Genomic DNA, 60,948 nt, shown 5'->3' on the forward strand with positions numbered 1-60,948 from the left:
TATATATGCTACTATCAGGGGGAGAATGGAAACTATTGTATTGTGTGGTGCTCTTGGTTGTAGGATTCTTTGTGATGGTGGTTGTAGTAAATTATTTGTCCTTGTTTACTGCTACACATGAGAGAGATATTCGAGTTATTATTTATTCGAATTGATTTATTGCATGCTCAAGATTATTTCGTTTGAAGAACTCTACTCGTGTTTGTCCTCGACAACTATTTTATCTTTTGAAGATGATATATTCAGTGACCAGATATTGTTTGGTATATTCAACAACCTGATGTCGTTTGGTCCCCAGCGACCTAGTGCTACCTATTTATTTGTCGAGTTTTATGTGAGGTCTATTTGGGGAGATGTCTATTTGAGGCTCGTAAGTGCTTTTGTTGTAGCTATTGGGAGCGATAGTTTTTATTGCAATGCCTTCTTTGGAAAAGTCTTTTGATGTATATGTCAGATGCTACACTTCTATTTTGAGATTATATGGGATCTCCTTCTTTGGGAAGGGCTTCCATTGCAATTGGAGCCTTCTTTGGGAATTCATTACTATTAGACTGCCTTCTTTAGGAAGGGCTTTCGTTAGAATTTGAGTGCCTTCTTTGGAAGGGCTTCCATCAATTTTGGAGTTATTGATGGCTTTATGATGGTTGATCGGAGTTCTTTCTATGCTCATTGGAGTTTTTATTAGCTTGAGGCAGAGTGCAAGAAGTCTATTGCGAGAAAGGATGAGGATTTGGGTTTTCATGGTCCTAATAAAATTATGTTAGGACTAAATACAATTAGAAGTTAGCAATAAATATTAGTTTCCTATTTTGCTCCATTTGGTTGTTTCCTACTCCTAGTAGGACTTGTAATAGCTATTCTATTTAATGAAAGGAGGGCAGCCCCAATCTAATCGATTGGGACTCCCTTTGCTCCACAATCGTAGGTCACTCTCTCTCTCTCTCTCTCTCTCTCTCTCTCTCCCCTCTTCTCTTTACACTTACTAATTTGATTTCCTCCTATCCAACAGAACAACATAAATTAGACAAGGAAGTGAAATGACATTACACAATTAGCTATTTTGAGTAGTGTTAGTATTGGTAGGATATGTTTAGAGAAAAACCTTTGTGACATTGCAAGTTCCATCCATCCCACTCAAACGCATAGTCCATATAACATCCGTCGAAGCCATCATTGTTTATGTCATAGTCTACAAGTATCTGTTCCGAAAGGCTGATAAGTTCTTCGGAAACTATTGCATTTATAACTTCCATGACTGTGGTTGAAGAGAATGACCAACAACTCCCTACATCGTCAATTCCTTAGGCTATGTTTGGATGCAAGGAAATTGAAGGGAAGGGAAGTGAAAATTCAACCTAATAAAAAATAAATTGAAACCCTACATGGTTATATCATTAACTCCAAATCATCCATGAAACTTCTTTTTGCATCTAAACTAGGATTTGAAAAGTAAAATAAAGGGGGGAAAATGCTACATGGTTGCGTGGTTCCTCCACCCATACACAGAGGATACATAGATGGGGAAAAATGATAGCCCCACACCTGTGAATTACAAAATACCCATCCTATGTTGATTCTTTTGCACACACCCTTATTTGCCCTTTTTCTATGCACCTATGTGCAATCAGATTCTATTAATGGATCCCCTACTTTCTATGATGAAAGTAAACTCCTTACTCCTTAAGGAAGAACAACAATGTTCATTGCATGTTATGCTCCCGCCATCGTTTGAACAAGATTCCCTTGCCGCTATTCGATAATCGTCTTTGTTGCCACAGTCTGGCCTGTCTACATCTATAGACACCTAATATTGTCCCCCCTAAAAAATGGTGATTTATGGACGATATGAGGCTAGTACGCTCTCTTTTGTGAAGGAATCTAAATTTTGGTTTAAACCTTGTTAAACCAAGTCAGATCATGTCAACCCAACTAATTCTAGTTACCTTAGCCTAGTCCATTGTGTATGAATACATAGAGCATGGTTGGGCGTAAGAACTTTCGTGGATCTAGCTCGATATTGCTCAATAAAATAGAGGAGGTGACCACAATGTCACACCCTACCCCAAATATGGCTAAGGTATGTGGCATGGATTCTCAACCTATTCAGCCTAACAATACCCAGGATCACAAATGCAATGCGATGACCAAACCCATTTCACAAGTCATCTAATAAACCAGAGTACGTATATAAGATCCATAAAACATAAAGAAGTGTGGTGACCAGACTACTGTGATATCAACTAATTAATTACAATCCCATAAATCCATTCACAGGTAATATAAATATTTATAACCTTACAACACATTCTGTAATAATACACTCTGTACACATTGCTTGAATCATCTGTCCAGCAAGTGTCCAACAATTACACATGCATATTCGAACTGTCTCTATTGTGCCAAAACTCCAGTTTCATTATCTAAAAAGAAGATATCAACGGGGTTAGCTACACAGCTTAGTGAGGGGTGAGCATGCAAGCAAGCACTTACAATTTATGAATGCACATAAAATCTCTCAGAATCAATCCATATATCTCAATGCAACATCCACATGAATTCATTTATTAATCTATAATTTTCCATCTAATTACTAAGTCTCAAATGCCTATGTATATAATAAGTGCTATAAGCAACATAGGTGGCATTCCCTACCTTGCACGTTGGGCCTCAGGGATATAAGCTTGTTGTAAGTAGGAGCCAGCCAGTCTCGGTCAAAGCCTCGGTCCCCCATGTGTCCGACAGGTATGCGTACAGTAAGATGTACCATGTTGTGCCCTCTCTGGATATAGTACGTCATACCAAGGCGTAGTAGTCCTACACGACATACAACCGAGTGGGATTAGCTAACACCTCACCTTGTATTGGCAAGGGGTTACAACACTAGGGATGTGAGCCTAACCATATGTAATCTACATGCATACAACTATGGTTATAGCTATAAGACTAACCTCTGAGCCCACAGTACCAGGCAGAATCTCGGTCACACCATGCCATAGACTGTCAATATTACAACCAACACCACACTGCTATCATACTAGGCATCCACAAAACCATGATCACATCCATGTCAGTAAAACATGCATCATGTGAAATTATATAGTTTATATAAAATACAATCATAACATGACAGTCATCACATATCACATGAACATGCAAAACTGAAAAGATAGAAACATTCCATAAAAGAAATCAAGCACCCACTCACTTGAAATTCTCAATTCTGGTGTCTTTCACTAAATTTTCGATCTCGCATATCCTCACCAGGTGTATATATCAGGTTCCTAATTATCAAGTTACTTGTAAGTTAGTTTACTAACATAGTTATTTACAAATTATCCTTCCTAAGTTCCATTTGGATTTCTGTATTCAGATCCAACTACAACTGAATTCCTTCTCATCCAATTTAGAGGCCATTCATCCAACCCACACAGTCATTAAGTTCATTCTTGGCTTATTGGGCTGACCCTATAGGTAATTAATTTTTATTTATCCTCTTGGGCATGTAGGTGTTGCTTAGGGCTCAAGGAAACACTTGAATGATAGGATTGGGGCAGTATAGTCATTTCAACCTCATGCCTTCTCTCATCTTTTCAACCAATTTTCCTTCTCCAATTAACTCATAAAGCATGGCCACACAATGTACAAATAGTCCTAAAAAATCAGAATACAGACACACACACACACATAGGCCATTCACTAGCAATAATCCCTTAACAGCCCTGTGCTGTCAGGCCCTAACTGGCTTATCACACCCCAATTCCAATAAACCTAATATACCATTAGGAATACCGGTGCTGTGTGTAAGACACATACATGTCTTACAAATCTACTAGGATCTCTGACAGTAGTACATTAACATAAACATTCTCATAACACGAACCAAACCAATTGCAACGGAATCATAATTAAAATGGGGGAAATCACCTAGTGATATTACATATTCATAACCGGTTTATCCAATTTACAAGTATGCAAGACTTATATATATAATAAGCCCAAAGAATACCAATTGTATAGTTTAGTATCAAAAGTCACAAATACGCTCTACACCTTAGGGTGACGTGTAAGCACAGTCTTGGTTATGCTCCTCTACTTCTGGCATCCACCAGTCGCTCACTTTGTACTTGAGTCTTGAGGATAGAGAGTCACAAGCCATAGGCATGACAATACCTGCATTATCATCTAAAAAGGGGCATATACATGGGGTGAGCTTCTAACTTGCTCAGTGAGGGGTGGGATTCATGCACAACCAAGCACAAACATTCAAATATTTAATATTCCATGATGACATGAATACAGGAATTAAACACATAGTCCATGATACAAATGATGCAATTCATTTGATTATTAAACCACCTAACAATACAATTAAGTCTGGAAAATGCTACTATGGCACATTAGGCTGTATCCCTAGTCTCAAAACTCGCACATCGACTACACAGTGATACAAGCCCTAGCCGTGATTAGGAGCCTACCGATCCTGGGATGCATCCGTCGATCACTAAGAAAACCCCTGATAACCCCACCTGGTAGTTATGGCACCAAAATTACCATCGGCCAAGCTGCATTGGTTTCCGCATCTGATAACAATTACATCGTACCGCGGGTGTGGCATTTCGAAAAGGTTCATCGAACATACCACCATTGGTTATCCAACACCTTACCCCCTGTTGGCAAGGGGATGTAACATGTCAAATGTCACCTAACCACAATATCCTACATATCTTTCATAATGATACAGTTAGTATGGACCACACGACACCGAGATTACCATTGGCCACAAAGCGGGTCCATTTCCAAGTATAATCTCGGGGTACACGATACTAGGATATCATTGGCCACAAGGTGTAATTCACAGCTATATACATATTCTAGCATACAAAGCAGTTGAGTATGAAATATGCAACATTGGGATTCCCATCGGCCACGAGGCATATCTTTTTCCAAATATAATCCTAGAGTACACAATACCGAGATACCATCGGCCACAAAGTGTATTCTGTGACTATATCTAATATAATACAAATAATCAATGCATGAATGCAACAAACATACGTTAATCACAGTACTGGTACCACCTCGATCACACCGGATTCCATCTCACAACATAATAAATGCGACAATCATACAGCAATCACGGTATCAAAAACACCTTGCCACACCGAATTCCGTCACACAACATACATTTCATATCAATTACATTAGCAATATATTATATAATAATATAACATGTTATGGAGCATCATAATCATTTAAGAAATTAAATAATCATGTGAAAATCCTAATACATGTGAGTAGTTCTAAAATAATTAAATAATCTAAAAACAAAAGTCAACCATCCCTCACCTTAGTTGTGTTCTGTCAATTTGGTTCCAAGTGTGTAAACCGATTGTTTAACTCACTACTGACCTCTGTGTACATACGCATCTCTGTCCTAGGCACAACGGTAACCGAACGTCAATACGTGTTGGGAACATTGAAAGGGACCCACAAGGTTTACCCTTACTATCAAGGATTAAAGTATCGATATCGGTCGCCGTATCGGTCGGCCAAAATTAAGATACGTATCGGAGGGTATCATATCGTATCAGAGATACACTAAGATACGCTAAAGATACACACATAAATGGATAGGAAACATTTTTTTAAACACTTTTGCATAAAGAATTTGTTAAAAAAATCTATTGATAACATGTATTATGCATAAACACTAAATTGAATGTATCGTACTAAGAATTCAAGGTCTGTAGTTGTCCCATAAATGTAAAATCCTTGTTCCCAACCTTGATTCCACTCTAGTTAGAGAGAAATATGGCTAATAGCAACTTTGGAACAAAAACCCTTCAAAAAATCAATTTTTTTCTGAAAAATTACCCATATTGGCCATTTTATGACCGTAGCGCCGATACGTATCGATACTCACCGATACGTACCGATATATATATATTGATACTCACCTATACGTACTGATATATACCGATACGTATCGATCGATACATACCGATACTCATCGATACGTACCAATACATACCGAAACGTACATTTTTCCTTAATTTTATATTTTTCATAGAGTCGTATCGAGGCATGTCGTATTGTATCGATGTGTATTAGTAGTGTATTGATGCATATCGGTATGTATTGTAGGATATATATCGATACGAAATGATTTAAAAAATTTAATGTATCGTATCGGCCGACTAAATTTAAGATACGTATCGAAAGGTATCGTATCGATATCGAAGATACTTAAAACCATGCCTACTGTCCAACCTGGACACTACAGGTCATCAGATTTAGCCACCGGATTCATCAGATGTAAATCTGGTGGCACTGGCAGAGAGCACTTGAAGCTCAGGAACTCCACTAGTTTCACCCACCAGATCCAAGCCTAGTGCTTCTGGTGGGGTGTTTTCGATGGAAACACAGAAGTTGTCTATGGGTTTTGGGGTTTTTGGCATGGGTCTGATTACTGGGATTTGTTCCATAGAGTCTGTAGGGGGTGTTCCTAGCATCATTTTAAGCTGAATAAATCCCAATTCCATTGGGCCATTTGGGAGATACGTTGATCGAATGATCAAAACCCTAGAAGGTCATTTGGTCCATCTTGTTGCCGAAGCTCACAAGACTTGGTTTGAGCTCGGTAATTACACCGGGGAGGTGAAATACGTACTCCTTGAGCTTGGGGAGGTGTGGAGATCAAGATTCACATCCATACTCAATTTACCCTAGCTCGAAATGAAGACAGAGAGTGGTAGGAGAGGTGGCACTTACCTCCGGCAAGGATTCTGGCAACTAAGCGGGTAGCCCGCACCAAGGTGAGTTCCAAACTCCTTCCCTTTCCTCTTCTCCTTCCTTCCCTTCCTTTCTCTCCTCCTCTTTCCCATTCCCATGATTGTACAAGTGAGAAATGAGGAAAATGAATCCTTATTTCCACTTATATAGTAGCCCATCACTAGAGCTTGTTTGGTTGGGTCCTCTTTATCCAAATGGATTTTTTCATGATTCGAGACATACGGGCCCATCTCCTTGGACTCATACAAAATACAAGTCATGGAGAAGATGAGGGGGAGTATACGGAATCATCCGGAGTCATTCCCGATGCGAGTGGTGGGACCCACATCATCGGAGCCCATTGGACATTAGAAGGAGCCATTGGATTCAGCCCACTAGATCCTGGGCCACGTGATTCCGGTGGTCTATTTTTTATGGTCAAGATAGCTATGTGTCTTAATTGTTTGTTGTCCACAAGTTGGTCTTGCACAGGTAATTACCTTAGGCTATTCACATGGCCTTTCGGGAGTTTTGGTGCATGTTGGGATTCGAGTGTAGGGTATCGAGTAACTTACCTTCTGTGATCGGAAGGCTTGAATCCCTTCTAATTGGATAGATAGGTGATGCACTAGCAAGTGGGGTCATCCTTCCCCCTTTTGGCAGTGAGTTTCCATGAGATAAAACCCAGTGGTACTTTCCACTTTCGGTTTAAGACTTATCACAGCAGTTCAAATTAGATCGGGTTAGGGCACGGGTGTAACACTGCTAGCCAGGTTGCCTGGGGCCCTCTAGCCAGTTGCCTGGAAGAATAGGCTATTCTTAGCCTATCGGCCAAGCTTTTTCTATATCACTTTGCTCTGGCAATTCTAGTCTCAAATTGGCATCTTACCCATTACAATCAAACTTTCTACATCTAACAAGCAATTTTCCAAGTTCAATTTGGGTCCCCAAACACTATTTCAGGTTGCTTGGGTTTCACTTTAACCCAAATTCTTCCACCAGCATTTGGCTTCTTGTTCTGATAATCCCTGGCTAAATTAGACCTATGTGGAGGTCAATTCCACCTTCAATTTCACTTAATTCCACTTAATTTTGGAAAAGCCCTATGAATTAAGGTTTCCAGAATAGTGAAATAGTAAATCAAGTCTCAATTAGGGTTCTCACTTTAGGGCTTTCACAGTGAAAGGTAATACCTAACTCCCATAGGAAAATTTCCTTAATTAATTGCATAATTAAACTAGCCCTAACCTTGGCCGAATCTTACCCTAGCTCAATCCACTAGGTTGGGTTGGAATTTATTACCTCACTTGTGTTCTTGAGGTATGTAGGCAGCTCTATCATCAGCCAGGTAGCTCTGAATTCCAAGTCCCAACTGGAGCAACATCTTGGCAGCATCCTCTTACTGTGGACAGCACAAGGGAGTGCATGCATGGCTGCAGCAGTACTCACAACCACAGATGTAGCAGCAGTAGAGGGCTTCTAAACCCCTTTCTCTCTCTCCTTCCTTCTTTTCCTTTCTTCTTCCTTTCTTTCCTTCTTCCTTTCCTTCTTCTTCTCTTTCTCTGTTTCTATTTGTGCACAGCAATAAATATGAGTCACAGCCGACTCCCCCCCCCCTTTTTATAAGCTAAATAGACCTTAGGGTCTGTTTGGCAAAAACACTTTTTGTAAAAAGAGATTTTTCTACCCCTTTAATCTAAAATATCATATGATAGAAAATAGAGGTGAATATGAAACCACCTGCATTAGGACCCTTAATTATATCTCTAATCAAGGTATAAATGGATGGAATAACCTACAAAGTAGTGGGGCCCACAGAGGAAAATGCCAAATCTGGGCATTCTGCCAGTCATGGTTCGAGAACTCAAGTGAAACATGTGAAATTTTGCATGTTTCGTAGGTATTTCCAGGGATCGAAACGAAACCTCTGGCCTGTTTCGACTTTGTTTCCCATGTTTCGATCGAAATAGTCAAAACATGGGAAATTTTGACCTTTTCGACCTAGTTCGACCATTGAGTTGAACCAGGTCCTATTTAAGTTAATTGAAATAGAAATCATTCTCTATTTCAGAAGATTTCGAGCTTCTCTTGTGCGTTTCTTCTCTCAAGTGTGGAAAACTTTGGAAACAGTGGGGATTTTCATTTTTTGACTACCAAACTTGAATCTAATGGTGATTAGTGCTTTCTCTACACAAGAAAGGCATCTTGGACCAAAATGGTAAGTCCCAACTTCCCCAAAAAAAAATTGTTTATATAATATGTTAGTAGATAGCGTAGAATCATGTAATTTTTTTATACGTTGCTTAGGAGGACCCGATCTACGCATTCATGGTGCTGAATTTTTTTTTTGCATGTTAATACTTCTTTTAATTTTTTGTTTTAAAAATGCATTTACCTATATACGTTTTTTTTTTTTTTTTTTGAAAAAAAAAATGGGTTAATAGTTGGTCTTTGGTGTTCAACTTAATATATGTTGAACATCATCAGCAATTTACAAATTATTTTAAAAATGTAAATAGTTACGAAAAATTGTCTATTATGGTTTGAAAATTCAAGAATTTTATTGAATGTATTAAAATGCATTTACAATCATGTTCTATGGGGTCTAAGTAGTATGCTGTAGGCAGGTTGAGCATCGGGCTCTAATACCACCGTTGTCACACCTCGCTCATACAGAACCGAGCCGGTGATCGAGTTAACTCCGATTAACTCATAAACCTACCAGGATCAACAATACAGTAACTTCAATACAACATACATCAACTAAACTAAGATAAGACCTTTATTTTCAGTGGAAGACTTGTTCATAATAATACCTGTAATTGTTTCCCAAATATTTGATACCCAAATAGAGTCATAAAAGTTATATACATTTAGGCCCGAAGGCATGATATATACACAAAAATATAACAATTTAAGCATCAAGTAATCAAAAGGGAAGACATGAAAAAGAATAAAAAAAAATCACTCAGGAGTCACTTCTGCCATGTAACATAATCTTCGCACATGCAATCGGCACCGTACTCGAACTCGTCAGAGACCCACCGGTCCTCAGAGAAAAACTCCACAGTGGAGCCCGGCTCCTGATCTCTAGGTGGGTAACCTGCAAAATCCCCTAAAAAGAGTTGTGCACGTGGGATGAGCTCACTAGCCCAGTAAGTGGAAAGAATGACCACACAAGGAAAACCACACAAACAGTCACAACACAAATGCGCTTATATGTATGCAATTCATTTTAATTCTATTAGCCTAACAACATTACTAGGTTATAGGCTATGTGCTACTCACGATCACAGTGCGTTATACCTCGGGTATAAGTCACGAACCCCATCCTGTAATACGCTTATAGGGTTGTTGGAGAAGGCCCGCCGTTGGTACCAGAATTTAACATGCAATTCGACTCCCGACAAATTTAAATGACAGAAAGTAAATGAGTGACCACCCAAAATAAAAGCAGTACAATTGGCCCTCTGAATATACCACCAGGGTTATCGACAGTCCTAGCGATCAGCTATGTGTACTTCTAACTGCTGCAGGAGTTCGACAACCGTAACCCGATGCTTCCCCCCAATAGTAACCCAACACGTAAACCCCTGTTAAGAAGGGTCATAGTACAAAGGGGTATATAAATCCTAGCCGCATGCTTCTATATGAGTATAGTACGATTATACGATGGCACCGCGTCCCATTCCACGAGCCACCATGCACTCGTTTTCAAGTCGACTAGGCATCTAAATCTAACATGCATATCATGTCCAAATAAGATTTCTCCATCACATATATTAAGACATAATGAATATTTAATCATAACACAAAGCATAACATATAATAAAAATGCACATTCAATGTGTGATATGGCATATGTGATGTTTAGTCTACATACAAGTGACATGATGACATGGATAGACTAACACATGTTTAATGATGCATAACATTCTAAAATTAAATCGAAGTCCACTCCCCACTTACTTGTATATGTACACGGTGCTTGTACCGGGCATGTAAGAGATCCGATGTGTGGGTATATGTATAATGAGTGTAACCTATCATAAACATAATGGTTTGTCATTTCACTATTTTGGGGTCAAAATTATCATGTTTAAACACTAAAATCAGGTTTAGAATCATAAATGGGGGGTTATCCATCAATTTGGACCCATTCTAGGTATTCTGAAAAGACAGGTGGACATGAGTCAAAGACAGGCGGGCTTCGTAGCCCATCGATTTCATGTCGCCGGTTACACCAGAACTCAAAAATTGAGTTCTGGAAACTTAGGTGGGCTAGAGACCCAAAGACAGGTGGGCCTGGAACACCCCCCCAGTCTTGAAACGAAATTCTCCCATCTTCTTTCCCATCTTCTCTTCGGCTTAGGAAATTGATTTGGTGACTCAAATCACTCATCTAAGGTTCAATCATGTATCCTTAACCTAGATCTAAGATCAAATCAAAAGAAAGAAGGAGATTGTTACCTCTTTCTTAAGAACACCAATGAAACCCCAAATTTCACTTCTTTTACTCAAAAACTTCCAAATACTCTATATCTTCACCAACACTTCTTCCAAATCTTTCAAAATCATTGTACACACCTTCTGTTAGTCTTTAGATTTGATTATCCATGTAAGATTAGCAAGATCTAAGTGGATTCTTTCCCAAAAATCAAAAAGATGGTTTAAGAAAGGAGTTTTCCCAAGGATCCCTGGAATGTGTGCAATATCTACCTCAAATCGAAGATCCCGACGAGCTGATCATTAATCCAAGCTCAAAATACCAAGACCCAGCTCCGGCGAAGCTGTACGGTCGATTTCCTTTCTTCTTTCTTTCTCTCTCTTCTTTACTCTCCCACTGACCAATTACCATTAATGAGGGAAAAGACAATAAATGTCTCCCCTTTTATTCCTGGCCCCCCAAAAATATCTTCTAATCATAGGTGGGTACATCTCAGGTGGGCATTTTCAGGTGGGTATATATCAGGTGGGTTATTCTCAGGTGAGTATATCTCAGGTGGGTATATCTTAGGTGGATATATCTCAGGTGAGTATACCATTCTAGTTAGCCCATTGCTAGTGTTCCACTTGGACTTCAATGGGGACAAACTCATTCTTATAATTAAATTGCATAGGCACCCAAAATTACTAGGACATACCCTTACTTCTTGTACATGGCCTCATGGTGCGTGCAAGTGCAAGGCTTGGGTGCACATATTGCACTTGATACCTGCTCGGTCATGTCAGGCCAACCCAAGTTCAAGGTCACTCTTGTTACCATGTTCCATATAGTACTTGCGTCAGTTCGCTCTGGTTTAGCCCCTATATGATCAAACCAAGTCAATACGGGTAATTAGACCGAGTTTAGAAAGTAGGATATCACATCTCGACCCATAACAGCCACTGCACGGCCAAAAATCCCAGTTCCATCCCTAAAGGCTTTCATCTGTACATCGATACTAATGTTAGCAACTTAATATTCATATCCTAGGTTAATAATTGTACCAATTAATAACTTCAACACTCACCTTCGTGTTGATGATATTCTGTGCAGTTGGGTTTGACTCAATCTTCTCCACCATAGTGTGAATTGCATCTATGAGATCATTTCTCAAGCAAAGCCTAGCTTGTATTGATACTTGGCGTTTAGGTGATAAGCTGAAAATAGTTAAGGTGAATATTGGGTAAGCAAAAGTATATGTCAGTGTTAACAAGTTCAAGTAAGGTCAATAAAGTAAAACTAACCAGCCTTATGTAGAGGATGCGTGAGCTGCCTCTCCCAGCGGTCCTTAATTATTGCAAGGAACTTCTTGTCACCATTTTGGTACACCACTTCCACCTCCATCTTCATCATTTCAATGGCTGCCCATATGATTGGTAAGGTGGGTTTCTTCTGTGAGTCAAGCAACTTCAAGACGCTTACAATCGGATCTAATATCTTCACCACTTTCTTGAGATTCTCCCATAATTTTTCACTAGAAATAATGACATGGGTTACTTTTCCTCCCTGAGAGTTAGATCCATCCCAATTAAACCACTCATCAGAAGCAAACATGGATCTCAATCTAGACTTCTTCGTCTCCACGCTCTTCAAGGCGATATAGTTCATCGTGAACCTTGTTAATCCTGGCCTCACCAAGTCCCCACCACATTTTGTTCTCAACAAGTTTAGAGCAAACCCATGGTTGTACATATATGTCGTCACCTGCCTCGCTTTCTCTACCACACTTTTTATAATTTTCAAACTTCCCATATCTTTTAACATGAGATCTATACAATGGGCTGCATAAGGAGTCCAAAATAGATGGTACCTTCGATTGTTCATTAGCTTTTTCCCAGCTTTCTTGAAGTTGCTCCCATTATTAGTGATAATTTGTACCACATTCTTGACGCCAACATCCTTTATCACGGTCTAGGGTGAGTGAAGATAAAAGCCTTATGAAAAGTTCAAAACCTTAATTAAATGTAAAATTTGTAACTCTTGCATTTCATGGCATGCATGTATTGATACTATGAATTCTGATTAACTAGTTTTGAAATTGTCATAACTGAATTCACTTGTTAACGAAAATTTTAACAAAATTTCAGCAGCATAATGGCGTAAAATGAGAAAACCAAAAATTTTCAACATGAAACCTGATAGATAACAAAAATAATATGATAATAACATATGGTGACCGAAACGGCCACCATCAAACCACGCAGTTTAATAAGCAAACCATTCAGAAATGTACAACTTCTATCAAAATCATAATTCAAATTCTAAGTACACGAGTAGAAATGACAACTAAAAGGTCCGATGAGGGTAATAGGCCATCAGCCTAAATCACTAGTCAGAGTCGTCACTAGAGATATCAAAATGCTCTCCTAAGTGAACCCTAGAGTCGATACTGAGATGGGTGTCCCAATACATGAATTGATCATGGAGGCACACCACTCTCCTCTGTATGTGTTGGACATCCGTAAAGATCACCCTAGCAGAGTGGTACATATCCCAAGTGAGTCGCTGAAACCTATACTCCATCTCTCCAAACTGTCTCCACATCTAGAGCTCTCTACTAGTGTTCTCATCCACTCTCCTGAGAAGCTCCTGCTCCTTGGCCGCACTCTCTCCAAGCTGAACTCTAAGCTCAGCCTGACCTTCCCTCAAGGTCCCTAACTCTGATAATATGTCTTGTAGGACAGATGCCTCTCCGGTAGGTAGGGGATGAGGCATGCGTGCCAAAAGCACTAGGGATATCTAGGCCACTAGCTCTGGCTGATCTGGAAGCCCCAACTCCAGGGAAAGTTGGGTCTGCTGCCCTAGTATCCAATGGCACCTCCTCCAAAACCTTCTCCTCTCAGATATCCTCATGATCAGGTACCCCCTGGAAACCCTCCTCCTGGTATAGGAAATAATCCCCATCATGTCTATCATGCTCATCCTCATCTATGGGCACATCCTCCTTCGCTCCTTGGCTACCTGGGCTCTACCATCAAGGCGTGCAAGTTCATCTGCCTCAAGTTCCTTTCAGTGAACTTGTCCCTTGGGACTGTTCCCACCTCCCCAGAAAGGTCAACTACAAAATGCTCAAAGACTAGAGTGAGAGCTCTGCCATAGGGTAGGTTTGTGTCCTTTTGATGCATGGTGTGGTGGTGCATAGACCACAGCATGAAGTAGGGAAGGTAGAGCCCAAGTACATTGCCCGCAAGGACAGACAGCAGGCTAGCAGCCAGGTAGGTCGGCATGAAACCCACCTGATTCCTATGACTACTCCTAGGAGCTAGGTTAAGCTGCATCAACCTAGCAAATACCCTGCCTGTAGGGGAAAAGGCTAACTCGGATGTAGGCCTCGCATATGAGCTACTGATCACCTCATAGATGTGCTCCTGCAACTCCTGGCTCATTAGTGCGCATATGCCTCTGGTCCTAGGAGGACCGTAGTAGTGGATGCCCTCTGAGGAGATACCCATAATCTCTGCCAATCGATCCACAGTCAGGATGATCTCCACACCCTTCACCATACTGATTATAGCAAACTCTCCCTCCTCCTCTGTAGCCTCAAGGTTGCAGTAGAACTTCCCCACCAAGCCCTTGTAGCACGGTTGATCGATGTTGAGGATAAACTCCCAACTAAGAGCGGAAAACCTCTCTAAGAGGTGAATATAGGAAAAATGCTCCACAATCACCTGTTTCTCCAACATCACAACTAGTGACCGGAAAGTACCCCATGAGGATGTAGCTTATAACTATAGAATACCATCTCATCATAGTCGGATGGGTCTTCAGGATCCTCCCATTCCCTAGATGGTGATGGGGCTGAAGAACTAAACCCCACCCCTTTCTTCTTAGCCTTGGAAGCTTTCCTCTTCTTTGATGGATCGATAGGTTCCTTTCCTTTTCATGGTGGTGTCCTAAAAATGAAAAAATAAAAAGATAAGCACATGATGTAAAACGAGAAGTCAAAGTATAAGGGGTACCAAGTTGAGACAGATAGTAGAAATGGAATCAAAGAAATGAATATAAGGAGCTATGATAGCACATGGCAGAAAGTTTTAGGAAATGTGATCTAAGATAGCATATTGCAAGTTACCAAACCCAGATGCCTAAACCGGCCAAGTGATTCAATACATATATAAGAAGGATTAAGGTGATGGAGATCACTAAGTAAACACAAGTGATGCAAGGTTGTTAATGAGATGATGCATGTGGTGATTAAGGTATACAGTGATCCCAATGAGACGTAGCCTTAAATGCATAAACAAGTCTAAGAATATAGAATATGAGTAGATCCTTCCAAGAGAACACGAGATATAGTACTAGATTAAATAAGAGATATCATATCACTATTGGGTTCGAAATAAGAAATGGAAGGATTTCAAGCAAGTATACCAAGCATGTAGGAAATTTCAAATTTGGGAACCTAGCTAAGTGAAAGGTATACATTTCAATGGAAACAATTATTGATGATTCTAATATGCTTGAGGAATTATGATTCAAATGTAAACAATGAATTCAATAATGGCTAGGTATAAAACTTCCTAATGTAGTTGCCCTCTCTTTTTGGGCAAGTTTATATAAGGGTTGAGAACAATAATGCCGTCCAAATTGGGGCAAAGTATGCAATGGAATGATTAGTGAACACAATAGAAGCCCAATATTGCAATGGAAACAAAGGAATTCATAATGTGAATGCTAGATTGACATAGAGGAAAGAAATGAACAGTAGAGCCCAAAATCGATGGTTAGGGCATAAAAAGGGGAAAATTGCTCCAAAGTTTCCACTCTACGGATCAAACTACTTGGAAACCATAATCTAAGCTATACATTAGCATTTAAATTGTTTTCCATGGAGGAAATAGAAGGAAAAACCAAAGTTCCAACCACATTAACGATTTTTCAATCAAAAAGAGAGAAACCCAGATTTTAGAGAGAAAAAGAGGGTTTGTGAACTTACCTTAATGATTGTATGAGGGAGAATGCAACTTGAACGGATCGTTGCATCAATTCGGCGAGTTGAGTCATATGGAATCGCCCAAAAATGGCCCAAGAATCACCTAAGTTGGAGGAAGGAGAAAGGAGAGGGAATGGGCAAAAAATAGGGGTTTAAACCCTTTAAAACACAACTCTCAGGTAACTCCGGCGGGTATGAACTAGCGGGGTATAGCCAGCCATGCCCACCACTTTAGCCTACCGATTTTGGCAGTGAATGCCCGATGCCACCCTTGGGTCCTACATGGCCTGCATTGGTGGGTTTGAAGGTCATTTTTGAAGAATTATGAGTTTATAATGGAGATTTGGATGATACATAAAATGGAATGCAAATTTGGATTTTGAATTTTCATATGCACTTTTCCTCAATTGTTTTGGGATGGAAGTGCACAAGGATGCATCCTAAGCTTTGAACAATTATGTAATGAGTTGTAATACTAACCTATACAAAATTTTTATGCAAATCAAGTGCACTAGTGATGGTACGCACTAGATCCGAGGGTGTTGCTCGAGGTGCACCTCGAGGTTCTCATCCTATTGGTAGGCCACCAATCTATAGGAGGCCTCAACCTATGGGGTAAGCATCTAACCCACAACCTCAAGAGACAAATTATCAGAATGTGGCTCATGAGAATCCACCCACAGCTACACTTCCTGATCCTCCACCAGTACATACCTCTGCTGATGTTGAGAACTTGTTTCAACAATCGAATCAGATTCTCCATCAACAGATTCTCTAACAATAGCAGGTATTTATGACTGCTATATAACAACAATGGTATGCTGCACTACTAGGTCAGCCTCCCCAGGTAGATATTCCATAAGGTCCATGATGAGCACAATAATGTGTGAATTCTTAGGGATATAAGTGTATATTTTGCCCCACTTTGGATAGTACTACTTTTATTTTTCTTATTTTTTTTTAGTTTCCAAATCTACAAGAGAAAGTGCTTAAAGTGAATCAAAAATCAGTCCAAAGGTGGGACCCACTCATTGGTACCACATCCTCTCTCCTACAAAATCCTGAAGATTATTTTCTCTCCTTGCCCCCTCACAAGATCTTGAAGATGCTATGCAGAGATTCCTTTCTGATTTAATCAAGATTGCAAGATATTAGTGAATATTATAAGGAAAGAATAGAATTTGTTAATTTTGGAAACAGATTCTCTCTTTCCTCACACAATATCTCAGAGAATGAGGATTTTTACCAAGATTTAATTTTATTTTATTTTCTTTCTTTTCTTAAAGAAGACTTGTAAAAGGAAGGAGGCAAGAAAAAAACCCTATAAAAGTCCCTTCCTCCCCCCTCCTATATTATTATTCTCCTTAGTTTATTTTCTAGTTTATACTTAGTTTTCTTCTCTCTCTCCCTCTCTCACTCTTTAGTGTTAGTTCTTCTCTATTTTTTCTTTAATCACTTTGGTAATAAATTTTTATGTCAATTAATGCAAGCACTTTTTTATTCTTATTCAGTCTTTTATGTTTATGATTTATGCAATTGAGTTGTAATTTTTAAAGTTATAGTTCTAGGATTAGATCTAGGTGACAAGATCACGAGCCGTGGAGCATTTCTTTTTTTCAAGTTCAATTTTTTTTCTCAAGATTTGTTTTCTCTAGTATTAGAAATTTCAGATTTGGTTTATTCGAGATCTGGTTTTTAGTACTGGTAGTATCTCAAATCACCCACGCTTTCAAGTTCAAGCATTGAGTCAAGTAAATAGACTCCTTCAAAGTAGTCTTCTCTCCCCCCCCCCTCGCATTCCCTCTTCTGACTACCCTTTCTTTCTTTCTTAATTTAGGATTTTAATTTCAGTCATTACATTATTGCTATCCCTTTCCTCCAAGGTTCATGGCTAGTGTATGTGTTGGCTTTGCCCCTCCTAGCCATAGAACCATCAATTTATTGCTTTTATTTTAATTGTCTTCCTTTTCCTAAAGTCAAATAGAGTAACCCTTGTAAGAATGATTCTCTGGTCAAGTAGGGAGGCTTATATTATGATGCATCCCTCGGGCTAAGTAGAAAAACCTACTTGTGCGTCTTTCTCTAGCTTTCTCCACTTTTTTTTACTTTATTTTTATTTCAGTATTTTTTTCTTTATTATTTTTTTTTAAATTGTGTGGGTTGTTTATTTTTAGTTATTTTTAATCACGTGGCTTGCATCTTTAAATTCTTAGATGACTAATGGTTAGGACGTTATTTTAGATACATTTGTTGAGGACGGTAATTAAAATTAGATCACAATCATTAATCGGTTCACTTTCGCATGATTAAAAGAAATAAAAAAATAAAGTGGCTACTCTCCTTGTGTTCGACCCATAGCTATATTGATCTGTACGTTTGCAGTTACATTTTAAATCCCAACAAATTTTTGGTGCCGTTGCCGGGGAGACAGTTTCATGTTATTTTTTGCTTTCTTTTGGTAAATCGGAGTGCTTTGTTTGCTTTGTTTTGTTTTTTCCTTTTCTTTTATTTAATTCCTGAGAAGAACAACTTGTAATAATAGTTGTATCGGTGGAGGTCGCCATGCCTCACAGTATGATAAAGACAGGTTTCGCCCTGTAGCAAAACCTCAGGAATTGACCTGAGCAACCCCGGATCCCTACCGGTAAGCTCCCAAAAGGCCAAAAAAATCAAAAAATCATAAAAAAATCATAAAAAAAAAGTTTTACTATCCATTCTTTTGTGCTTGTCTTACTCTAGTTGCGGGTAGTTTTCTGTTGCATGAGTGTTAGGTGGGTACGTAATACTAAGAATCGATTTAGAAAGAAGAGATCCAACAAGTAGTGACCCTATACGTTTGCTCTCTTTAAAACCCTTCAATATGGGAGACCAACAGCAAAACCCTTCACCTAAATCTCTGAAATATAGGTTCTACTCTGCTAGAACAGCCCAACCTTCTTGCATAGTTCTACCACAAGGCCAAGGAATAATTTTGAACTCAAATCTCAATGCATCACTATGTTGCCCCACTTCCATGGGTTGACCTCTGAGGATGCATACCTATTTCTAAGGGAATTTAAAGAGGTATGTGTTCTAATTAAGATCTAACAACTTTCTGATGATGCTGTTAAGCTTAGGTTTATCACTTTTGCATTGAAAGACCAAGCTAAGAAGTGGTTGTATGGGTTACCCACAAATTCCATAACCTCATAGGAACAGTTCACAGTTGTCTTCCTTAAGAAGGTTTTCCCAACTCACAAGACCAATAAGCTTAGAAGTGATATCCTTCAGTTTAGACAAAAGACTAGTGAGTCATTTTCCAAACTTATGGAGAGATTCAAGGTTTTACTCCAAGAATGCCCTCACCATGGCCTAGACCTATAGCATTTATGTCAAATAATTTATGAGGGTATTGATTACCCAACTAAATAAATGATAGAGTCTATATGCCCTGAGGGATTCACATCCTTTACAGATGAAGGAAAGGCATGGGAATTCTTACTTGACTTAGCTGACAAAACCCGTGAGGAGGAATCAACCCAAGAGAGTGAAAGAACCATAGGAGGAAAAGGATATTTTGTGGATGGGATAGTAGCCAAAAAAGCTTATTTGGATAGCCTAATCAAGAGAATTGAAGCTATTGTTCCTAGAGAGTCATCATCAATTAAATTGGTTAAGATTTGTGCTTGGTGCCAGTCCCCTGGACATCTCCTAGAAGAATGCCCCAACACTTCTGGGGGCATTTCTAATGATAATGTTAATGCCTTATACCAGAATAATTCATATAGTAATACCTACAATCCAGGATGGAGAAATCACCCAAATTTCTCTTGGAATCAGGGCAACCAAGCAGGGCCTTCCAATTTCCATAATCAAGGTCAACCTGGACTCCTAAGGCCTCCCTTTGCACAATAATCTTTTTCTCAAAATACTTTTCCTAGGTCAAATGTAGGACCTCATACTAGTTTTCCTAAGGCCCCTCTCCTATCATCTTATCAGCAACCCCCTGGGTTTACCAACACTGGAGAGGCAAGTAGAATAAGTGACTTGAAAAAAAATATGGCCCTCCTCATAACAAACCATCAAAATCTTACAAGAGAACTCACTCAAGTTGTTGTAATTATACGTGAGAGGGAGAAATGAACTTTATCCAGTCAACCAGAGCCTAACACTAGGCATCATCAGCCTGTGAGTTCACAAACATCAACTAATGCACCACTGAATATAGTACTAGGTCAGACCCAACAAGGGCCCTCTAACCAATGTAATGCCGTTTATGCCCTTAGGAGTGATAGAAAGCACCAATAGAGCATTCCTAAATCTTTCTCATCTATTACTCATGTTAACTCTCCTTCAGTTGAGGACACAAGTGTGCCTCTTGTTTCAGGTTCATCTGATGAACCTAAAGATTTTTCTGAAATTAAAGATGATTTGGTTGAGGAAGCAAAAAATAATTCTTCTGAACAGGGGCAAATCCCTAACAGTTCTTATGTTCATCCTATCCCATTTCCTAATCGCATGGTAAACAAAAGGAAGACTGCTTCTATGGACAAAATTTTAGAAGTCTTTAAATAGGTAAAAGTGAACATCCCCCTTTTGGATGCCATATCCTAGATCCCCGCCTATGCAAAGGTACTGAAAGATTTATGTACTCACAAACGTATCACTAGTGTGCCCAAAAAGACGTTCTTGGCAGGTAACATTAGTTCCATAATTACTCAGCCTATAGCAGCCAAGTATAAGGATCCAAGGAGCCCTTCCATATCTTGTGTCATAGGCAACACCTATATTGAGCATGCCTTACTTGACCTTGGCGCAAGTGTGAATCTTTTACCTTACCATGTGTACAAGCAACTTGGATTGGGAGAATTGAAAGCCACTGGAACTACTCTTCAATTGGCAGATAGGTCTGTTAAAATTACTAAAGGGATGGTTGAGGATGTCTTACTAAAGGTGGGGGAATTTATTTTCCCTGTTGATTTCATTGTGTTAGAAACCAAGCCCTTCTCAACCAAGGATGAAATCCCACTAATTCTAGGAAGACCATTCTTGGCTACCAGTAATGCATTAATCAACTGCCGGAATGGTTTCTTAAGACTATCTTTTGGTAACCAAACTATTGAGTTTAACATGTTTAAGATAGGCAAGCAACCACATATGGAAGAAGAGATTAATATGATTGAGGATTATTTCTGGATTTTTCTGATGATTTAGTTCCCAACTTTTATATTGATTTTGATTCAGAATTCCAAGAGTGTATGGATGAGTTGGATGATGATAGTAAAAATTTATTTTCTAAAGTCTTGAGTCATCACACACCTGTGGAGCCCTTAGGACCCCTTTCCAATTCCATTCCCAAACCTTCCATAGTTGAGCCCCCTAAGCTAGATCTTAAGGAGTTGCCATCTAATTTGAAGTATGCTTTCCTAGGGCCTGACCAGACTCTTCCTGTAATAATTTCTTCAAATTTGACTTCTAGCCAGGAAGAGGAGTTACCTAAAGTGTTAAAAGATAATAAGGAAGCCCTAGGTTGGACCATAGCTGATATCAAGGGTATAAGCCCTTCTATTTTGTAATATTATATACATTTTATGGAGGATTCCAAACCATCCACGGAACTGCAAAGAATAGCTAACCCAGTGATGATGGAAGCTATTAAGAAAGAGATCCTAAAGTGCTTGGATCATGAAAAAATTTATCCTATTTCTGACAGCCAATGGGTAAGCCCAGTCCACGTAGTGCCTAAGAAGTCTGGTGTGACTATAGTTCCCAATGCCAATAATGAACTAATTCCAACCCGTGTCCAATTTGGGTGGAGAATGTGCATAGACTACAGGAAACTTAATGTGGCAACCTGGAAGGACCACTTCCCATTGCCATTCATTGACCAGATGTTAGAGAGGTTAGCTGGATATGAATACTATTATTTTCTTGATGGATATTCTGGCTATAACTAGATCCCAATTGCTTTAGAGGATCAACATAAGACCACTTTTACATGCCCATATGGAACATTTGCTTACAGGTGTATGCCCTTTGGGCTTTTCAATGCCCCTGCTACGTTCCAACGATGCATGATGAGCATATTTTCTGACATGGTCAAAAAATTCTTAGAAGTATTTATGGATGACTTTTCAATTCATGGGAATTCCTATTCTGAATGTCTTCATCATCTTTTCTTAGCTTTGGAAAGGTGCATATCTAAGAATTTGGTTTTGAATTGGGAGAAATGTCATTTTATAGTTAAATTTGGTATTGTTTTAGGCCATGTGATATCCAAGGAGGGAATTAAGGTAGATAGAGCCAAAGTGGATTTAATTGATAATTTACCACCTCCTTAATCTGTTAAGGACGTCCGATCTTTTCTAGGGCATGCGGGCTTCTACAGAAGGTTTATTAAGAACTTTAGCCAATTAGCCTGACCTCTCACTTCATTACTTGCCAAAGATCAAACTTTTGAGTTTTCTAAAGAGGACCTAGAATCCTTCAAACAACTTAAGAAAGAGTTGACCAATGCACCCATTGTTTAACCACCTGTTTGGACTGAAACTTTTGAACTGATATGTGATGCTTCGGATTTTGCCATAAGAGAGGTTTTGGGTCAAAGGATTAATAAGTTGCCCATTGTTATTTATTATGCTAGTAGGACCTTAATTGATGCACAACTCAATTATACAACCACTGAAAAAGAATTTTTAGCGGTTGTGTTTGCATTAGAAAAGTTTCGGTCTTACTTAGTTGGTTCACATGTGGTGGTGTATACTGATCATTCTTCTCTTAGATACTTAGTTCAGAAGAAGGATGCCAAAGCCCATCTCATTAGGTGGGTTTTACTTTTGTAAGAGTTTGATTTAGAAATTGGAGATAAAAAAAGAATTGAAAACCTAGTTGCAGACCATTTATCCCAGATTCTCAATTCCTTAACTGTCGATTCTCCAGTTAATGAGAACTTTTCAGATGAACAGTTATTTGCAATGTCCAGTGAACCATGGTTTGCTGACATCGTCAACTTCTTAGTTTAAAGAGTGACTTCGGATCACTGATCCACCCAAGATAAGTATAGGTTTTATTCCAAAGTTAAGCATTTTTTCTGGGATGATCCTTATTTGTTTAAGATATATCCGGATCAGATTATCCGACGATATGTTCCTGATCATGAGCAACATTCTATTCTCTCTTTTTGTCATGATCATGCATGTGGTAGACACTTTGGACCTAAGAAGACTGCCGCAAAGGTTCTCCAATGCGGATTTTATTGGCCCACTCTTTTTAGAGATGCTTTTGATTTTTGCAAGGCTTGTCCCGCTTGCCAATCTTTTGGCCGTATCAATAAGAGGAACATGATACCCCTCAACTCTATTTTGGTAGTTGAGATGTTTGATATATGGGGCATCGATTTTATGGGACCATTCCCTAATTTCTTTGGGAATTTGTACATACTTTTGGCCGTTGATTATATTTCTAAATGGATAGAGGCCATACCTTATAAAACTAATGACCACAAGGCAGTGGTCCAGTTTTTAAAAGAGAACATTTTTTCCCGCTTTGGTGCACCACGTGCAATAATTAGTGATATGGGTACTCATTTTTGTAATCGGCCTTTTGAGGCCCTAATGAAAAAGTATGGGATCACCCATAAGTTATCTATCCCTTATCAACCCCAAACTAGTGGCCAAGTGGAGATGTCCAATAGGCAGATCAAACAAATCTTGGAGAAAATTGTTAATCCCAATCGTAAAGATTGGTCCATTAGGCTCATTGATGCCTTGTGGGCCCATCAGACTGCATTCAAGACCGATCTTGGTCAGTCTCCCTACCATTTGGTGTATGAGAAAGCTTATCACTTACCAGTTGAGTTGGAGCATAAGGCCTTTTGGGCCATCAAGAAGCTCAACTTTGATTTGTCTAATGCAGGAATTCAACCTAGGCTCCAACCATCTGAGTTGGAGGAACTTAGGAATGAAACCTATAAAAGTTCTAGGATTTAAAAGGAAAAGATTAAAGCTTTCTATGATAAGCACATTCTACGTAAATCTTTTGCAATTGGTGATAAGGTCATATTGTACAACTCTCGATTGCATCTTTTTTCCTAGTAAGCTTAGATCCCGATGGGATGGCCTATTTATTGTCCATAATGTATGGCTGTGGAGATTTTGAATCCAGAAACAGGGGTAATTTCGAAGGTTAATGGCCAGCGTTTGAAACCATTCCTCAAGTTTCTTAATATTGGTAGTGAAGAGGTCATGGATCTCAATGAACCTCTTTACACTGAAGATTAATTTTTAATCAGTTATGACCCCCTTGCATTGTCTTCATTTTTAATTCTTTCCATGCATTGAGGACATTGCATGACTTAAGTGTGGGGGAGGGAAACCAGTTTCTACTTTTTTCACTTTATTTTATTTGTTTTTCTTTGCTTTTTCCACTTTTTTTTTTTTTTTTTTTTTTTTTTTTTTTTTTTTTTTTTTTTGAGCTTGCTAAAGGATGAAGTCCTACTTTGGCTTTTGGCTAATGATCATACCATTCGGTTGCTTGATGTATGAAAATAAAAGTTTTGACTAAGGTACCCATTTTGAACGTATAAAAACCCTATTGAGAAAAAAGAAACAAGCATGTGTCTTAAGATGGGACTTTCTTCTGAAAAATAAGAGACCCATATTTTATGGTGTAGGACCATATGTAAGTCTATGGGTTCCTTGTACTTTTGATTTAGAGTTGAGACCTTCTTTTTAATTTGGCATGGGTTGACAAATGCACAATTTTAAATAAAATGTGAAATGTGGTATAAAGAAGAATAAGAGTTGATTCTCTTGGAACTAAACAGGGCATTGCGCCTCAGAAAGCGTGGTGTCTTGATCGAAATTCCTTGGGAGGAAACTTCTGAAGGAACCCTAGCATCACTGTCTTTGTGGGCATATGCAAAAAGCGAAGCTGCATAGTAACTTAGGTGTCTGATGTTTGCTCCACCAAGTCATTCAGGCCAAAAGTAGTGGAGTAGAATAGAGTTTAAGAGAAAAAAAAAAAAAAGAGAAAAAAATATGCAAATGTCATAAATGCTTAGTAATATGTTGTGGTCAAAAACACTCCAATGCCTTAGTCATTGGTTCCAAATTTCTTCACAAGTGGTTTTGCCTTAAGATAAGGATGTTTTGGAAGAGATGAGGTGAGTTCCAAATTAAGAAATATGCTAGCGCCCGGAATTGATCAAGGGTAATAAAAGTTCAAGTGTGGTGGTCCCTTTTAAGAAAAATAATCTTTGCTCTGGATCGGTATGAGCCTTACCTTTAACCAAGGTTGGGATTTATTTATTTTGAATTTTGGGTGTATATTCACTGCAAACACCCACGAGACACAACTCGTCTACTAGGGTAACTTAAGGATTTAAAGCCTTGTTGCACGTGCGAAATGCAACTGCGATTCCTACGAAAGTGAGTTAGGTTTTTTCTTTCATTTCTTTATTTATTTATCTTACTCGAGGACGAGCAAAAGGCAAGTATGGGGGAATTTGATGAACACAATAATGTGTGAAATCTTAAGGATATAAGTGTACATTTTGCCCCCACTTTGGATAGTACTACTTTTATTTTTCTTTTTTTTTTTAGTTTCCAAGTCTACAAGTGAAAGTGCTTAAAGTGAATCAAGAACCAATCCAAAGGTGGACCCACTCATTGGTACCACATCCTCTCTCCTACAAAATCCTGAACATTATTTTCTCTCCTTGCCACCTCACAAGATCTTAAATATGTTATGCAGAGATTCTTTTCTGATTTAATCAAGATTGCAAGATATTGGTGAATATTGTAAGGAAAGAATAGAATTTGTTAATTTTGGAAACAGATTCTCTCTTTCCTCACACAATATCTCAGAGAATGAGGATTTTTACCAAAATTTTATTTTATTTTATTTTCTTTCTTTTCTTAAAGAAGACTTGTAGAAGGAAGGAGGCAAGAAAAAAACCCTATAAAAGCCCCTTCCTCCCCCCTCCTATTTTATTATTCTCCTTAGTTTATTTTCTAGTTTATGCTTAGTTTTCTTCTCTCTCTCCCTTTCTCACTCTCTAGTTTTAGTTCTTCTCTATTTTTTCTTTAATCCCTTTTGTAATAGTTTTTTTATGTCAATTAATGCAAGCACTTTTTTATTCTTATTCAGCCTTTTATGTTTATGATTTATTCAATTGAGTTGTAATTTTCAAAGTTATAGTTCTAGGCTTAGATCTAGGTGACATGATCACGAGCCATGGAGTATTTCTTTTTTTCAAGTTCAGTTTTTTTTCTCAAGATTTGTTTTCTCTAGTACTAGAAATTTTAGATTTGGTTTATTCTAGATCTAATTTTTAGTATTGGTAGTATCTCAAATCACCCAAGCTTTCAAGTTCAAGCATTGATTCAAGTAAGTAGGCTCCTTCAGTAGTCTTCTCTCCCCCCTCTCATTCCCTCTTCTGACTACCTTTTCTTTCTTAATTTAGGATTTTAATTTCAGTCATTACATTATTGCTATCCCTTTCCCCCAAGGTTCATGGCTAGTGTATGTGTTGGCTTTGCGCCTCCTAGCCATAGAACCATCAATTTATTGCTTTTATTTTAATTGTCTCCCTTTCCCTAAAGCCAAGTAGAGTAACCCCTGTAAGAGTGACTCTCTGGTCAAGTAGGGAAGCTCAATGTTTATGATGTATCCCTCGGGCTAAGTAGAGAAACCTACTTGTGAGTCTCTCTCTAGCTTTCTCCCCTTTCTTTTACTTTATTTTCATTTCAATATTTTTTTCTTTATTATTTTTTTTTAAATTGCGTGGGTTGTTTATTTTCAGTTATTTTTAATTGCGTGGCTTACGTCTTTAGATTCTTAGATGACGAATAGTTAGGATGTTATTTTAGATACATATGTTTAGGACGGTAATTAGAATTAGATCACAACCATTAATTGGTTCACTTTCGCATTATTAAAAGAAATAAAAAAATAAAGTGGCTGCTCTCCCTGTGTTCGACCCGTAGCTACACTAATCCGTACGCTTATGGTTACATTTTAAATCCCACTAGTCCAACTTGAGGGCCTAGTGTTGAGGCAAAGGTTGAGACTGAGAGAGCAACAATTGTATGCGAAGTTCAGCAAGTGTGAATTTTGGATCAGACAGGTTGGATTCCTAGGACACGTGGTGTCTGAAAATAGAATCGAAGTGGATCTGGACAAGGTGAAAGTCGTGGTAGACTGGGAGGTACCCAAGAGTGTAACAAAAATTAGAAGTTTCTTAGGTTCGGTAGGTTACTATAGATGCTTCATCGAGAACTTTTCTCGGATTTCAGCACCAATGACCAAGCTGACTAGGAAGGGTATAAAGTTTGATTGGTCAAGGGAGTGTGAAGAAAGTTTTCAAGAACTGAAGAAGCGAAGAAATTTTTCAAGAGCTGAAGAAGCGGCTAGTGTCAGCACAAGTGTTGACTATTCCTAAAGGCACAGGTGGAATGACAGTATATACCGATGCTTCCAAAGTCAGATTGGGATGTATACTTATGCAACAAGGTAAGGTGGTAGCATATGCGTCCAGACAATTGAAGGACTATGAAAAGAACTACCCTACTCATGACTTGGAGCTAGCAGCGGTCATTTTTGCCTTAAAGATTTGGCGTCACTACTTGTATGGTGAAAAGTACAAAATACAGTGACCACAAAAGTCTTAAGTACTTTTTCACCCAAAAAGACTTGAATATGAGATGGAGATGGCTTGAGCTTATGAAAGATTATGATTGTGATATTCAGTATCACCCAGGGAAGGCCAATGTAGTGGCAGATGCATTAAGCCGGAAAGCTCAAACTGTGTCACTTTCCCATCTAGCTATCATTCCAGAGCTTATACAAGCAGTAATGTTAATAGACGAAATCCTCTTGTATGAGGGAGCAACCTTGGAACTAGGGCACCAGTCAGATGATGCTCAACATTTGACCATGTCCTTGGGAGCTCTACAGGTACACTCTTCCATGAGGGAAGAAATCATAATGAAACAACCCTTGGATCCTAAGTTGCAACGGATCAGGGAGAAGATTCAAGAGCAAACAATGAATGACCCCAGCTTTACATTAGCCAGTGATGGGGCACTGTTGTTTCGGGGCAGATTGTGTGTACCCTGTGATGAGGTAATATAATACAAAATAGTAAAAGAAGCACATAGTTCTGAGTACTCTCTTCACCTTAGAAGTACCAAGATATACAAAGACCTAAAGCAACACTACTGGTGGCTAGCAATGGAGTCCACAATAGCTCTGTATTTGTCGAATTGCCTTGCATGTCAGAAAATCAAAGCTAAACAACACCGACCTTTTGGCATTCTTCAACCACTCCCAGTACCCGAGTGGAAGTGGGATAACATTACAATGGACTTTGTCACTGGACTACCACGTACATCCAAGGGAATGGATGCAATTTGGGTAGTAGTTGACAGGTTTACTAGGACAGCTCACTTCATTCCGATCAGGACCAAGTACACCATAGATAAGCTGGCACAGTTTTACACGGATAATGTTGTATGCTTACATGGTGTACTAGTGAGCATTGTATTAGACAGAGACCTGAGGTTTACCTCTAAATTCTAGAAGAGCTTCCAGTAAGCCTTTGGATCACAATTGAACCTAGGTACGACCTTCCATCCACAGACAGACGGACAGTCTGAGCAGACCATACAGATATTAGAAGACATGCTCCGAGCCTGTGCCATGGAAATGAGTTGCAGTTGGAAAGAATATATACCTCTTATAGTTTGCTTACAACAACAGCTACCAAGCTACAATTAAGATGGCTCCATATAAAGCATTGTATGGCAGAAAGTGTAGAACTCCTCTATACTGGGATGAAGTAGGCGAACGTCGAATGCTTGGACTGGAGATATTTCAGATGACATGTGATAAAATCGATGTCATTAGAGAAAGAATTAAAGCAGCCTAGTCACATCAAAAGAGCTATACAGATAGTTGTAGGGAGGAAATGGAATTCCAAGAGAGAGAGAAAGTGTTCCTCAAAATATCTCCTACCAAAGGTCTGCGCAGATTTCACAAGAAAGGCAAGTTAAGTCCTAGATATATTGGGCCATTTAAAATTTTGAAGCGAGTTGGGGTAGTAGCATACATGTTGGCATTACCACCTTCCCTCAGCAGTGTTCACAATGTCTTTCATGTATCCATGTTGAAGCGGTATGTTCAAGATCCATCCCACCTGCTACCTGTGGAACCGGAATACCTAGAAGTTAATATGACGCATGAAGAACATCCGACTGAGATCTTAAATCGGAAGGTGAAAACTCTCCATAACCGCTCTATCATTTTTGTGAAGATTCGGTGGGCCAACCACCCGATCGAAGAGGCATCTTGGGAGAAAGATGATGATATTCAAACCATGTAACCTCATCTTTTCAGACAACCAGCTAGTACAATTTTAGGGATGAAATTTTTAAAAAGGGGGGGGGTATTGTGATACCCTACTTTCTAAACCTGGTCTAATTACCCATATTGACTTGGTTTGATCATATAGGGGCTGAACTGGAGTGAACTGACGCAAGTACCATATGGAACATGGTAGCAAGAGTGACCTTGAACTCGGGTTGGCTTGACATGATCGAGTGGGTACCAAGAGCAATATGTGCACCCAAGCCTTGCACTTACACGCACCAAGAGGCCATGCACAAGAAGTAAGGGTACGTGCTAGTAATTTTGGGTGCCTATGCAATTTAATTATAAGAATGAGTTTGTCCCCATTGAAGTCCAAGTGGAACACTAGCAATGGGCTAACTAGAATGGTACACTCACCTGAGATATACCCAACTGAGATATACCCATCTGAGATATACCCACCTGAGATATACCCACCTGAGATATATCCACCTATGATATACTCACCTGAGATATACCCACCTGAAATATACCCATCTGAGATATACCCACCTGAGATATACCCATCTGAGATGTACCCACCTATGACTAGAAGATATTTTTGGGGGCCCAGTTATAAAAGGGGAGACATTTATTGTCTTTTCCCTCATTAATGGTAATTAGTCGATGGGAGAGTAAAGAAGAGAGAAAGAAAGAAGAAAGGAAATTGACTATAGAGCTTCACCGGAGCTGGGTCTTGGTATTTTGAGCTTGGATTAATGATCAGCTCGTCGGGATCTTCGATTTGAGGTAGATATTGTACACATTCCAAGGATTCTTAGGAAAACTCCTTTCTTAAACCCTCTTTTTGATTTTTGGGAAGAATCCACTTAGATCTTGCTAATCTTACATGGATAATCAAATCTAAAGACTAACAGAAGGTGTGTACAATGATTTTGAAAGATTTGGAAGAAGTGTTGGTGAAGATCTTGAGTATTTGGAAGTTCTTGAGCAAAGAAGTGAGATTTGGAGTTTTATTGGTATTCTTAAGCAAGAGGTCAGAATCTCCTTCTTTCTTTTGATTTGATCTTAGATCTAGGTTGAGGATATCTGATTAGACCTTAGATGAGTGATTTGAGTAGCCGGATCGACCCCAAACAAGTTCCCCAAGCCGAAGAGAAGATGGGGAAGAAGATGGAAGAATTTCATTTCAAGACTGGGGAGTGTTCCAGGCCCACCTATCTTTGGGTCTCTGGCCCACTTGAGTTCCCAGAACTCAATATCTAAGTTCTGGTGTAACCAGCGGGCATGAAATCAGCGGGCTACTAAGCCTGCCTGTCTTTGACTCATGCCCACCTATCTTTCCAAAATGCCCAGAATGGGTCCAAATTGGATGGGTAATCCCCATTTATGAATTTAAATCCGTTTTAGTGTTTAAACATAATGATTTTGACCCCAAAATAGTGAAATGATAAACCATTAAGTTTATGATAGGTTACACTCATTACACACGTACCCAAACATCGGATCTCTCGCATGCCCGGTACAAACACCGTGTACATATACAAGTGGGGAGTGGACTCTGATTTAATTTTAGAATGTTATCCATCATTTAACATGTGTTAGTCTAGCCATGTCATCATGTCACTTGTGTGTAGACTAGACATCACATATGCCATATCACGCATTGAATGTGCATTTACATAATATGTTATGCTTTGTGTTATGATTGAATATTCATTATGTCTTAATATATGTGATGGAGGAATCTCATTTGGATATGATATGCATGTTAGATTTAGATGCATAGTCGGCTTGAAAACGAGTGCATGGCGGCTCGTGGAATGGGATGCAGTGCCATCGTGTAATCGTATTGTGCTCATATAGAAGCATGTGTCTAGGATTTATATACCCCTTTAAGCTACGACTCTTCCCAATAGAGGTTTACGTGTTGGGTTACTATTGGGGTGAAGCCTCGGGTTACGGTTGTCAAACTCTTACAGTGGTTAGAAGTATGCATGGCTAATCGCTAAGACAGTTGATAACCTCGGTGGTATATTCAGAGGGCTGATCATACTGCTTTTATTTCGGGTGGAGTCACCCATTTACTTTCTATCATTTAAATTTGTCGGGAGTCGGCTTGCATTTTAAATTTCGATACCAATGGTGGGCCTTCTCCAATAACCTTATGGGCGTAATGCAGGATGGGGTTCGTGGATCGTACCTGGGGCATAAACACACTATGGTTGTGAGTGGCACATAACCTATGACCTAGTAATGTTGTTAGGCTAATAGGATTAAAATGAATTGCATACATAGAAGCGCATTTGTGTTGTGACTGTTTGTGTGATTTTTCTTATGTGGTCTTCCTTTCCACTTACTAGGCTAGTGATCTCATCCCACGTGCACAACTCTTTTTAGGTGATTTTGCAGGTTACACTCTTAAAGATCAAGAGCCAGGCCCTACTGTGGAGTTTTCCTCTGAGGACTGGTGGGTCTCTGATGAGTTCAAGCACAGTGTCGATTGCACGTACGAGGATTGTGTTGCATGGCACTAGTGACTCTTGAGTGATTCTTTTTTATTTTATTTCATGTATTCCCTTTTGATTACTTGATGCCCAAATTGTTATATTTTTGTGTATATATCATGCCTTCGGGCCCAATTGTATATAACTTTTATGACTCTATTTGGGTATCAAGTATTTGAGAAACAATTATAGGTATTATTATGAACAAGTCTTCCACTGAAAATACAGATCTTATCTTAATTTAGTTGATGTATGTTGCATTGCAGTTAGTACAATGTTGATCCTGGCAGGTTTGTAAGTTAACTGGAGTTAACTCGATCATCGGCTTGTTTCTGTGCAAGCGGGGTGTGACACGAGATACGACTGTTGTTGGTTAGTCCAATGACCTTGTTCTTTTCTTTCAGATTCAGTTATGCACCATCATAGAAACCCATCTAATAGTCTCTCATTGTTTTATGCATCTAAATGGTGGGTGTAAATGGAAAAGATTCACCCAACTTATCCAAAGTAGCAATTAAAGTGTTATCTCATACATGTTCCGTCAATGGATGTGAGCGCAATGGGAGTACTTTCAACCTCATACACTCCAATAGATAAAACAAATTGGGTGTTGCACGACTGTCGGACTTGGTCTATGTGCACTATAATATGAGATTGAAAGAAAAGCATATATGCCTTGGCATGGAGAATGATACAACCCATATCGAGCTTGCCGATCTCTTTCAATTTGAGTCAAATGATGAAGATTCACTTTATGAGTGGGTTAGAGATCGAGGTGAGCCACTTTTCGATGAGGCTGGTGGTCGGCCTAGCAGTCAAATTGCTTCAGGGGGTGTTGATGTGTAACAATTTATGTCAGAAGAGGGAAGAATTTATGCTGAGTCACCACGTCCATTTGAGGCCCACCTTGGTGCTGGAATTGAAGATGAAGAGTATCGATCCCCTTCATTGGATTCCACTCAGTCCCCTGACCAGAGACAAGGTGGTCAGGGGATGATGGTGGTGGTGGTGGTGGTGATAGCGATGATGGTGGTGGTGGTGGTGGTGGTGGTGGTGGTGGTGGTGGTGGTGGATGGGGATGGTGGGTATGATGTCGATGATAGATTAGCTAACATACGAGCTGAAGAGGATAGATTAGCTGCCATGTAGAGTGACACATTTCCATAACCATCTCCAATCAGATTCATAGGGGAGACTGAGTTCACACATGCCACGCAAGATAAACATTATGGTTCCTGAGAACAGAGAGGCCATAGTAGAGGACCATACAAAAGGTTCGGGCCTCATGATGAGGCAGATGGGATGGATCAAAGCATGGATATATCTAGTTTGTCTGCCATAATGGAATCTATGAGTTTAGGATAGGGAGGACCTAGGCATTGGCGTGCACTAGAATTCATTGACTCGAGCCCTAATCCAATACATCATGGTGATAGTAGCTTTAAGAGTGTTGGATCATCTGCATCACATTATGGGTATCCAGGACAGTATAGTATATATGCCAATGGACCATCGTTCGAGAGCACAGATTTATTTGGATATGGCAGTGGTTATGGACAGTATAGTGAATCTTCTTCCTCATTCATACAGGAGGGCTCTATGAGTGGTGGATCGTCTTTTATTAACAGTACCTTTGGGTATTGTTAGGATTTAAAATGTAACCACAAGTATACCGATCAGTGTAGCTCTGGGTCAAACATAGGGAGAGCAGCCACTTTATTTTTGGCTTCTTTAAATAAGGTGAAAGTGAACCAATTAATGGTTGTGATCTGATTCTAACTACCATCCTAAACATATGTATCTAAAATAACGTCCTAACCATTCGTCATCTAAGAATTTAACTACGCAAGCCATGCAATTAAAATTAAATAAATAAATAACTGAAAATAAACAACACATGCAATTAAAAAACAATAAAGAAAAAAAATTTTGAAATAAAAATAAAGTAAAAGAAAGGGGATAAAGCTAGAGAGAGGCTCACAAGTAGGTTTCTCTACTTAGTTCGAGGGATGCATCATAATATGAGCTTCTTCACTTGACCAGAGAGTCACTCTTACAAGGGTTACTCTACTTGGCTTTAGGGAAAGGGAGGCAATTAAAATAAAAATAATAAAATGATGGTTCTATGGCTAGGAGGGGCAAAACCAATACATACACTAGCCATGAACCCTGAGGGAAAGGGAAAGCAATAATGTAACGACTGAAATTAAAATCCTAAATTAAGAAAGAAAAGGTAGTCAAAAGAGAAAATGAGAGGGGGGAAAAGAAGACTATTGAACAAGCCCACCTACCTGAATCAATGCTTGAACTTGAAAGCTTGGGTGATTTGAGATACTACCAACCCTAAAAACCAGAACTGGAATGAACCAAATTTGAAATTTCTACACCTAGAGAAAACAAATCTTAAAAAAAAAACTAAACTTAAAAAAGAGATACTCCACAGCTTGTGATCTTGTCACCTAGATCTATGCCTAGAACTATAACTTAAAAATTACAACTCAATTGCATAAATCATAAACATAAAAGGCTGAATAAAAATAAAAGAGTGCTTGCATTAATTAAAATAAAAAGCTATTACAAAAGTGATTAAAATAAAAACGAAGAAGAGCTAAAACTAAAGAGAGAGTGTGTGTGTGTGTGTGTGAGAGAGAGAGAGAGAGAGAGAGAGCAACTAAAAAAAAAAACTAGAAGAAGAATGAAGTGTCTCCCCTTCTCTTATATGAGTTGTATTTATAGGGAATAGCGAGGTAGGGTAACAAATTTCTCTTTCCTAAAAGGGAAAACCCCACAATTGGTAGGTGAGATCTTTTAAGACCAAAAGTGCTAAGGTGGAGGAGAGAGAAGAGAGAAATAAACTTGGAGAAATTTGTGATAATTTTTTTACTTATTTTCTTTCCCTTTTTATATTTATTTTTCTCTTCTTTTTCTCCCTCTCTTCAAATCTTACGCACAACCCTTGTTGGCCGATTTTTTTTCTTTCCGATGGATGATTTTCCGTCTTGCTTTGTGTGATTTGGACAATCTTCTAGTGATGATGTGGAGGAGAGAGAAGAGTTGGACACGATTTTCCTTACTTTGAAGATTTGGACAAATTTCTAATTTGATGTGGAAATCCCCTCCATGCCCTTAGTGCTTTAAGTGAGTGAAAAGCAAGAAATTTTCAACAAAATTCTCCAAAAAAAAAAAAACAACCATGAGATTCGAACTTGAGAACTCCTAGTGAGCAAGGGAATTTTGCACACCATAGCTCACCAACTCCACTAGGTAGTTGTTGTTGTAGAGATATGGTGCACGATAATCCTTAAGGCCTTTAAAATACAAAACCTGCAAAAGAAGAGTAAAATCCAAGGTAGCTCCATTCTAAATATGTAAAAATACATGTTTTACTACTTAGATTTCACACATAAATGTGTTCTTCAGGTTTTCATCCTAACCTTCTATGGCATACACACAAGGACCGCAACTTATGATTGTGACTAACCCATTCCCTAGGTTAGGATACCTAACTAGTGAAATAACCTAGAGGGGGGTGAATAGGTTATACTAGTGGAAATCTTTTTGAATAAATCAGATTCCCAAATGTGATTATGAATTAAAACTAATACGGAATAAAATATCACAATCACACTACACCGAGATTTATAGTGGTTCGACTCAATCCGAGTCTAGTCCACTCCCTACAAGAATCCTCTTGTAAGGTATTCCACTAGTTCTCCCTTTCAGTACAGTAGGTAGGGAAGAAAACCTTTTCCACAATCTCCTTTATAGGTAGAGAGACGCATTTACAATCTCTTTTACAGGTAGAAAGACATCTTTACAATCTCCTTTAATGGTAGAGAAGCACATTTACAATCTTATTAGGGCAAGAGAATCCTGCACTAGCCTAAGTACAATCTAAACAATTTTAAAAGAGTAAAGTGGAATAGAGTTTCGAGTTACCTCGTGTGGTGCATGCAATGAATATGAAATGAAGAATAATAAATAACACCTTTTTTTCGTCTTCCATTGGATGATGAATAATGATGAAGACTTCCACACAACTTGAGTTCTTGAAAAACGTGTTTGACTTCAATAGTTGAACTCAATATGTAAAAATTATTTCTCATTGAATAGCTCTTTGATTTTGATTGCTAATATTCACTTAATTGTTAATTAATAAAGCTATCAGTGGGGTATTTATATGGGTGAAGAATGGGCTCAATTTGGGTAACAAAATCTCCAAATATGAAAAGAGTATAAACTCAAACGGGCAAAAAATGCCTAATTTGGTAGTCATTGGTTGGATCTGGTAAGTACCGGATCATGTTACCATTGCCCAATTCTAGCAGTTAGGATTTAAAAAATATAGTCGTTCGATTCAGAATATAGCCATTGGGGGTGTTCAGAGGGCATCTAGTAGTTACCGATTCAATTTGGTAGTTACTGGATGGCCTTTGTCAGCCATATCTAAGATGTCTTTTACATCTAGAACTGATCCGACTTGCCAGAAGAACTTCCATAACAATCTGATAGTTACCGGTTCCATCCGGTAGTCACCGGTTCAATCTGGTAAGTACTGAATGGCCTTTGTTTTGTGTTTTTAACTGATTAGCAATTATGAACATGAGACCAGAACTTGGGTTGCACCTAGTGTCTTTCTAATACGTACATGCATGGGTGTGGTGTGTGTTTATGTGCGCTATTACAACCTAATCTAGAGATCTTCAAGAAAGTCTTCGAGTCTTCAATCACATGATTATTTCCGTGTCTTCTTGACTTCTCCATGCAACTCGATCTTGAGCTTTAATACACTTTTAAATTCTTCTACGGCTCCATATTCTTGAGCTAGAGGTCAACTAGCCTTGTGTCTTGATCCTTCACATCACACTTGGTATGCGTACACACTTGTTGTTATCATCAAATCTAATGTGGAGAGTGGTATTCCCAATAATCTCCCCCTTTTTGGTGATGATAAACAAGTGGATTAAAGAAATATGAGAAATGTGAAATGATAGTTTTGAAAAGAAATTTCTCCAATCTCTCCCTCTTTGTTAAGGAATCAATGATTTCTTTAATCAAAGATCTCTCTCCCCCTTTGGCAATAACAAAAATGGGTGGGAGGCACAACATAAAGTTTACAAAAAAAATGTTTGGCTCCCCCTAAGCATGGGCAAGATAGTAAGAACGAGGGATATAGAAGCATAAAAGCTATAAAAGAAAACATATATTTAGTACTTCAGGAAATAAAAGCTAACATAGACCATATAGTGCCATACTTAGTGCACTTTTTCAAAAAGAAAAACATATATCCATAAAGCAAGTGCCATCTTAAGGCACAAATATCAGAAAGTTCCATGTCCATCCACACACACAGATCCTATCACAAAAATTCTATAAAAACTATGTCCGAACTGTAGCTACTACTCCCAGTCCTTGAGAGCTTGCAGAATCTCTTGGGATTTCTCATCTATGTGGTCCTTGATGCAAGTTTCCAAAGCCTCCAGCTTCTCATCTAGGATCTCCTCAGTCACAAGTTTCATGGAAGAGCTTCCTTCACCTTCCTCAGCTGTGTGAGGATTTTTTATGCCCATGTGGTGAATTGATGTGATATCCATTTTGGGTCTGTCTTTCTTTGCACATTCACCGACCATGTTTGTCACACCCCACTTCCAGTAGACCCAACCTACCATTAGTAATATCGGCGATGTGAGTAAGACACGTACCTATCTTATGAACCTACCAGGATCTCTAATAGCAGTGCCTTAACATTTCACAATCTCACATCACAAATCAACCAAAAGCAATGGAATCAGAGTATAGTAGCGGAATCATAATAAAATGGGGAAATTATCTAATGATAACATTATATCAATAACCGAGTTATTCTATTTACAATCCTTTAAGACTTATACATATCGAATTTAAACTATACTATTCACAAACCTGTATCAAAATAATAAAAAATATGTCGAACACCTCAAGGTGCTGAGTATGCACAAAAGTCACAAGCACAATCCTGGCTATGCTCCTCCGCTTTCGGCATCCACCAGTCGCTCATTCCGTGCTCAACCCTAGAGGAAAAAGAGTCACTAGCCATAGGCACAATCGTACCTGCATCATCGTCTAAAAAGTGTGTACGTGGGGTGAGCTTTCTAACTCGCTCAGTGAGGGGTGGGGTCAAGCACATCCAAACGACAGTAAAAGTAATAATATATGATGTATGATAGCGAAAATTAAACACATAGTCCATGATGCGCGTTATACAGTTTATTTATTTTATTATCTACCTAACAATACAACTAAGTCTGGTAAATGCTACTACGGCAAATTAGGTTGTATCCATCGTCTCGGAACAGCTATCGACTACGTAGGGATACAAACACTAGCCATGAATAGAAGCTTATCGATCCCCGTATGCGTCCATGGGTCACCCAATAAACCCCTGATAACCCCCTCCTGGCAGTCACGACACCAGTAACACATTGACCACACCAGATAGGTTCCCACCTCCAGCAATAATCACATCGTACCGTGGGTGTAGCATTCCAGAAAGGCACATCGAACATACCATAATGGGTTATCCAACACCTTTACCCCTGTTGGCAAGGGTTCGTAGCATAGGGAATGATACCTAACCCCATATATGGTACATGCCTTCAAAATGATACAATTAGTATGAATTACACGATACCAGTAACATCTCGGCCACAAAGTGTAATCCATCTCCAAATATAGTCACGGGTACACGATGCCGATAATACATCGACCACAAAGTGTAACTCGCGACTGTTTACCTAATCTAGCAGGCATATAGCAGTTGAGTATGGACTACGTAACATTGGTACCAATAATCAGCCATGAAGCATATCCATTTCTAAATGTAGTCCTAGAGCACACGATACCGGTAACACATTGGCCACAAAGTGTAATCTGCGACTACAACTAACTCTAATGCACATAATCAATACATGAATGCAACAAGCATACGGCAATCATTGCACCGGTGCCACCTCAGCCACACCAAATTTTGTCTCATACATACAACCAAACACATGGAGATCACAGTACTAGTACCACCTCGGCCACACCGGATCCCGCCATACATATCCATAAACATCTCATATCATAATCATAAAATGTAACATGTGATATAACATCATCATTTAAACATTTAATAATCATAAATAATCCTACACATATGAGCAATTCTATAATAACAAAACAATCCAAAAATAAAGCAACCATCCCTCACCTTGTTGATCTCAGCATGTGTTAGGGTTCAAATAAGGTCACTGATCAATCCACTCAGTTTTGGTCTTGGGGCTCATACGCATTATTGTCCCAGACATAAGGGCAATCGTACATCAATATGTGCCGAAAAGATCGGGAGAGGCCCACTTGGGTCACCCCCAAAATGTACAGACAAGGTTTCCCAGTGACAGTAATGTCACCGAAAACACCCATCGGAAACAGGGTATTTTCGATGAATATCTCAGTGTTGTTTCCGATGGTGGTAACAGAGAGCTCATTGAGCTCTATGGTTCATCGGAAACTACCAATCGGAAGCAGGCCTAGTGGATCCAGTGGCTTGCTTCCGGTGGCAGTACAGACTGTCCACTCAAATTAGGGCTTTTTCGCTCAGGCCCAATCGCAGAGATTTGTTCCATGGAGTTCATAGGGAATGGTCCTAACATCATTCTAAGCCATTAAAATCCCAATTACATCGAGCTGTTTGGGAGATACGTCAATCAAACGATCGAAACCCTAGTTGGTAATTTGGCAATACCTGTTGTCGGAGCTCATTGGGCTTAGTTTGAGCTCAACAACAGCACCGGGAGGGTGTAATATGCATTCCCTGACCTCAACATGCTTTGTACACTAAGATTCTATACAACCCTAGCTTAATCTAGGTTAAAATGAAGAGAGAGAAAGTGGTGGAAGTGAGTGCACTTACCTCCGGCAACGATTCTGGCTACTAGGCAGCAGCCAACACCAAGGTAAGACTGCCTCCTTCTTCTTCCCCTTCTTCTTCTTCCTTCTTCTACTTTTTCTCTCCTCTCCTACATTGGACACAAAGGAAATGAGGAAATAAAATCCTCATTTCCTTCTTATATGTTAAGTTGGACCTTAGGGTCAGTTAGGTTGGACCCTATTTAGACCGATCAGGTTAATAAGCCTTTTGGAGCTCGAGAACCCGACCACTTAGGTCCAAAATGTGCTCACATCATAGGGAAGATGTGGAGGATGATTTGGGATCATCCGAGGATGTCTGCGATACGGGTGGTGGGACCCACAGGCATCAAAACCTTGACAGTAGCTTGTTGGCACGTAGGAAACACCCCACCGGATTCAGGCCCAGTGCTTCTAGTGGCTTGTTTCTAGTGGTCAAGACAGCAAGCTATCCTGACTGATTGTGATCCACCAACTGGCCTTACATCGGTAGTTGCCCTCGACCATGCTCAAGGTCTTTTGGCAACTCTAGTGCGTGCCGGGATTCATGTGTGAGGTGTCAAGTCACTTACCATCTGGGGTCAGAAGGTACGAACCCCCTCTAGTTAGACTGGCATGCGATGCATGAACACTTAGGGTCATCTCTCCCCCTTCAGTAATGGACAACCACGAGCAAAAACCCAGCCATGCTTCTGATCTCCGATCCAAAACCTACCACAACAGTTCAAATAAGACTGAGTCAGGGCACGGGTGTAACAATGTTAACACCGAAATGAGAAAAAATTTATCCTAAGATTCTTCCATAAGGAAGGTGGCGGATGTGGTTCTTGTTTCCGACAAACACCATGCGACGAATAATGAGATAGGGAAGGTTGATCCGAAAGTTGTCATAGATGCAGTAGGTGTTGTAGGCCTGGAAGAGGCTGAGTTCATCTCTGTGTCCACTCTTGGGAAGAATGTTGTAAGACACAATGTGGGAGACGATCCTCACGAAGTCGGTAAGATCAGTCCCTTTGGTGGTTGGAATTCCTACATAGTTCTTCATGATTTTTCCATAAACTAGGGCTTGATCCATGAATTCCTTGGGGTCTTTCTTAGTGACCAAGTATTTTAGGTGACCGGTGGCTTCTACACCAAGAATGTCTCCCAACTCAATAATCCCAAACTCAATGGGAACTCCTTTCACTAAACTTTAGATATGAATATCTTCTTCATATCCTTCTACCGTGAGATTACAATAAAAGAGTTGAACAAGTCTAGGGTAGCAGCTGAACCCACACTAGGGAATGCTAGTCCACCCTAGCACCTCAAAGAAATCTTCTAAACCGAAAGAGATCAGAGAGAGGGTGCCAATGTCTTTACCGTGTTCTACATCTCTGCTCTGAAATATGTCCCAACAATCAAATGCTTTCTTAGAGGTGAAGTCTTCTCGTGATGTTGCAACTTGCTTGGGTCTCTTGGTGGCTCGAGTTTTCATAGGTGCCATGAGAGTCAACAGAGAAGAGGAGAAGAGGAGAATCGAAAGATGGGTTTGAGGGATTAGGGATTTTAGAAGCAAAGGTTTAGGGGTTTTTCTCTCAGTCGTAGGCAGCAAAGAAGTGAGAGAAGAGAAATGGTGGAAAAGACCTTTAAAAAGGGTTTTAAAAACCTTATTTAAGCTCTTTGGTTAGGAAAACCCAAGCAGAACCGATAGTTACCGATTATATCCGGTAATTATCGGATGACACGGAAATAGTGATTTTTGAGTATTTTTCAAGAATTTTCTGAGTTTCCTGTGAATGGAAGGGCTTTAAGAGAGAAAAATATTTTAGTATCATCTGAAAGGGTTGCATATGCCCAGTTCCTTCCTTAGAGTACAAAACCTATCTTCTCTAAGAGGTTTCGTAAAAATGTCAACCAATTGCTTTTCTGTTTCTATGTACTCTAGTGTGATATCACCATTTTGTATGGTGTCTCTTAGGAAGTGGTGATGAATATCAATGTGTTTGGCCCTTGAGTGTAAGATGGGGTTCTCACTCAAGTTTATGGCACTTGTGTTGTCACACATAATTGGGCATGCATCAAACTTAATTCCTAAATCTTGGAGAGTTTGCTTCATCCAAAGAATCTGAGCACAGCATCTACCAACTGCAACGTACTCAACTTCAGTGGTGGAACGTCTAACAGAATTTTGTTTCTTGCTGAACCAAGAAACAAGATAGGAGCCAAGAAAGTGACAAGTACCACTGTTACTTTTTCTGTCAACATGGCAACCTACAAAGTCAGCATTTGAGAAGCTGACAAGGTCAAATGGTTGGTTTTTAGGATACCATAATCCTACATCAGATGTGCCTTTCAAATATTTAAAAATCTTTTTTATAACTGTGAAGTGTGGTTTCTTAGGATTGTCTTGAAATCGAGCACATGCACATACGCTGTACATGATGTCCGGTCTACTAGCTGTTAGATATAAAAGGCTTCTGATCATGCTTCTATATCTAGTAACATCCTCTGAAATACCATCTTCATCCTTGGTGAATTTTAAGGATAAGCTCATTATAGTATCTAAAGATTTTTTACTGTTAATGTCAAATTTCTTTAGAAGCTCCTTGGTATATTTACTTTGATTTATGAAAATACCATTTTCAGCTTGTTTTATTTGAAGTCCAAGGAAGAAATTTAATTCTCCCATCATACTCATCTCAAACTTATTACTCATTGCTTTATTAAAGTCTATGCACATGTTTTCATTTGTAGCACCAAATATAATATCATCAACATATATTTGAACAATGAGAATGTCATTTTTCTTAGATTTTACAAAGAGTGTAGTATCTATCTTCCCCCTTGAGAAGCCACTTTCGATTAGGAAGGTGCTTAATCTCTCATACCAAGCTCTAGGTGCTTGTTTGAGACCATAGAGTGCTTTCTCTAGTTTAAAAACATGGTTTGGAAATTTTGGGTTTTCAAAACCAGAGGGTTGAGCAACATACACTTCTTCTTGAATAAATTCATTCAAGAAGGCATTCTTGATATCCATTTGATATAGATTAAAATTTTTATGGCATGCAAAGGCAAGTAGCATTCTTATGGATTCTAATCTAGCTACAGGGGCATAGGTTTCATCATAGTTTATTCCTTCCTGTTGATCATATCCTTTTGCAACTAATCTGGCTTTGTTTCTTACGATGTTTCCATCTTCGTCCAATTTGTTTCGAAAGACCCACTTGGCATCAATAATGGTGAGGTGGTCAGGTTTTGGGACAAGTTCCCAAACCTTATTCCTTTCAAATTGGTGAAGCTCTTCTTGCATGGCAATAATCCAATCACTATCATTTGAGGCGTCTTCTATGTTCATAGGTTCAATTTTGAGATAAATGCAGTATGATTGCATATCTCACGAGATTTAGATCTGTTTTGAATCCCTTTATCCAGATCACCTATTATATTCTCTAAGGGGTGATTCCTATGGGGAATGATTTCCTTAGGAAGGTCTTCTACTATCTCAATAACCTTTTCTTTATCTTGAGATTTTTCAAGAGAAATGCCACCAACTTTATTCTTTATTTCATCTTCAGCAATATCATAATCATCATCAATCAATGGTTTGTATAGGTCTTTAGGTAAAGATTCATCAAATCTTACATTCATGGATTCTTCAATTATTAATGATTTTCTATTGAAGACCCTATATGCTCTACTGTTGAGGGAATAACCTAAGAATATTCCTTCATCAGATTTGGCATCAAACCTTTCATGGTGGTCCTTAGTGTTTAGGATTAAACACTTACAACCAAACACCCTAAAGTAGTCTACCTTAGGTAGTTTACCAAAGTATAGCTCATAGGGAGTTTTGGAGAGTATTGGTCTAAGGATAATTCTATTGAGAACATAGCAAGCTATATGTACAGTTTCAGCCCAAAGGTATTTAGGCAAGGAATACTCATTAAGCATTGTCCTAGCAGTTTCCTGTAGTGATTTGTTTTTCCTTTCAACAACCTCATTAGATTGAGGTGTCCTAGGAGCGGAGAAGTTATGGTTAATGCCATACTTATTGCAATATAAATAAAATTGAGTTATATTGTCAAGCTTTCCTCTATGATCACTCCTTATGGAGGTTACTGTATAGCATTTCTGATTTTGTAATCTTTTACACAAGGTTACAAACTTATCAAATGCATCATTTTTATTTCTAAGAAAAATAGTCCAATTAAATCTAGAGAAATCATCTACAATAACGAAAGTATAAGATTTACCATTCAAGCTAGATACATTAATAAGACCAAATAAATCCATATGCAACAATTCCAAAGGTTTATATGAGAAAACAATATTTTTTGACTTATGTGATACCTTTGTTTATTTCCCTTTTTGACAAGCATCACAAAAATCATTTTTAGCATATTTGATCTTGGAAAGATTCCTAACAAGTTTCTTTGATGCTATGGTTTAGATTAGCTTGACATTTACATGACCAAGCCTTCTATGCCAAAGTGAGGATTCACTATGGTTAGAAACCAAACAAATATTAATGGGGCTAGTTTCCTTTAAGATCAAGTCATTGTTTGCATCTTTGATATAGCAATATGATATATCATATTCTAATTTATATCTTATATCACATAGCTGACTGACACTAAGCAAGTTGTAATTTAGATTTCTTACATAGTATACATTTGAAATCGAAATACCTCCTAACTTAAATTCTTCCCATTCCAGCAATCTTTCCTCTACTATCATCTCCAAAAGAAACCCATCCTCCGTCGTAGTCTCGTATGCTGAAAAACAAGTTTTTGTTGGATGTCATGTGCTTGGAGCATCTATCACTCATTCAGCTTCAATCTTATTCTTCAACCAAAGCTACAACAAGAGTTTGGTTGTACATTGGTCTCCATAATCTCATGGGTCTGTCACTGTGTGTCAAATGTCCCTATTAGAACCTAAGTGGTCTTGTAACTTTTAGATCTATGAATTTGTCTTTGAGATGATGTTGAGTTTCTTTGGGTTCTATGTGATTCATATGATCTATATGATCTTTGAGGTGCATATGACCTTTGAGATCTATGGGACCTTTGGGATTGGTATTTCCCATGAGGTCTATAGGATTCTTGAGGGTACATTCTATAGGCTTGGAGTTTCCTTTGGTTCCTTTTAATAGAATATCCATTTTGAGGTTGGTGTTTTCTATATTTAGGCATAGATCTTGAGTCCTCTTGAGGTCTATATTGTCTCCTTCTTTGAGGAGTGTAGTAGTAGACATAGTTGACCTTTTGTCTCTCATTTTGAGAGTTTGTGGCCTTCCTTTTATTGGCATTACACTGATTTCGAGAATGCCCAAATTTCTTGCAAAAAGTGCATTTTACATAGGAGGTGGATGGTTGATAATCTTGGCCAGCCCTTCTTGGGTTCTCAACTTATTTTTCTTTTGTCTTAGATGGATTTTGTCCACTATATCCTAGTCCTTCTCTTTCATTTGGACTTTTGCATTGTGAGCCAAGAAGGTTGTCAAGCTTCTTTTGACCTTTAGTAAAGGTGCAAAGGGTAATAGTCAATATTGAGTTTTCTTCCTCAACTTCACTCACTCTAGAGGTTAAGGCATCTATTCTCTGGTTTAAGTTTTCAACCTCCTTTTCTAACATATTTTTGTATGATTCTAATTTCAAACTTTCTTCATACAAAGCCTGAAGGCTTCCTGAAGTTCTTTATTTGATTCGTCTAGGAGAGAGTCATTCTGGTTTTGGGGATTTACCTCTTGTTCTTCATCTCAAAGAGCCATTAAGGTTAGGGTGGCGATTTCTTCTTTGGAGTCGCTTTTGTCCTCTTCATCACTTGAATCCATGTGGCTGCATAAGCCTTCTTCTTTGGTTTGTGTGGGCATTCAATTCTGAAGTGTCCAAGTTTTATACATTCAAAGCACACAATATCAGTAAAATGAGTAAACAATTCAGTTATGGTTTCATTTTTTTTCATAAAAAATGACTCATAATATAAAACAAGTTGATCTACCTTTCTTTCTTTTACCTCTTCTGTGCCTTCGTGAGTTAATAAAAGCATGTCCCAAATTTCCTTGGCTGTGTCACATGCTATGACTCAGTTGAATTATTTCTCATTTAATACACATTGGAGAAAGGTGATGGCTCTGCAATTGTACTGGATGAAAGTTATATCATCAGCATTCCACTCCGTCTCGTCATTCGGTACTTTCTTTCCTTCGACTTCTTTTGTGATGACATAGGGTCCATTCTCTAAACCTCTTCACATAAGAATGTTATGTCTACAAATAAAATTTTTAAACTTACATTTCTAAAAGGAGAAATTTTTTCCATTGAAGTAAGGGGGTCTTGAGGCATTCATGCCTTCAGGTGGTCCTTGGGATGTGGCCATGATCATTCACTCACTTGAGATATTTAGTCTTATATATTGAGCTCACACTCTGATACCAATTGAAATAACCTAGAGGTGGGGTGAATAGATTATACTAGTGGAAATTAAAATCTTTTCAAATAAATCAGATTCTCAAATGTGATTATAAATTAAAAATAATATGGAATAAAATATCACAATCACACTACACTGAGATTTATAGTGGTTCGACTCAACCTAAGTCTAATCCACTCTCTACAAGATCCATTTGTAAGTTATTCCATTAGTTCTCCTTTTCAATATAGTAGGTAGGGAAAAAATCCTTTACACAATCTCCTTTACAGGTAGAGAGACACTTTTACAATCTCTTTATAAGTAGAGAGACACCTTTACAATCTCATTTACAGGTGGAGAAGCACCTTTACAATCTTATTAGAACAAGAGAATCCTACATTAGCGTAAGTATAGTCTAGACAAATGTAAAAGAGAAAAGTGGAATAAAGTTTTAAGTTATCTCGTGCGGTGCGTGCAATGAATATGAAATGATAAAAATATAGCACCTTTTAGTCATCTTCTATTGGATGCTGAATAATGATGAAGACTTCCACACAGCTTGAGTTCTTAAAAAACGTGTTTGACTTCAATAGTTGAACTCAATATATAAAAATTGTTTCTCATTGAATAGCTCTTTGATTTTGATTGCTAATGCTCAGTTAATTTTTAATTAATAAAGCTATCAGTGGGGTATTTATATGGGTGAAGAATGGGCTCAATTTGGGTGATAGAATCTCCAAATATGAAAGGAGTATAAACTCAAACGGGTAGAAAATACCTAATCCGATAGTTACTGGTTGGATCCAGTATCGGATCATATTACCGTTGTCTAATTCTAGCCACTAGAATTTAAAAAAATGGCAGTTAGGTTCAGAATATAGCCGCTGGGGGTGTTCAAAGGGCATCCGGTAGTTACTGGTTCATTCCGATAGTTATCGGATGGCCTTTATCAGCCATCTCTGAGATGTCTTTTACATCCGAAGCAGATCCAGCTAATCGAAAGAATTTTTGAAACAATCTGGTGGTTACCGGATAGCCTCTGTTGGTCTGTTCTGAGAAATTTTAATTCACAAAGCCTATCCGGTAGTTACTGGTTTAATCCGATAACTACCAGATGGCCTTTGTTTTGTGTTTTTTACTGATTAGCAATTATGAACATGAGACCAACACTTCGGTTGCACCTAGGGTCTTTCTAATACGTACATGCATCAATGTGGTGCATGTTTGTGTGTGCTATTACAACCTAATCTAGAGATCTTCAAGAAAGTCTTTGAGTCTTCGATCACATGCTTATTTCCATGTCTTCTTGACTTCTCCGTGCAACTCGGTCTTGACCTTTAATACACTTCTAAATTCTTCTACGGCTCCATATTCTTAAGCTAGAGGTCAAGGAGCCTTGTGTCTTGATCCTTCACGTCACACTTGGTATAAAACATTAGTTGTATACATACTTATTTTTTATCATCAAAACCAATGTGGAGAGTGGTATTCCCAACAACTAATGTTGATGATGAATCTTATACAAGAGGGGTGAAAGACTACCAAGACAATTGGGCCCAGAACGTGTCATGGGATGTATATGTCTCTCATTCAGATGAGCAACTACAATATCTGCAGTGGCACGCAACTCGTGGGATGGAACCGCCCATACACTACTTGGAATTAAGTCACTACTTTCGAGTATTGAGTAATTGAGTCACTACTATTCAGTATTGATAGATAACTGTTAATGATGAAATATTTTTATCTATTTTGGATCATTTGGTTTATGTTTTATGTTTTGATGTAGATTGTAGATTACATATAGTCATTATGTAGTAAAGTTTCAGAATTTAAGCCAACAAGTCAGCATAATGATTATCAAACCCTTGGTCCACCACACAAGTAAGACTTTTTTTTTTAATGAAACTAATGGTGTGAATGTGTTAGGAATGTTTAAAATAGATTGTACACAAAAAATCAGACAAAAAAAACATTGTTTGGGGGTTGAAACCTAAGTTTCCACCATATCGAAAAAAATTCCCCGATATCCTAAGAAATTTTCCAGGTTTTGACCAAAATTTTGGTCTCCCTAGAAGTCAAAACCTGGTCAAAACCCGATACCGTGAACCTTGTTGCCAGTACAACCGGCTGGCTGGTTGACAGGGGCCTATCCCATCGGTTAACCCTTTCTAGCTGTCCTGCCTTCACCCCATGATATTCTATCATGGGTGGGACCTTCCCAACACCTAAACTAGATCAATTTCCCTACCTTTCCATCACTTTCACTCATCCACTCATCCACCCATTCTCATCATTATCTTTTAACTTCTGGTTGTAATTCATTACCACCACCTTCAAGTCTGAGGGAGTTCTAAATTTAAGATGTTACAATTTCTCCCCTCCTTCAAAAAATTTCCATGGACAGTAAGTGCGCCATTTTGATTTGTGGCACTGGAGCTTAGGCCATCCCCCAATTTAGCCCCTTGTTTAAAGCATTTGGATCTTCATATTTCCACAGACTGTAAGTGCACATGTATTGTGTGTCCTCTAGCAAGGCACACCCGGATTCCTTTTCCCATAATTACCATCTCAACCACCTCTTGTTCTGAGTTAATATACTTAGATGTTTGGGGCCCTTAACATACACCTTTATCTAGTGATAGTTACTTCGTAACTGTGGTTGATGATTATTCATGGCGTACACGGCTATACTTGATGCCTACTAAAGTTGAAGTTAATCAACGCATTCCGCTATTCTTTAACTAGATACAAACCTAGTTCAATGTTAACATAAAAAGCATTCATTCGGACAATGGTACTGATTTCTTTAACATCCCCACCATCACATTTTTGCAGTCCCTTGGTGTCACTCAACAATAAGTTGTATTGACACGCCACAATAAAATGGGGTTACGGAACACAAACATTGCCATCTAACCAATATTGCACTAGCCTTTTGATTGAATTTTTTGGGGGGAATGCATGCTCACTGCCACTTACCTGATAAATAACATACCCAACACTGTTCTCAAAAATAAAAAATAAAATAAAATAAAATAAACATTTTTTCTCACTTGCGAGTATTTGAATGCTTGTGCTTTTCTAGGAACACCACCATTCTCCATAAATTTGATAAATGTACTAGCCCATGCATACTCCTTAGATATTATTATAGATAGACGGGCTATCATGTTTACGATCTCTTAACAAAAAAGAAAATTGTCTCTCATGATGTCACTTTCCACGAAAATATTTTTCCTTAAAAATTGTTATCATCACCGATAAAAATTGGGACACTAGTTTTACCATTACCCATTCCTGACCATGAGTCTGAAACCAATCCCATCTCCCATCTAATGCCACCCCCATCCCCTTTTGAAATTATGTTCAATAAAAGATCATCTTTTTCTCACCTACTTGTATTTGGATACTCCACAATTATTTACCATGATACAAGCCCAGTTCAACATTACCACAAAAAGCATTCGTTCGAACAATGGTACTGATATTTTTAGCTTCCCCACCATCACCTTTTTACGGCACCTTAGGGCTCGTTTGATAACGCTTCTGCTGTTTCTGTTTCAAGAAACGGCAGAAACAAAAATTGTTGTTTCTGGAAACAGAAACAGGTAAGAAGGGTGTTTGAAAATTCTTGTTTCTGGAAACAGAAACGGGTAAGAAGGTGTTTGATAAATTTTATTTCTGGGAACATTTTGGACAGATAATTCTTTTTTTTTTTTCTTTTTTTTTTTTTTGTAAAATGGAACGGAACTGGGAATGGAGTTCCGTCTAATCTCGTTTTTTCAGTTTTTTTTTTCCACTTTTTGTTTTAGAAAAACAGAAACGGACCAAACAAAATATTTCGTTTTTCGTTCCAATAGAACGAAAAAACTCCAGAAACGTTTTTTTAGAACGATACCAAACGGAGCCGTACTTTCTTCAGAAACTCATGACCCTTCATTTTAATCATACCTACAACTACCAAGTACACCTTATCTCGAACTTACATCATAATGTTACGAAACATTATATGTCAACCAATAATAGTAGATTAAAATGCAAATATTTCCATGTTTATGCCATATGTCTTACAAGTTTCCAATAGTTGGTCATTACCCTCTAACTACCACCTTTATTTATGTCTATGTTATTAATGGCCTCTAGGATATCGGTATATATCCTTCGCTTTTCCTCAGACACATCCATTTCGTTTTTCAGGACTCTAGACTTCTCCTCTTCACCTTTGATTGCTCTTTCCAAATAACCTTTCACAAAATCAGAGGAAGGTGCTGATGGAGAAGGCTGAGCTCCAACCATTGAATTGCTTGTTCCACAATCGGAAGACTGTGTACTTGTCAAATTGATGTCTCCATAAATCCATCGAAAAAATTTGCAACCTCGATCAAGGGGCTGCAAGTACTCATCAATTTAGTTTTGAAATATATTCAGATAATATAGGTCGAATAGTATGCTGATTAAAAAATAAAATAAAATAATTATACCCCATTGGATTTAGGACAACACCAGAAACGACGACCTAAGTTCGTTGCTGTCTTCGCGACGCGTACCTTGCACTGTCCCTCGCCACAATCACATAAGCGAAATTCATCTACCCACATAAAATATTCATTATGCCTTGGGCATTTGAAGAACGTTCTTCCTCTATTAGGTCCATTTTTCGTTGTGTACGTATCGCACAACTGATTACAGTAGTCACACCTTGCCATTGCGGGGTCAGTGGAAGACATCTGTACAGCAGAAATATTACAAGTCATCACAATGTAAATATTATGAAGCGAACAGATATAATTTTTACTAACACCCCATACACACGGTATTTAGGAAAAATTGTGACCTAATTTCTGCGTCTACATTTTAATACATAAAAAATTCATTTACGAAAATTTCAGGATGGATTTAACGAAATTGTAGACATTCTCCTTGAAATTGCCAGTTGGTTGGCTATATTAAGACGCACTATAGTCATTTGTCTTGCAGATAGTCGTTGGGAGACATCAGATGCGGAAGCATGGTACGCATGAGTATCAGGATTCATTGGGTCATCAATTTGTTGTTCACTTCCAAGCTTATTGAACAACTGATCTTGAACAGCTTGTTCCTTAATGTAATTGTGGAGCCCACAACAGGCGACCACGATTCTTGACTGATCTTCAATATCGTACGCTTTCATACTTTTTAATATGTGGAATCTATTTTTCAATACACCGAATGTTCTCTAAGTAACATTCCGCAGTGACGAATGTCTATGATTGAACAATTCCTTAGCTGTCCTTGGTCCAGGCCTACCTTCACCATAATCTTGCAAGTGATACCGTTGTCCTCGGAATGGCACCAAGTACCCCAGTTGACTGGCGTAGCCCGAGTCAACAATATAATATTTGCCTTCAAATATTATGAAAACATTTATGGGATTAGATCTATATTCCCTGTCTACTATATGTGAAAAGACAACAGAAAAATTCATAATACATTTTTACCTGATGGGGGATGAGGAAACCCTAAGTTATCATTGGTTCTTGCTGCATCCAATACCCTTGCATCATGTGCACTCCCCTCCCAACCCGCATACACAAATGTGAATCGCATGTCGAATGAACATGCACACATAACATTCTGTGTGATCATACCCTTTCGATTACGATAACGTGTCTCTTCCGACCTATGTACGATGGCACTTATATGGGTGCCATCAATAGCACCAATGCAATCCTATTTTCCATTGAACATAAGTTAGTCCATATAATTGTGTAAATTGCATTGATATTTCATTCGAAACATCGAAATAAATAATCACCATTGAAGTCTCAGTTACCTTGAAATATGGATAGTACTTTGGATTGTTGGTTATCTCTGGAGGTACCACATCAAAATTTGGTGGCCTGATCGTCTCTAGCGACAAATTTAGCATTGCTTGCAACACCGTGTGGAAGACAACACTAATCGTCTGTCCTGAACGATTGAATCGACGTTGCATTTGTCTATTACTCAAACCTTGACCTACTATCATGAGGAACATCGCTAGCTGCTCATCTACTCGAATGAAACGGCTATCCGCTAACCAGCCTCTATATACCATTCGGTCTCGCAGGTTGAGAAATACATGTCTCTCGAGTCTAAACTCTTGGTAACACACGTCAGCATGACCTGCAAGAACCTCAGCTACCCTAACAGGTCCTGTGTAACTACTATCATTCAGAGGTTCTCTCATCCTATACATACTGAGAATGTTTTGGAACTGGTGAACTATAACCATGTCATCATCGTCTGACGATGAGCCGGTGATGTCGGTTGGAAATTGATTTGACATCCCTATATAAATGGACACATTCAATATATAAAGGAATAGAGTCCATAAATGTACCATCTAATATCATTCTAATCTAATAACAAGTCATCAGTAGTGAAATTATCCCAAAGCTGATCAATAAACACACAATAATATAAAAGGCATAAATTTAACAATCATAAATAGTCATCTCTACTACTAGAAATTTGAAGCACATGCAATCAAAATAAAACAAAGCATCCATAAGTCAAAATCAACATCAACCATAGTACGATAAAAGACATCAGTGTGTAAGCCAATATCAAGTCATATAAAATCCAAACAAAACATTTCAAAGTTCATTCATGCTTTCAAAAACTGTTACTTTCACTCCTTAAGGCCATGTATCATCCATAACCTCCTGTCAGGTCTCACTTCAACAAAAGACATGCGCCACCCAGGGTCACTGTGTATCTTACGCTGCGCTAACACATACAAATCAGTCGGGATATCCTCCAAACTGTCCAGTAGCTTCTGACAGCTGATCATGCTATATGGTCCATCAACAATAGGGTCAGGTGGTCGGGTAACTGCTGAGGTGGCAGAGGTTGATCCCTTTTCCATCCTCCATCGGACGAAGGTTCTAAAGTCCTCAGCGGAGTTTGTCAATGTCCGTGTGTGGCTCTTCCTCCTACGATCCGTAGGAGTCCTATCAAGTCGCCGCTTCGGAGGAGCTGACCCCTTGGGTGTCCCAGTACAAGCATCACTGTCATAATTATCAGTGTCATGCAAATCATCATCAATTTCAAGGTTAGTTGACGTTGGAGTGACAACTGTTGCCTGTGACAGACCTCTATCCCCACGGGCACTAGAGTCGGAGAAGATCTCTAACAACTCTGGCCACATGGGGAGACCATTTCTTCTATACTTTGCCCAATCCTTGTTTCCCTGTTATTCAAAATATTGGCAATTAATCATCACATTTTTTTCAAGAATTGACAAAAAAATTACCATCTATAAAACAAAAATCATATTCAGACCTGAATAGCAGATTCCCATACTGAATCATCAGCTGTGGCAGTCCGAGCATTCGCATCCCATCCAAAACCAGTTGTTTCTAACAAAGCCCTGAAGCTGTTGTACTCCTTGCGTAACTTATTCATCTTGTTACGTAGTTGTACTTTCGCAAAGGGCCTTTTGAATTCGGCTTCAAGCCCTTTTGTAATGTTGTCCCAACCAACCTTTGTGAATGTTGAGTTTGTCTTCAATCCGTTTCGAACATTATCAACCATGAGATTGATGAATGATCTTAGCTCTGCTTCATTCCAGATTATAGTAGTACTTTTGGGGGCTGGGGATCTTGGGGATCTCATATCTCTGAGACCATTAGAGGGAAGGTAACATATTCAAACACAGACAAGAACATGGAAAAAAAATTCAAAGAAATAGGAATAAAAATATTTAGCAAAAGAGGAAGAAAAAAAAAAACTTCCAAAAAAAAAAGGCCATTTAACTTATATTTATAGCCGATTTCAAATGTGGATATAAATTATAAGGTGAATACAACTTTGTTAGTCACCGGAAGAAATGAAGTAATTGCCCAAGTCAACAATTAGAGGGAAGAACATATCAAGCAAAACCACATTAACAAATTTAATTATGCTGATTCTCCTTAAGTTTTGGAATAAATGATTATGCTTTTGCGCTTGACTTCCCCATGCTACACAAGTTGTTTCTGTTTTCTGGTTTATTTTTCAATTTGCTTTCAGCTGCATTGTTGATGGGATGACTCTCACAGGAAGAGGCACCATTGAAGGGAATGGAAAGAAGTGGTGGGAGCTCCCGTGCATACCTCATAGGGTATTCTATTACAGTTCATGTTCATATTATATTTGTTTGGCAATTATATTTCATAATTATAATCATCTCATCCTATATTAATAATACACAGAAGTAATATAATGCCTTGCAGGGTCCTCATGGATCGACATTACCTGGTCCATGTGACAATCCTGCTGTGAGTGTTTCATCCAAAATCCAATTTTTTTGAGTTCTTTAGATTGTTCATCAAATTCAAGAAGATTTGTTCCTCATCAAAATTTACTGTTTCTGCTTTCCAGTTAATTAGGTTCTTCCTGAGCTCCGCAAGTACTCATCAATACAGTACGGATCCAAAATAGTCCCCAGTTTCACATGAAATTTGATGGCTGTGAAGGAGTGTTGATTGAAAAGCTTTCTATCTCTTCCCCTGCACTTAGTCCTAACACAGATGGGATCCACATTGAGAACACAAAGTCTGTTTCCATTTTCGACTCCGACATTGCCAATGGTAATGAAGAAGGATCACTCCACATCGATTGGAATTCTGGTTTTTAACAAATTTGATCAACTATACATCCTAAATTACTCTAATTATATGAATTTGGTGTTCAAACAACAGGGGATGATTGTATCTCGATTGGATCAGGTTGTTCAAATGTCCTAATTGATAATGTCACCTGTGATCACAGATTTACTTATGCAGAGCCAGAGTTACTGAGAGAAGTACTCTTGATTGTTTGCAGCATTGGGAGCCTTGGAGTGCATAACTCACAAGCATGCGTCTCAAACAGAAAAGTAGATCCAAAACTCTTTTATAAAGGACTCAGACAATGGGGTTAGGATCAAGACATGGCAAGGTGGAATGGGCTCTGTATCAACTATGTCATTTGAGAACATAGAGATGGAGAATGTGAGGAACTGCATCATTGTTGATCAATACTACTGTTTGACAAAAGCTTGCCGAAACCAGACCTCAGCTGTGTTTGTCACAAATGTTTCCTATAAGAACATTAAGGGAACATATGATGTGAGAACCCCACCTATACATTTTGCATGTAGTGACACAGTGGCATGCACCAATTTAACAATGTCTGAGGTTGAGCTTCTTCCTACAGAGGGAGAGCTGGTGGATGACCCCTTCTGTTGGACCACTCAACTATACATCCTAAATACCTCTAATTATATGAATTTGGTGTTCAAACAACAGGGGATGATTGTATCTCGATTGGATCAGGTTGTTCAAATGTCCTAATTGATAATGTCACCTGTGATCACAGATTTACTTATGCAGAGCCAGAGTTACTAACTGAGAGAAATACTCTTGATTGTTTGCAGATAATTAGGAAAAAAAGGGAAAAATCGATAATTAGGAAAAAAAGGGAAAAAAACCCTAAATCGAACAAAAGCAGTGGCAGTCTATAAAAATCCAAAAGAGGGAAAAATTCACTTACCGAGCTCGCCTGCTATCTCTAACTCTCCTTGGATTCTTAGCCGAACTTCGAACAGATGGGAACGGAACTGAGTACGCTTCAGATTTGAGGGGAAAAGAGATGGCTTTTATCTTTGGAGGTGAGAGTATCTTCAGAAACCAGAGACGAATCTCTGCACGAATCGTACGAATCTCCTCACCGTATGGGTTCACGAGATGAGCAGTTGATGGAAAACTAGGGTTCACGAGATGAAGTTGGGAGAAGGAATCGTACGGGTCCAGAGACAGGGGATGTTCAATAGATGCCGTAGCTTGCGTTCTTCGAAGGGAATCTTGACATTCTTATCCTTTCACTGTGAAGAGGGTGACCGCCTCCGGTGATGTCGGTTACGCAGGAGGAGCAGAGCCTGAAGGGCTGCAGGTCATCTTGTATTCTTGTACAGTGAGGCTAAACTCGCGATCGTCGATCAAGGAGCTCCCCGTCGTCGGTTACGCCGGAGGAGGACACTATCTCGGTGAACTGGGGAACCGTCGTCTTCAACGGTTGTACAGGTCTCTTCTCTGTCGATCTTCGAATGAAGGTCCAATATGCACTTTGGATTTTTAAAAGGGTCGGGGTATCGAACTTTTTTGTTCCGCTTTTTTGTTTCGGGAAACAAGCGAAACAAGTAAAACTTGTTTCGTCATTCATGTTTCTTGAAGCATAAATTGTTATAAATTTCAATTTACGCTTCAAGAAAAAAGTAGAACACAATACGTTTACCAAACGGTATTTATACTGTTTCTGTGTTTCTGAGAACAGAAAATCACAGAAACACGTTTCTGGTTACGTTATCAAACGGGCCCTTAGTGTCACTCAACAATCAAACTATTGACACTCCACAACAAAATGTGTGGGCCTTGCAATTCCAAGCCAACTTACCAGTGGAACTTTAGGGGGAATGCATTCTCATTTCTATTTACCTGATAGATCACCTACCCACCTCTGTTCTTAATAAGAAAAAGAAAAATCCCCTTTTGAAATTATGTTAAAAAAAAAAACTATCTTTTTCTCACCTTCGGGTATTTGGATGCTTGTGCTTTGCCAGGAACACCACCATTCTCCATAAATTTGATAAACATATCAGCGCAAGCATACTCCTCAGATATCATTATATACAGAAGGATTATCGTGTATGATCTCTAAGCAAACAAAATTTTGGTCTCTATTAATGTCACACTTTCCATGGAAATCTCTTTCCCTACAAATTACTCTCATCACCAATAAAATTTGGGATACTAGTTTTACCTTTTCCCATTCTTGACCATGAGTTTGAACACCCCTTTCCAACATCAGCACTAAAGCTCAACTACCAAACACACCCACTAATTCCCCCCCCCCCCCCCCCCCTGCCACCCAATCCCATTCCCCATCTAATGCCACCCACATTCAACTGGATCATAGACAGGGAATGCTCCACCTTGAAATTATGTTCAATAAAAAACCATCTTTTTTCTCACCTAAAGATATTTAGCCACTCCAATGGAACAAAATCTAAAGTTGACTAACTCCACCTGTGACATCCTCGCATGTCTATCACCCTACATGTGTTTGCTTGAACGCCTCATCTCCCTAATTGTCACCCGCCCAAACATTGTCTACATTGTCAATACCTTGAGTTCATTCATGCATCAGCCTCAACAACCTCATCTGGATGTTGCAAATCGGATACTACGCTATCTAAAGGGCACACCTGTGTGGTCTTTATCTCTCCTCCACCAACACACTACAACCACAGGCATATTGTGCTCTGACTGGGGTAGCTGCCCTATGACGAGGAGATCTATCGCAGGATTTTGCATCCTCCTGCATTCATACCCTATATCCTAGAACACAAAGAAGCAGCACACCGTATCCCTAACTTCGACAAAGGCCGAATATTGTGCTATGACAATACGTGTTGCAAGCTCACTTGGTTATTCCATTTGATGCAAGATATTGGACATCTATCACAGCCCAACCTTACTGTACTCTGACAGCCAAGCAGCCCTTCACATAGCTGCAAACTCCGTAGACTGCCATATTGCGCCCGAAAAATCCCAACAGGATCTCATCCAACCGACAAAAGTGGCTACCAAACTAACAAGTTGCAAGCTTATTCACCAAAGCTCTTAACCAAGACCGTTTCAAGAAGCTGGCATCCAAGTTGAGCATCCGTGATCTTCACACTCCAACTTGAGGGGAGTCTTAGCATGAGACAACTCATGCCACGGTCTCCAGCTTATTTCCAATCTAACTAACAACAAATTGAGTGATTTTTACCATCTTAAGTTATATTGAATTCTATCTTAAATAACACTATCTTGGGAAAGAATCTGTAACGGCTCAATAAGACTATATAAACCCATTCAATAATTCAATGAAATGAGTCTTCTCGTTTAAGAAGAACGCCTCGACCATCACAAATATATGGGTTCCTCTATTCTCATCCTCTTTCTCTCTCTCTTTCTCTCTCTCGTTCTTTGTCACCTTCCTTTGCCTTGCAACGCAACCCTTCAGAAAACAAATCGTTTCAGAACAGAGTTCCTTCATCAACCCTCTCCCAATAATAATGCCTCCATCACTCGTTATTTCGAAGTAACAAAACCCATTGAACTACCTAAAACAAAACCTTGTTCTTACCTCATTCTTCAGCATGATTTCGGATACACATATGGTAAGTCCCCTGTTCTTGCTGAATACAAACCACCATCAAATTGCCCATCTCAGGATTTCTCCAAAATCGTCATTGAATGGAAAGCCACTTGTAAAGGGAAGCAATTTGATCGCATTTTTGGAATTTGGTTGGGCGGCGTCGAGATTCTCCGTAGCTGCAGTGCAGAGCCTAGAGCTAACGGCATTGTCTGGACAGTCGAGAAGGACATTACAAGGTACCTTTCATTGCTTAAGAATCCTCAAACACTTGCTGTTTATCTGGGTAACCTTATTGATCAAACCTATACTGGAATCTACCATGTCAATATAACATTCCATTTCTATCCTGCGGAAGTACCCCACAGTCCCCTTAACAGGGATTCTGCGAATTCGGTTTCTGGCTTTGATTTTCCTGCTGATTTGGTGCTACCCATCTCAAGAAACCTTCCTCTGAATGATGGATTGTGGTTTTTGATTAATAATTCAACGGATGTACAGAAGAAGAAGTTCAAAATTCCTCGAAATGCCTATCGGGCTGTTCTGGAGGTGTATGTTTCGTTTCATTCGAATGATGAATTCTGGTATACCAATCCTCCCAATGATTATATAAAAGCAAACAATCTGACAGATGTGCCTGGAAATGGCGCTTTTAGGGAGGTTGTAGTTGGTCTCGACGAAAGGGTTGTTGGTGCTGTCTGGCCTTTCACTGTGATTTTTACTGGAGGAGTAAATCCTCTCCTATGGAGGCCTATCACTGGGATTGGCTCTTTCAACCTCCCTTCCTATGACATTGAGATTACGCCTTTCCTTGGTAAGATGTTGGATGGGAATGACCATAGTTTTGGGTTTAGTGTAACAAATGCTCTGAGTGTTTGGTATATAGATGCGAATTTGCATGTCTGGTTGGATAGTAAGAGTGAGAGGACTAGGGGAAAGCTTATAAAACACAAAAGCTCACATCCTCAGGTCTCTCTGGTTTCACATTTTAAAGGTGGGAATGGATCTTTTCTTATCAATGCAAGAAGGTCTATTGTTTCAAAAGGATGGGTGAAGTCCTCCCATGGGAAGGTCAAGACTTATTCATTCCAAGATTTTAGTTTCATGAACTCAATGCAAATGAAAGAGCATGTAGATTTGCCGACTATGTCTCAAGTAATTGAAGCCAATAGAAGTGTTATTGCAAAGCATACTTCTTCTTCTTCTACATATTATATCAAATCAAAGCAGAGGTTTCCTTTTTATTTGTCCGGAGACAAGGTGAACCGAGGAAATGGCAGTTTTACTTCACTTGCAAACCTCTCATTGGGATTTAATGAAGACAAATTTTCTGGTACCCACTTTGGTTTCTCTAACAGCTCTCTCGGAAACTTGCAGAATGGACAGGGAAATATGCTTGTAAAGGAAAACAAGGTAATCAGTGGGTTGGGAAGTACTCAGCAAGTATATGCCTATGATGGTAATAAAGAATGCTACTTCAGGAATGTGAGCAGTAAAAATTTCACTGTTCTTTATGATAAAAAAAGAGATCATTGTGATTGAATATCTTCAACTGGCTTAGGCTTTAGATTTGACTAGATGTTGGCCTTTCGAGCATCTGAATTGGAGTTAAAGGCGGTTGGCTTGGATTCAGCTGATGCTCTACTTGCTCCATAAGTTGAGAATTACTGGCTCCATGTATAAAAGGAGTTTTGGGCAGTGACATCATAGTAATGAGCATGTAATAGATAATCAGGAATAGTTACTTCTCCTGGATATGTATAATTCTGTCTCTGGTATTTGATCAACTTGCTTCTTTCTTAATGCCTTAATAGCAGTGCTGAGTAATTTTAGACAGGTACACTATAGAAGGGGGGAGGGGGAAGGTAACAGCCAGGAGACTCGAATTCAAGACCTCCTTGTGAGTGTGGGCTTATCACACCACAACCTCACCAACGGCACTAATTAAGATTAATTTATCCATCATTTCACCCAAGTTTTTGAAAATTCAGCTAAACATTACTGTGGTACATGATTTGTATGTTTGCCATGTTCTAATATTTGAAATTTTAAGTCAACGTGTAACAAAACTAAATCAATGTTGGTTCTTCGATTCCTGTCTATGAATGAAGCTGATTCAATGGACTCTCCAACTGGGGTGGGGAACTGACGCTTCCTTGACTTGAGATGAGACAGTCAATTAGCCCAGCAAAGGGACCAGCCAAACAGAAATAGGCTACTGGTAGGACCTTGTTGTTGGTTGGGACCAAGGTCAGTTGCCTTGTCGGTTGTTGGTTGGTTTTCAACCCATAAAAGTGAAACTGATTCAGCTTGAACTTTACTAATTCTGAAGCTATAAATCATGTGGAAGTGTTTTATTAATAGAACTTAGAACTAGTTCAGTTAGA

General features: G+C 38.9%; 3 protein-coding genes, 1 non-coding gene and 1 pseudogene across 4 annotated transcripts; 2 read left to right on the forward strand and 3 right to left on the reverse strand.

Annotated features, from left to right (window-relative positions):
* Nucleotides 1-19,436: 19,436 nt before the first annotated feature.
* On the reverse strand, nucleotides 19,437-19,543 carry LOC122083003. Its single transcript, XR_006141531.1, has one exon. It is a non-coding gene; the product is annotated as a small nucleolar RNA R71 (small nucleolar RNA).
* A 30,745-nt stretch (nucleotides 19,544-50,288) lies between these two features.
* Nucleotides 50,289-51,280, reverse strand: LOC122081061 (endonuclease 8-like 3). Its single transcript, XM_042648015.1, has 2 exons — nucleotides 50,857-51,280; nucleotides 50,289-50,764 (listed from the first exon to the last, which is right to left on the reverse strand). Exons 1-2 carry the CDS (start codon nucleotides 51,127-51,129, stop codon nucleotides 50,474-50,476), a joined length of 564 nt encoding a protein of 187 aa, XP_042503949.1. The 5' UTR covers nucleotides 51,130-51,280; the 3' UTR covers nucleotides 50,289-50,473.
* A 1,746-nt stretch (nucleotides 51,281-53,026) lies between these two features.
* LOC122081060 (uncharacterized protein At2g29880-like) lies at nucleotides 53,027-53,908 on the reverse strand. The gene is made up of 2 exons (XM_042648013.1): nucleotides 53,681-53,908; nucleotides 53,027-53,588 (listed from the first exon to the last, which is right to left on the reverse strand). The coding sequence occupies exons 1-2, from the start codon at nucleotides 53,801-53,803 to the stop codon at nucleotides 53,028-53,030; spliced, it is 684 nt and encodes a 227-aa protein (XP_042503947.1). The 5' UTR covers nucleotides 53,804-53,908; the 3' UTR covers nucleotide 53,027.
* A 496-nt stretch (nucleotides 53,909-54,404) lies between these two features.
* On the forward strand, nucleotides 54,405-55,751 carry LOC122081062 (annotated as a pseudogene).
* Nucleotides 55,752-58,288: 2,537 nt separating this feature from the next.
* On the forward strand, nucleotides 58,289-60,364 carry LOC122081058 (peptide-N4-(N-acetyl-beta-glucosaminyl)asparagine amidase A-like). Its single transcript, XM_042648011.1, has one exon. The coding sequence runs from the start codon at nucleotides 58,340-58,342 to the stop codon at nucleotides 60,101-60,103; it is 1,764 nt and encodes a 587-aa protein (XP_042503945.1). The 5' UTR covers nucleotides 58,289-58,339; the 3' UTR covers nucleotides 60,104-60,364.
* The last annotated feature ends 584 nt before the right edge of the window (nucleotides 60,365-60,948 follow it).

Source organism: Macadamia integrifolia, chromosome 6 (assembly GCF_013358625.1).
Source record: "Macadamia integrifolia cultivar HAES 741 chromosome 6, SCU_Mint_v3, whole genome shotgun sequence".
NCBI lineage: Eukaryota > Viridiplantae > Streptophyta > Magnoliopsida > Proteales > Proteaceae > Macadamia > Macadamia integrifolia.

Excerpts from the sequence above, each read along its gene's own strand:
- LOC122081061 (XM_042648015.1), bottom strand. The coding sequence starts at position 51,129 with ATGACTTGTAATATTTCTGCTGTACAGATGTCTTCCACTGACCCCGCA. Across the intron at positions 50,765-50,856 it reads GTTGTCCTAAATCCAATGGG|CCCCTTGATCGAGGTTGCAA; the intron begins GTATAATTATTT and ends GAGTACTTGCAG.
- LOC122081060 (XM_042648013.1), bottom strand. The coding sequence starts at position 53,803 with ATGAATAAGTTACGCAAGGAGTACAACAGCTTCAGGGCTTTGTTAGAA. Across the intron at positions 53,589-53,680 it reads TATGGGAATCTGCTATTCAG|GGAAACAAGGATTGGGCAAA; the intron begins GTCTGAATATGA and ends TTTGAATAACAG.
- LOC122081058 (XM_042648011.1), top strand. The coding sequence starts at position 58,340 with ATGGGTTCCTCTATTCTCATCCTCTTTCTCTCTCTCTTTCTCTCTCTC.